General features: G+C 47.0%; 2 protein-coding genes across 2 annotated transcripts; both read left to right on the forward strand.

Moving 5' to 3' along the window:
* Positions 1 to 12,825: 12,825 nt before the first annotated feature.
* LOC141174578 (phospholipase A and acyltransferase 2-like) lies at positions 12,826 to 23,693 on the forward strand. The gene is made up of 5 exons (XM_073659516.1): positions 12,826 to 12,878; positions 13,835 to 13,882; positions 15,966 to 16,065; positions 19,927 to 20,186; positions 22,364 to 23,693. The coding sequence occupies exons 2-5, from the start codon at positions 13,871 to 13,873 to the stop codon at positions 22,493 to 22,495; spliced, it is 504 nt and encodes a 167-aa protein (XP_073515617.1). The 5' UTR covers positions 12,826 to 12,878; positions 13,835 to 13,870; the 3' UTR covers positions 22,496 to 23,693.
* Positions 23,694 to 38,720: 15,027 nt separating this feature from the next.
* LOC141173988 (phospholipase A and acyltransferase 2-like) lies at positions 38,721 to 60,731 on the forward strand. The gene is made up of 4 exons (XM_073658563.1): positions 38,721 to 38,941; positions 47,134 to 47,233; positions 56,781 to 57,040; positions 59,700 to 60,731. The coding sequence occupies exons 1-4, from the start codon at positions 38,927 to 38,929 to the stop codon at positions 59,799 to 59,801; spliced, it is 477 nt and encodes a 158-aa protein (XP_073514664.1). The 5' UTR covers positions 38,721 to 38,926; the 3' UTR covers positions 59,802 to 60,731.
* Positions 60,732 to 60,948: the final 217 nt, after the last annotated feature.

Raw genomic sequence — 60,948 nt, forward strand, 5'->3', positions numbered from 1 at the left:
TCTCTGGGAACTCCTTCAAGATTGTTGGAAGACCATTTCCGGTGACTACCTCTTGAAGCTCATCAAGAGAATGCCAAGAGTGTGCAAAGCAGTCATCAAAGCAAAAGGTGGCTACATTGAAGAACCTAGAATATAAGACATATTTTTAGTTGTTTCACACCTTTTTGTTAAGTATATAATTCCACATGTGTTAATTCATAGTTTGATGCCTTCAGTGTGAATGTACAAATTTCATAGTGATGAAAATAAAGAAAAATCTTTAAATGAGAAGGTGTGTCCAAAATTTTGGTCTGTACTGTACATCAATTTATGCGTAGTTTAAATCAGAATCAGTTGAACATCCATCTTGCTTACCAATTTGATGCAAATTCTATTGACTTCCTGGATGTCAAGATTTATAGAGACACCCATAACTGCCTACAATCTTCTCTCTTTCGTAAAGATACAGCAGTCAACTCTTTGCTGTTGGCTTCCTCGTCACATCCCCCTGCGATGATTCGGTCCATACCAGTGGGTCAATTCCTCCGTTTGTGGAGAATCTGCTCCAACGATGCAGATTTTATGCAACAAGCTGATATGTTGAAGATGAGGTTTCTGGATAGAGGATATAGTCGTCGTTCCATAAAAAGGGCCTTTAATAGGGCCAAACATACCTCTAGGTACACGGCTCTTTATTCAACGAGGACACCAACAGTGAATAAAACTGTGAGGTTTATTACACAACACCATGGACAAATTAATTTGATGTGCCATTTGTTGGATAAATCTTGGCCCATTTTACAATCTGACCCTGTGCTTTTGAATTACTTGAGCCCGAAACCAAACATTACGTTCCGTCGGTCACGTAATCTACGTGATGACTTAGTGAGAAGCCACTATACGAATGAATTAACATCGTTTCTATCTAAATCGAGGTTGCCTAAAGGTTGTAGACCATGTGGTAATTGTGTGGCCAGCCCCAATGTGGGTCGGTCTGACACATTTCATAGTTCAGATGGACTAAGGGTATATAATATCCATCATTATATCACATGTACTACAACCGCAGTGGTTTATTACGCCACCTGTCCATGCTCATTAATCTATGTGGGGCTAACGACCCGCCAACTGAAAGTTCGGATACGTGAGCATGTCCTGGGTATTACAGCAGCGAAAGAAATCAATGATTTATCCCTTTTGAAGACACTACCAAGACATTTTAAATTACTACATGGATGTGATGCTTCATTACTAAAAGTAATTGGCATTGATATGGTTCCACTGAACATCAGGGGGGGCAAGATAAGTAAATCTCTAGCCCAAATAGAAAATAGATGGATTTGGACATTGAAGACTGTTTGTCCTTTAGGGCTCAATGAAAATATCAGTTATGTTCCATTCCTGTGAACCAATATAGTCATTGAACCTGTTCTTGTTTTTAGATGTTTATGTATATCCGTTTTTTTAAAATATTTTTATTAATCATTATCTTTTATTTTTAGTTTTTTCTGATGTGGCTTCTTGGCGTAATTACTGGATCTGGGTTCCACCGTCTTCATATATATCCAAGATTGAAGAATGGAGGATGGTTGTCTCCCCCCCGTTTTTTTTTAGTTTTTTTTTCTTTCCCTGTCCTTCTGGTTCCCCTTGCCCCTCTTGCCCTTCCCCCCTCCCCTCCCCCTCCATCATTTCCTCCCTTTTGTTCTTTACACTGGTGGCACTTTCATACTATACTGATTTCTAGTAAGTCTTCATGTGACTTTGTCACTCTTTGTGTGTTCTTTTACACTTGATTTTTGTGAATCACACTTGTTTATATATACTTACATGGTTGTGGTCTTTTACTGTTTGTTCCAATCATGTATATTTTTTCATGAATGTATTTGGTTTATTGTCTATTCATATTGGTTTACATATGTTTATACCTGCATACAACCTGTGCACATATGTGTTCTTTTGCCGGCGGTCGTCCGTTGAGCATTTATTTATATATATAATCACATTACAAATTATTGTACACTTATTGTACTATATGTACACTTTGTGTCTGTGTTTTTTCTGTGCACATTGTATTCTTTTTGGTTGTGTACATTGATTGGGTCCATATGCGTAGGTACACAATGTTTTTATATTTTATATTTATGTTCATTTTTATATATATTCACTGTTTGTAATTGGTTATATGTATACATCTATCAGGTATTTATCATACATTTGCACATATATTTATTGCACATATGAACCTTTTCTGTGTACCCCTATGTTTATGAATATTTGCACTATTTTTTGCATATAATTGCACTTTACATATACATATTCACTATTTTATTATATCATATTATGTAGATCATTTTATATTTTTACATACTATTCTGTTCTAGGATTTCACTATATGCAATGAATTATTGTACACATGATTTTACTTGTAGTTTTCTTTCTTCCTTTTTTCTTTGCACTACTTTTTTGCAAACTCCTTAACCCAATTGGTGGAGACATACCATGTAGCTTATTTGGTGCCCATGGTTACTGGCCAGTGTTGTGCGCATGCGCTGTTTGTGCTCCGGGGAGTTGCTGGATCCGCATCTCAATGCATCGGGTGACTCGGGTCATGTGGTGTTCCCGACGTCGGCTGATGCATGACGCGGCGCCCACAACTTCTGGTCCCTCTTGACGGCGCATGTGTGGATACAGAACCCTGCCTGTTTACATTGGCTGTTATACAGTTTTTTGTGCCCGCCCCTTCCGGGTTGAGGGTCGGCACACGGACTGATTGTTTGGGCGGTCCGTTACCGTTCAATTGGCCACACCAGTATTTTTTAACGCACTGGTTCATATGGACGCTACCCCTGATGAAGGACGTGTGTCCGAAACGCGTGTCGGGGCTGCGCTGCATGGTGCCACTCATACAGTTGGACTATTAATGCAGGTATAGAACCGGTTCTTCTTATTACGGGATATGATGCCATGGACCTAATACAAGTGACGCGCCCTGGGCCTGTGTCGCGCTGCGTTGCGCACGCGGGAGCCTACCCGGAGCCGGATCAGTGGAGGGTTGTAGTCTCGTGGCGGTGACCCGGTCCGTGCCCAGGGAGTCAAACTACACGGCAGTCTATTAGTAGTAAATAGTTGATGACTACGCCACCCGTTGAGTGCAGCCAGGAAGCTGCTGCTGCAGGGCAGACCGCTGAGGCCGGTGGTAGGATTGTGCAGCGTGATAGTATAACCCCCAACGGGAGGGGTATGGCCTCAGGGCAGCCGACGTGGATGATGGGGGTAGCAGGAACCACTCAGAGACGGTACGGTGTAGTTCAGGGTCTTTACTGGTAACAACGACAGACCCTCCCGGAGTACTTGCTAGCAAACGGGGCCTGGTCAGTCTTTGAGCAGATGGGATCTCCCCTGGCCAGGCGTAGTTGTAGGCCTCCCAAACTGACTGTACTCTTCTGGCTACCTTGCTAGAAGCTGATGTAAGTAGCCCACGTCCCTGAGTGTACCGTGTGGTGCTCACCCGTATGGCCGGTGACTCGGGGCCTTCTAATGGCTTCCGCTCCACGATGGCGGTGCTGGTCCCACGCGTGTGACCGTGCCTTCGGGCTTCTGGGCCAGAGGACCTGAAATCCCCTGCCTGACGGATTCTGCTGCTGGGTAGGAGTTAGTCCCCACAGCCTCGGACTCCGGGTCCGGTAAAGAATCTTCTTAGTCAGGGCGAGCTCTGCAGCTGCCAGCCCCTGACTCCTTGTAACTCTGCTGTTTCCTATGCTGCTTCTTGTCTCCACTCTCCTTGTCTGACTCACCCTGCCTCAGCCCCGGGTTTATACAGGGGAAGTTCTTCCCCTCCCAAGACTGGGCAGGAGGTGTGGTATGCACAGGATCCCTGACCAAAGGACCTCCCACCTGCTCTCAGACATAATATCTCTATCACTGTGGCAACCAGACCCCTGGGGTGTCACATTCCCCCCTAGTGAAATTTAGTACTCCGGGACTAAACACATTTAGAAAAACATAACAAAGTATAACAATAACAATACTATAAGAAAAACACATAAGATGGTTACGGCGTGTCCGCAACCGGATGCAGTCTTTGAAGAAAAGCAAAGGTGTCCATTTCACCAACACAGGGAGACGTAAACAGGTAGGGGTCTGTCCTACCCCGAGTCCTTAACAGTCTCTAGTCCATCCTGGGTTACGCTCCAACTATATACAAGGATTCCCGGTAAATCCACCAAGGTTTCCTAAAAACAACTGGAAACACAAAATTATACACAAGCAACAATACACAGATAAACATAAATAAAACTATTTTTACACTTCAAATTCTCCAGCGTGCGGGTAACTGGCCTCTAGTGGCCCTAGTGGACCTACGGAGCTGACTGTCTGGCCCTGAACTACAGGGTGTAGGAGCTGTCAAGGGTAAACTGGGCAGCTGTCTACCGGCTCTTTGTCTCACTAGGGGTACGGCAGGCTCACTATAAGCAGAGGGTTGATTCTCCTGTTCTACTCGTGTGGAGTCTTCTGCCTCCTGGACCGGCTGTTCTTCCAGCTCTACCCGTTGCTCCGTAGGTTCTTGGGATAATGGTTGGAGGAAGGTGAGTACGGGTACCACAACTGCACCATTGACTTGAGTCCAAGACCAAGGGAAGTCCCCGAGCACGGTACTAACCATATCTTCCCTTTCTCCCACGGGTCGATGGTCTTCTTGTTCCTCTTCAGGGTTCCTCAGTTGTTCGGGACACTTCTTCAGGTGGTCCCGGGATACAATGGCTGTGGTTTCCCCTCCGTCTTTACTGATGGTACAGACCTTCGGGTTCTCGTGGCTTGAGGGCAGTACGGTGTACGGGTCCTTCTCCCACTGGTCATCCAACTTGTGGAGCCGTCTTTTCCTCTTCAAGACCTGCTCTCCGGGTACCAGGGGAACAGCGGGAGCATACTGGTTGTAAGTCTTTTCTTGTCTTTCCCTAGCCTGACAGAGACTTCGCTCCACGCTCTCTTGTACTCTCCGGTACTGCTGCTGCCTCTCTGTGTCCCAGTCTGTTTCTGGTGAAGTGTCCTCAGGTGTCAGGACTCCCATTTCCAGGTCAACAGGTAACTTACCAGGTCTCGCCCTCATTAGGTAAGCCGGGGTACAGTTGGTGGAACCTACCGGGATGTGGTTGTATAGGTCCACCAGATCGGGCAACTTCTCAGGCCACAGACTGCGTTCTTCCAGGGGCAATGTTTTTAGAAGATCCATTACCACCTGGTTCATTTTTTCACAAAGTCCATTAGTTTGCGGGTGGTAGGGTGTCGTCCTTATCTTCCGGCAGCCATACAGATTGCAGAATTCCTGGAAGACCTCCGCTTCAAAGGCAGGTCCCTGGTCCGTCAGCACTTGGTCCGGGTACCCGTGTGGACGGCAGAAGTGCTGCTGGAAGGCTCTAGCTGCTGTTTGAGCCGTTAAGTCCTTGACGGGGACGACAACCAAGAACCGGGAGTAATGATCCACGATGGTTAACGCGTAGACGTAGCCACTTCTGCTTGGGGTCAGTTTTACATGATCCAAGGCTACCAGTTCCAACGGTTGCCGGGTGACGATGGACTGCAGGGGAGTCTTCTGGCTGGCCCGGTCCTTCCTTCTCAGATTGCACGGGCCACAGTCTCTGCACCACTTCTCGATGGTTCCCCTCATGCCTACCCAGTGGAACCGCTCGCGCAGCAGGAACTCCAGCTTTTTCCACCCGAAGTGTCCAGCTCCGTCGTGGTATGCCTCCATCACCATGGCTGCGTCTCTTCGTGGCACCACTACTTGCCAGAGTAGTTCATGCGTCCGGGAGTTGACCATTCTGCGGCACAACTTCCCCTTGTAAAGGAATAGTCGACTCTTCTCCGCCCATAGTTGTTTGGCTTCCTCCGGAGCGTCTGGTTCAAGGTGAGCCTCCGGCCGAGTCAGCATCTCCTTCACCAGTCGGACGGCAGGGTCGCTGTCTTGCGTTTCCGCCCAGTTGTAGTGGGGTAAGGGGTTCAACGTAGCAGCCTGCTTACCCCTTACCCGGTGGGAATACTGGATAGTCCCATGACGGTGGAACGCAGGGAGTTCAACTTCTTCCAGTCCCTCCGGATCTTCTCCTTCGTCCGGCAGGTTGGGCATCCTGGACAGGGCATCCGCGTTAGTATTGGAGCGTCCTGCCCGGTATTTGATTGTGAACTCGTAGTTGGACAGACGGGCCATCCACCTCTGCTCCAGGGCACCGAGTCTTGCCGTGTCCAGGTGTGTCAACGGGTTATTATCCGTGTATACGGTGAACCGGGAAGAAGCGAGGTAATGCCTAAAGCGCTCGGTGACTGCCCATACCACGGCCAGGAACTCTAGCTTAAATGAGCTGTAATTCTCGGGGTTCCTTTCGGTGGGTCGCAGTTTTCGGCTGGCATAGGAGATTACTCGTTCTCTCCCCTGCTGAATCTGGGACAGTACGGCTCCTAGCCCGATGTTACTGGCGTCGGTGTAGAGGATGAAGGGCTGGCTATAGTCCGGGTACGCCAAGATTTCATCCCCCGTGAGGGCCATCTTCAGCTGGCGGAAGGACTCTTCTTCTAGCTCTTCCCATTTGAAGGGCGGCTTCTGGTTCTTGGCCTTTCGGGACTGGCCTATCAGGAGGTCCTGCATAGGCGCTGCCTTTTTGGTGAAACCGGGAATAAACCTTCGGTAGTAGCCTACCAACCCTAGGAACTGCCGCACTTCTTTTACGCTGGAGGGGCTTGGCCATCCCTTAATTGCGGTGATCTTATCGGGGTCGGGAGCCACTCCGTCAGCGCTCACCACGTGTCCCAGGTATTGCACCTTTGGTTTCAGGAGGTGACACTTGGAGGGTTTCACCTTTAGGCCGTAACTCGCCAGAGCTTCGAACACCTCCGCCAGGTGTTTCAGGTGGTCCTCATAAGTTTTGGAGTATACGATGACATCGTCCAGGTACAACAGGACCGTCTCGAAGTTTCTGTGGCCCAGACAGCACTCCATTAATCATTGGAAGGTTCCTGGGGCGTTGCAGAGTCCGAACGGCATGCAGGTGAACTCGCTAAGTCCCATCGGGGTGGTGAATGCGGTCTTCTCCCGGTCCGCCTCTGCTACAGGAACCTGCCAGTACCCGCTAGTGAGATCCAAGGTAGAGAAGAAGTTAGCAGATCTTAAAGCAGCCAATGACTCCTCTATCCTTGGTAAGGGGTACGCATCCTTGTGTGTGATACGGTTGATTTTCCGGTAATCTACACACATCCTCATGGTGTTGTCTTTCTTTTTGACTAAAACTAGTGGGGCTGCCCAGGGGCTACAGCTATCCCGGATTACCCCAGCCTCCTTCATGTCTCTAAGCATCCCCTTGGCGTGTTGGTAATGTGCAGGGGGTACGGGTCGATACCTCTCTTTTATGGGAGGATGATCTCCCGTGGGGATGCGGTGTTCTACCCCCTTGACTCGCCCGAAGTCTAACGGGTGTTTACTAAACACTCTCTCATACTCTTGAACCACCCGATAGACTCCTTGTTTCTGATGTGAGGGAGTGGAATCAGTACCCAAATGTAGTTGCTGACACCAGTCCTCCATGTCTTTCTTAGAGCCGTTACCTTCCTCCGGGTGAGATGGAGGCAAGGGTTCCACAGATTGTATAGAATTTTGATTAGTGGTATATAATTTGGCTAGCGTGGCATACCGGGGCAGGTACACTTCCCTCTCCCCGATATTTATTATGCGAATGGGCACCCTCCCATGGCGTACATTGACCACCCCCCGTGCTGTCAAAATGGTGGGCCTACTGTCTGAGTAAACTGGTTCTACCATTGCCTGGTAATCTCTACCTCTCAGACCAATAGCTGCCCGGCACCAAATCATCATTTCACTTTTTGGGGGCATGGCAATAGGAAAAGGGTCACACATTCTTACGCTACCAATCTCACCGCCGGAGAGTTCCACTTGTTGCCGTTGCATCAGTGCCCGGATCTCTTTCTGGAGCACCCGCTGCTCGCCGGAGCTGGCGTTCTTGGCAACCTGCTGTAAAAGGAAAATCACCTCTGCAAGACAATTTTCAATTACGTTAGTTCCTAGAGTTATTTTTGGGTGACTCTCATGTTTATCAATATCTACAATGATCAGTCCCTGTGCGGCCAGTTCGACTCTACCGATTTTGAGGGTCACCTCTTTAAATCCGATCTGTGGCACGGGCTGGCCATTGCTGGCGATGATACTCAAGTCGTCGTCAGGGTAGCGGGTAATATCCGAGTCATTCCAGTACTGCTTGAAGAGCACGTACGGGATGGTGGTGACCTGTGACCCGGTATCCAGTAGGGCACTCATGGGAATGCCATCCAGTACCACAGGCAAGACTGGACGTCCTCCCACATATCTGTCGCGCCAGTTCGATGGGCCTGGTGATCTTTTTCCTGGGGGTTGGCCCTCTACCCCAGGTTGTGCCCGTTTAAAGAACAGTACCTTTCCATATGTCCGGGTTGATTGCAGCGGCGGCAGATGGGTCGTCCGTCCTCGCTGTATCGGTCACTGGATCTTCCTCTGGCCGGTGGGGTCCTCCTTGGTCGACGCCACGGGATGTCCTCCGGTCCGGATGCCAGCTGGATCTTCCCTGGGGTGGAAACCTGTAAAGACTGCACAGTTCGGGTTAGCGCAGCAACGCTCTTAGCTAGCTCTTGGACCTGATGGTGTAGGTCTGGAGCCGGGTCATTGTCCAAAGCCTGCGCATCAGCTCCCACAGGCCCTGCCGACAAGGGCGCCGCCTCCTGGTGGTAAGTGATAGCTGGGCGCCTGTGGGTAACAACGCCACCCGGTGCTGGTTCTCGGAGCACCCGGATAGCTCTATCCTTGAACTGTGCAAAGTCCAGATGGGGATCCTGTAAGGCCATTGCCCGCAACTGGGTTCGGTGGGCATTGCAATATAAACCCTCTATAAATTGTTCAGTCAATAGCCTGTCCTCGTTTCCCACCCCATCAGGGTCGGTCTGCTTTACGGCCCTCAGGGCCTCTTGTAGGTTTAGTGCATAGTCCCTTATACTCTCATGCGCTCGCTGCTTGCACCCGTAGAATCTAAGCTTAATCTCGGCTGAGGTGCGGGTATCAAAGGTGTCCTTCAGCCGGGTTAGTATCCCTGCGACAGTCTTCCTCCCAGGTGGCCAGGATTTTACTTCCCTTTTGGCTGCCCCGGTTAGTTGGGCCACCAGGATGCTCACTTTTTGCTCTTCTGTGAGGGGGTACACCTGGAAGAGGCTATCCAGCTTTTCTCTAAAGTCATGCAGGGTATGTGACTCCCCTGAGTACTGGGGTAGCCAAGCTGCTCCCGGGATATAGGGCATGGTGAAGGGCATAACTGCAGCAGCGGTAGCGCTGGCGGGGGTTGAGGCAGCGAAGCTCTCCTCCGTATCCGACATCTTCCTCCCCCCTAGTGGACCGTGGCCTACCTTGCGATGATCCTCTTCCGTAGGCCGCGGCTCCGCAGTGGATCGTCAGGGTTGAGGACCTTCCGTCGCGCTCCTGTGACGTCGGCGTCTGCTGGGCTCCTTCCAGGACCTTACGCAACGTCCGGACGTGAGGCGGGGCTTCAGTTCTCGCGCGCTTTCGGAGTCCACGCCCCTCTTCTTCCCGCGCGGCGTCCTCAAGATGGCGTCCAATGGCGGGAAAACTCCACGGATGGCGGGAAGAAGGTCGAAGATGGCGCCGGATGGCGGGAAAACTTCGCGGATGGCGGGAAGAAGGTAGAAGATGGCGCCGGATGGCGGGAAACCTTCACCACTGGTAAGTTTGAACAGTCTTTGCTTTTCAGGCACGCAGTACCCGGTGGTTGCGGGCACGAAATCCTGCCGACTACGCCAAAGTTGACGCGCCCTGGGCCTGTGTCGCGCTGCGTTGCGCACGCGGGAGCCTACCCGGAGCCGGATCAGTGGAGGGTTGTAGTCTCGTGGCGGTGACCCGGTCCGTGCCCAGGGAGTCAAACTACACGGCAGTCTATTAGTAGTAAATAGTTGATGACTACGCCACCCGTTGAGTGCAGCCAGGAAGCTGCTGCTGCAGGGCAGACCGCTGAGGCCGGTGGTAGGATTGTGCAGCGTGATAGTATAACCCCCAACGGGAGGGGTATGGCCTCAGGGCAGCCGACGTGGATGATGGGGGTAGCAGGAACCACTCAGAGACGGTACGGTGTAGTTCAGGGTCTTTACTGGTAACAACGACAGACCCTCCCGGAGTACTTGCTAGCAAACGGGGCCTGGTCAGTCTTTGAGCAGATGGGATCTCCCCTGGCCAGGCGTAGTTGTAGGCCTCCCAAACTGACTGTACTCTTCTGGCTACCTTGCTAGAAGCTGATGTAAGTAGCCCACGTCCCTGAGTGTACCGTGTGGTGCTCACCCGTATGGCCGGTGACTCGGGGCCTTCTAATGGCTTCCGCTCCACGATGGCGGTGCTGGTCCCACGCGTGTGACCGTGCCTTCGGGCTTCTGGGCCAGAGGACCTGAAATCCCCTGCCTGACGGATTCTGCTGCTGGGTAGGAGTTAGTCCCCACAGCCTCGGACTCCGGGTCCGGTAAAGAATCTTCTTAGTCAGGGCGAGCTCTGCAGCTGCCAGCCCCTGACTCCTTGTAACTCTGCTGTTTCCTATGCTGCTTCTTGTCTCCACTCTCCTTGTCTGACTCACCCTGCCTCAGCCCCGGGTTTATACAGGGGAAGTTCTTCCCCTCCCAAGACTGGGCAGGAGGTGTGGCATGCACAGGATCCCTGACCAAAGGACCTCCCACCTGCTCTCAGACATAATATCTCTATCACTGTGGCAACCAGACCCCTGGGGTGTCACACAAGTACTATTAACCCCGGCATCTGAAACACATGAATAGTTAATCAAATCATTTAATTATAATATATGTGTATTGTATACTTTGGCTCTTAGAGTATGTATGTATGTTCATTCATTCTGGCCATTCCTCTGCTACTTTCACATGAATGGTCAATCAATCTATCTAATTACAATATATGTGCATTGCATGTCTTGGCTCTAGAGCATCTATTCATGATCATCATTCCTGGCTATCTACCTATTACTCACCTGCTTTTTCCTCTTTTTTCTACTATTCTTTTTGACATTTAGTCCAGTACATGACTGTAGCGCAATAGTAATAACAATGACTCTTTGTAAATTATGTTTGGCCCTGTAGTGCAGTCAAGCTTGTGCATGTAGTGCCACTTAACCATAACTTCACAATAAAGGTTATTTATGCAAATTCCTTTGTCTCTTTGGACCTATCATTCGGTGGTTCTCTTTTTTGTCAGGGTAATGGGGAAGAAGACAGTAGGTTGGGGGATTTTTGTTTAAACTGTTTTCAACCCTTGATGATGTCATTGGCGAAACGCACGTCGGACAGGGTTTGGTAATTGAACAGTCATTTGCTTTACAATTTTTTTAATGTTGTCACTTCTTACTCTTTTATACTTTATTTACTATATTTATGGGATATATTTCTTGTGTATCCTCCAAGTCTCTACTTCTCATGCATTAGATATATGCCAATATAGGGTTTTATCTCCTATACTTGATTACTCTGTGATTTATCACTTTGACTTGACACTGTAGGAATATATTTTATTTTACTTTTTATTTTTACTAATTGGAAGTGCCTTGTTTCGTTCATCATTTTTTACTGTATGTTTTTAAAGGAACCTGTCACTTGATTCATGCTGCTCAAACCAAGGGCAACATGAATCTCAACCTGACTTCCCGATTGCAGCCAAGTATATTATTCTCTTCTCCAACGTTTCAGAGAAAACATAGTTTGATAACTTGGACCATAGGCATAGGCAAAGACAAAACTAAAATGGGGTCACCCAAGCAGGCTTCTCCCAACGGTTTTCTAGGTGATTGACAGGTCTCATACTAAATACGCACATGGAGGAGACCTGTTAATCACCTGAAGTGGCACAGAGAAAAGGGTGGCTGGAGGTGAAGCTGTACTAGTCTTGTCTCCATCTATGGTCTCCAGCTTTACAAACCATGTTTTCTTTGAGACACTGGAGCAGAGAAAAATATACCTGTCTGTAACCGTGCAGCCCAGCTCTGATTCATGGTGCTCGTAGTTTAGGCAGCATCAATTGAGTGACAGGTTCCTTTTAATGTGTATGACTCTTTAAAGTAGTATACTGGAACTTAGTATAAAAAGAGTTACTCATCAAAATGTCGGACATCATGATTAAGGGTGTGCAGTCACCTGAAACGCGTCGATGTCGCATATCATGTAACTTGCATCGCTGATTCTGTTTTATTTACTGAGCACTTTTGGTGAATAGAGAAAGAAGTTTGTTCACAAGTTCGTTGAGCTGTATTTTCTCCTGTTTATGTGATTGCCCCACGCGCTGACGCAACGTTTTTCTGAGCTTCGAACACCAAAGGATTTCTATTACGGTGAGCTGGACTTATATTTGTTCGAAATGTTGTTGCTTACTTGGTTTATATAGGATCTGCACGTTGCTTTTTGTATTGTAGGTGTGTATTTGGTTTTGTGCCATTTACTAGCCAGGTGCACTTGATATGGTTTTTGAAGATATTTTCACCCAAAATTCTGGCTTTACCAAGAACTGCATTTGGAAATCTAGACGCAAGCGGAATACAAAACTTATAGAAATAAACAATATTGCAAAGATCAGATATAAAGTGGAATTTGTCTGCGAGCACAAGCTGGAAAGATGGAAGTGCGGAATCGAAACTTAGACTTCCCTGTAATTGGGAGATCTCATTAACTAATATTGTGTTTGCTTTTCTGACTCATTAATTACATCTTCTGGACAAAACCCTGAGGAAAGGAAAGCGAAACATGGCTAAAGATAAGATCAGCTATAAAAGCCTTACAAGTGGTGACACCTTATAGCAGGTTCTCTCCGTGTGCTGGTAAGTTCTGTAACATTTACTGATTCATGTTGATGCTTAGATTTTTTGAAAGCTCGAAATGTTTACAAACGTAGAATATGTGTTATCCCCATAGGAGAATAATGCAACAAAATATTACATGGAGAACAAGTGATAAATATCCATTGGACACATTTCTATTAATTATATTGCTTTTTTGTAAAAAAAATATTAGAAAAATATTAGAAACTTAAAAGATTGATCAGAAATTATATTCATTCTTCTGTATTTGGATGGAACTCTCAGGTGACAGATACATACAATTACAGCAGATTTATCTGAATCAACTGGCTTCTTCTAACTGACTTATCATTTGTACACTTAAGCCCCTTAAAGGGAATGTCCAGGACTTAGATATTGATGAATGTTGTTAGGATAGTATCATTTCAATGGGGATCTAACTCTCGGCACCCCAGCTATCAGATGTTCACAGGCCTTGCGCTGGCCGGATCTATGTAGTGTGTATTGCAGATATAGCACAAAGTCACACATTTTGAAAAATGGCGCCAAAAATACATCAGGAGGGAGGGATTGGATTGGAGTTGATCCAAATTTTGCAACTTTTTAAAAAGTTCCAATTGTTGAATCAGGAAAAAACATCTGGAATCGCTAAAATGCGTCCACCTCATTTTCCGCTGAAATAAACTACGGAAATGAAACTGCCTACAGATAATGATAGTGTCTTGCTCAATGTTCAAGATGGAAAATCCCTTTAAAGATAATTTGTCTATATAAACAATGTCCGTAAAGCGCTGTGGAATTAATGGCGCTATGTGAGTAAAATAAATACATTTGTAGGACGTACAGTAGATATTCTAATAGCCTTGGGTACAACAAGTAAATGTGTTATTGCATTATAAATAAGTGGATCTCCATTGATTATTGTATAGATGATTTCCGATTACTTTATATTCTTATTACTGTATAATATCCTGCAGATCCATAACTGGAAGGAAGGAGAAAGCTGACGGAACATGGCATTGCAGGTAAGTTGCGCCATTTGTTACAGTGTTCAATATATTGTAGGCTTTATAGATAATGTATATTTATTCTAAGGTTTCCTTTATGTTTTGCATCTGCTATAAAATTAATAGATGTCATCCATGTGATTGTCTGTTTTCCATCTGTTTTTGGTCCGTATGTCATCAGGTGTTGCACGCTAAATAGAAAAAAAATCAGACATTAGCTTCCCAATCGTCTCATATCATTAGGTCAAGGCAGACAGGACACAGATGCCATCCATGAGCTGTCTGTCTTTTTCATGGAAGATGCATAAAAAATGTTGCTACTTTTTGCCTTTTTTACAACACCTCCAGCCAGTTTCGCCAACTTTTTGGGTGGGATGGGGCATGGCCAATCATGCCCTACAAATTCATCACATAAGTGGCATAAATGACCACAGAAATGTACGCTAGTTCATGCCTGTCATACATATCTGACAGTTGAAGATGAGTCAAATTTTCTAAAGAAGTGAACACATCTTAATGAATTTGGCACAGTATGTTCTCTCGTCTGAGAGAATCGGGTCGATTATGCAAATTGTCTTTAATCAGAGTGTGATCACAGTATAATCAGATTCTCTCGGATGAGAAGATGGAGAGCAAAATGTCAGTGCACAGAAATCAGGACGGCACTCAGATGTCATCCGAGTGCAGACCGATGGTTTCCAAGGACTCATTGACTTACATGGCGTGTGTGATCTCAATTATGGATCAAACTCGAGCATGATGTGTGAATGCAGCCTAACAGACATCAAAATATCCATGAGATAATTCAGTCCTTCATTAACTATTTCAATATCGCAACAAACTGGTCCAGTATAATTCCAATACTTTGGTCATAAAACTTTTCTCTCACCACTTGAGGGTCTGCACAATCCAATGTCGGCTCTTGCTATCCTGTGCTGCGGTGGGGCTGGTTTCCCAACTCTGCTTGCTGTGCTCTCACTTTGCTTCCACACTGTCAATATCTCTACTCTATAATCTTTGCCGTCTTGTAATGCAATGGGGCTCGGCACTGTTATCTATCTGCCAAACAAAAACTCTCTCCTTGCTGCTGTGGCTATGGAAGCCTATAGGGACCAAACTTCTCCACTTAGCAAAACTTATGATCTTGTCCTGCAGGCTGAGCTGGAGATTTATAATAAAAGGGAGAGACAAGAGAGCACTGCATGGGTTCACATTAAAAAGGAGCCTTAAAGGGGTTGTCCAGTCCAAATCGATAAGTCTGCAGTCACTCTGTGTGACTGCAGACTTATGAATCCCCCATTGAATGCACTGTGTGCTGAGGGGACTCGCCAGTTTCTGACCCGGGACCGGAGGGTATGTATGTGTTATACATACTCCCAGCCAGAACCCGACTAGTGGGCGTGGCCTCGCTCCATACACTTGTATGGAGCGAGGCCACGCCCTCCAGTCAGACACGCCCACTGAACGGCCCCATCACTAGTCGCGGCAATGCCTCTCTCTACACAGGTGTATGGAGCGAGGCCGTGCCCACTAGTCTGGTTCTGGCCAGGAGTACATATAACTCATACATACCCCCAAACTCAGAAACCGATGAATTGCGACCACTTCCATTTCAAAATCTCCCAGACAAAGCCCTCTCAGTTTCGCCTCCTAGCTTCTTCAGGGAACCACGATTCTGAGTTTTGCCATGTGGAGAAATTTGGTTTCTGTGGGTTTCCTGTAGAGATTTTGTCAGTGTGGGGGCAAAGTAAGATCACAACAAGCAAGAGTTGGGAAACCAGCCCTACTGCAGCACGGGACAGCATGGATAGACATTGGATTGCACAGTCCTGCCAGTTTGGTGAGAAAAAGTTTTACTACCAAAATACATTATACTGGACATCTACTGTATGTTGTGATGCTGAAATAGTTCATGAAGGACTGTGAGTGAATCATCTCATGGAAATAGTGACATCTGTTATGGTCTAAATTACATACTATTGTTTTTAGTGATTCTCAAAGTTTTTAGTAATAGTACCTCCCGGAGACATTACTTGTATATTTTACCTGCCCTTAATTAGTAGAAAAAAATGTCATCTTGTTTTGTTTTTTTTTTCCACAGGGTCCTTACCCAAAATGTGGAGACTTGATTGAATTCTTTCGCCCTGGCTATAAACATTGGGCTGTTTATGTAGGAAATGGTTATGTTGTCCATTTATCAGGTATGAAAACTTCTAAGAAAGTGAGCAATGAATTGTAATCTGAAACTTAGATTCATTTAAAGAGAACCTGTCACCATGAAAATGCAGTCCAATCTGCAGAAACCTTGTTATAGAGCAGAGGGGAACTGAGATTGGCAGTTTGTGAGAAAAGATTCAGTATAATCTGGGTTTTAATCCTATCACTGAGAAGGGATAAATATAAAACTTAACCTTTATTAAATTATTAAATAACCTAAATAATAATACTACATAAGTGCACTAAAGTAACTCAAATCTCGGTGAATCCCTTCTTATCAAGAGTAGAATAACCCAATAGTGTCAACACATTTCGCCATACTTATATTTTAGACTCCTCAGGAGCATAGGCGGATTATAATGAGGGCAATCCGGGCTACCGCCCGGGGCCTCGGGTCTCCAGGGGGCCCGGGGCTCCGAGGGGGCTATGGCCGGATTGCCCTCATTATATGTGTGGCCCCGCGGCACATACTGGCAGACAGTGGCGGGGGGGGGGCCGGACCACTCCCCCAGCAGCGGTGCACGGCCGCTGCTTCTTCTTCGGCCGGGCCAACACTGCAGCAGTTAACTTCCCTATGTGCTGGCCCGGCCGTGTCACTGTTAGGAGACACGGCCCTGTGCGCGGCCGTGTCTCCTAGCTGTGACGTCACGCAGTGCGCGCCCGGCCTGCCCTGCTACTTACCACCGGATAGGAGCAGGAGCCAGGAGGACTGGAGCCGAGCCGGGGGATGGTGAGTGTGTGTGTGTGTGTTTGAGAGTGTGTATGTGTGAGAGTGAGTGTGTGCGTGTATGTGTATGTATGTATGTGTGTGTGCAGGCAGATATCATTGTGTGATGTCTGTTTATATGTATTTTTGTGTTTCAAATGTGTTTATGCGTGTATGTATATGTCTGTATATGTTTGTGTGCGTGACTGCGTGCGGCCTCCTGCTGAGTATAGATGGCGCCGTGCGGCCTCGTGCTGTCTCTGGAGGGGGGGGCCGTGCGGCCTCCCGCTGTGTATAGATGGCACCGTGCGGCCTCCCGCTGTGTCTAGATGGCTCCGTGCGGCCTCCCGCTGTGTATAGATGGCTCCGTGCGGCCTCCCGCTGTGTATAGATGGCTCCGTGCGGCCTCCCGCTGTGAATAGATGGCGCCGTGCGGCCTCCCGCTGTGTATAGATGGCCACGTGCGGCTCCCTGCTGTGTATAGATGGCTACGTGCGGCCTCCCGCTGTGTATAGATGGCTCCGTGCGGCCTCCCGCTGTGTATAGATGGCTCCGTGCAGCCTCCCGCTGTGTATAGATGGCTCCGTGCGGCCTCCTGCCGTGTATAGATGGCACAGTGCGGCTCCCTGCTGTGTATAGATGGCTACGTGCGGCCTCCTGCCGTGTATAGATGGCTACGTGCGGCCTCCTGCCGTGTATAGATGGCTTCGTGCGGCCTCCTGCCGTGTATAGATGGCTACGTGCGGCCTCCTGCTGTGTATAGATGGCTACGTGCGGCCTCCTGCTGTGTATAGATGGCTACGTGTGCTCAATATTGAGCCATACAATTAATGTAAGGCTATGTGCCCACGATGCAGAAATGCTCCGGATTTTCTTTGAGCGTTTCTGCATCTCCCTGGCAGAAAAAACGCATGCTCATTATACATGCGTTTTTCCTGCCAGGGACATGCGGATGTGAAGCGTTCTTCACATGCATGTCCGCATGCGGGTTGACAAGCGCTTTCCAAGCGATTTTAGCATCACTTGGAAAGTGCTTGACAACTTGGTCACACTATATAAATCCATGCAACCGGCATGGATTTATATAGTGTGACCGTAAAAGAATGGTAAAAAATAAATATATACTTACCTTCTGATGGCCTGCCGACGTCAGCGGTCGCGTGACCCGTCACATGACTAAATGATGTCACGGCAGGTCCTTTTCAGACCATCGCGAGCTGCCGGCAAGCCAGGACGCATCGAATAAAGACACCGGGGGCCATCAGAAGGTAAGTATAATATTTATTTTTTATTTTATTCTTTTTTTTAAGGCTATGTGCCCACGATGCAGAAATGAAGCAGAAATTCTGCAACATTTCTGCATCTCCCTGGCAGAAAAAACGCATGCAGATTGTGCATGCGTTTTTCCTGCAGAATACATGCGGATTCACATGCGTTTCCGCATGCAGATTGACAAGCGCTTTCCAGGCGATAGCATCACTTGGAAAGTGCTTGACAACTAGGTCACACTATATAAATCCATGCAAACGGCATGGATTTATACAGTGTGAACCGTAAAAATTAAAACAAATAAAGCTATACTCACCCCCGAGGCCCCGGCGTGGCTGCAGCGCTCGTTCCTGTCTGGTTCCCGGCTGCCGGCATATCGCGAGACAGAGCGGTGAAGGGCCTGCGGTCACATGACTGTGATGTCACCGCAGGTCCTCAAGCGATGCCGGCATTCAGAGAGAAGCCTTCGGAAAGGTGAGTACAAACTTTATTTGTTATTTTATTCTTTTTTTACAGGTACAATGGTACCCAGGTCTGGATGAGAGTCTCCTCTCCTCCAGAACTGGGTACCATCCACACATAGAGACGCATAGAAGCCTCTTGTACAAATGTACAGTCGCGGTTTCTATGCGTTTCAATGAAAGTCAATGGCGGGAGTTCCGCTGCGCTTCCGCAAAATTAAATGACATGCTGCGGATTTTTGTACGCAGCATAAACGCTGCGGAAAAATCCGCAGCATGTGCATAGAACATGCGGAATCCCCTTGGGGACCATGGGGTGCGGATTACCTAGAGTTTCACAAGCGTTTCCGCTGCGGAAATTCCGCAGCATAAACGCTTGAAAAACGCTACGTGGGCACCCAGCCTCAAGGTTCTATGGTACCCGGGTCTGGAGGAGAGTCTCCTCTTCTCCAAACCCGGGTACCATCCGCACATTGAAACGCATGGATTCTGCATGTACAGATGCAGTGATGCGGATTACATGCGTTCCAATGCAAGTCAATGGCGGCGAAAGCCCCGCGCTTCCGCAAAATAATTGTTAGTGCTGCGGGTTTTTCCGCAATGATAATCCGCAGCGGAAATTTCCACAGCATGTGCACAGCACATGCGGATTATCATTGGGGGACATGGCAGACCTTCTACCAAGCGTTTTTTAAGCGTTTCTGCAGTGGAATTGCCGCTGCGGAAACGCTTAAAAAACGCGTAGTGGGCACACAGCCTAAAAAAATTATTATAATTAATATTGTGCCAAATTAATTTCACCTGAACTATCACATGATCTATCACAGGGGATCATGTGACATGTCACGTGATACATCAGGTGTGGGTTGGGGGGCCCGCGCCTTCTAAACTGCCCGGGGCCCTTGCTACTCTTAATCCACCCCTGCTCAGGAGACACCATAATATTTACTTAATGTATTAGAGACTGATAAAATTAAAATAATATGTGACTAGTGATGAGCAAAAGTGTTCGCTACTCGAGTTTGCCTTGGGTGCTCGGGTACACACCGAGTATCGCGGGTGTTCGAGTCCCCGCTCCACAGCTGTTAGACAGCCAAAAAACATGCGGTGATTGCCCGTGTATGGCAGGCAATCCCTGCATGTTTGTTTGGCAATCAGCCGTGAAACATTCGGGGAGGGGATTTGAGGACCCGCGATACTCTGTGCATACACTAGATTTCTCAGTAGTGTATATCAACTGCTGGTACTGGTAATTGTCAGGTAATAGAAGTAACGCATCTTTAAAAATTAATTGGAGAGATGAATTTTCGAGATCTTGGGTTGCAAGTTTTGACTCTGTATAAGTGTCCTATATAATGCGTTGCACTGAAAATACAAAGATGAAAATTGTTTGTTTTTTCTACATTTAGATCTAAATGGCCTCTCCAGCTTATCTTCAGCGTTTGGGGGTATGGTGGTCGTCAAGAAAGAACCTCTGGTGTGTGTGGCTAATGGTTGCGTCTACAGAGTTAATAACAAAGATGACAAGAAGAGAATACCCTACCCTTCAGAAATAATCATACAGAGTGCACTGAAAGAAGTCGGGGAGATAAAGGAATATAACCTCACAAGTGACAATTGTGAACATTTTTCTACAAGACTTAGATATGGTGATGGCTTCTCTGATCAGGTATTGCATTGACTAACTCTTCTTAACGACACAAAAAAGAGGTCATCAAATTACATTATGCCCAATGTACATGACAAAATAGTTCTGCTTAGATCTGGTATTCATGAAACGTCTGCAGCGGTTAAGGTCACCATTAATTTGATTATTTTTATGCACAGTATAGCACTATGCATTCAGGAAGTGACAGTACTGTCTGCCTTTATGTTGGCATAGCATTTGGCCCTAGAAATTCGAGAATTTCCTGAATTCCATTTTGGGTTCAATTTGTCCAATTCGGCAAAAAAATTTGATTTGTAGCTAATAGATTTATTATGAATCAAAACTGCTCAAAGCCTGAGGTCTCTTAGGACTCCATCAAACCCATTTTGAGCTCTTTAATCCAAAGAAAGCCTTAGTAACGTCAAAGACACTGCAATATGAAAGGCGCAAAGAATTATTGCCATGACACACAAAATTTCCATAGACTAAACTAAAATTAACAGGAGTGTCTAAATCTGCCAGTTTGATGCAGAAAATAAAAAGGGCAATATTTGTCACGGAAAAAAAATAGCGCAATTGACTCGCCCCCAGGGGCCGTGGGGCACTCTTTGGGAGATATCACGGTGGCTGGCCCAGGGCGGTCAGTACAAAAAAGGGGTTACCGACTATTAGCTAATGTTCAAAGAGTTCGTGACGCCACCTGTGGTGTCTGGGGAGGATCACCAGCACTGCAACAGTCCTCTGAGGCAGATGTCAGGGCAGCTAAGGATGGTACGGCTCCCCACAGGCGGAGCGGGCCTCAGGGCAGTGTAGTATAGATGAATGGTGCGCTGGGCATTGTAGTGCGGGGGAGGAAGGATGGCGCAGCAGGAGTAACGGACAGAGACAGGGACTTTTCTTCGTTACCTTTACTGGTACAGCTGTTAAGTACGGTCCAGGGTACCCCAGGTGAAGGGCGCACTTTTGGACTTCTCCTCAGTGAGCGGGTATAAGGCCTCCTGATCCGTGTCTGTCTCTGTGTATGGTCCTGGCCAGCCTGGAACTGAGCCTAGATTATGTGTCCTGCTTTTACTTCACCTATTGCTCTGAAGTAGGACCTCTGGTTGGTAACCACTTTCCCTGGACGTCGGGGCCTTTGTGGTTCCTGATCCTCTGTTTGTCTAGCTTCAGGTTTGCCAGGGACTTGCATTCCTCCTGGGATTCCGGTTGTTCCTACTGGGTATAATGAGTCCCTGTAGGCGCGGACCCGGTGTCCGGTAAATATAACGGGGTGAGCTACTTATGCTCCTCTGCCCCCTTGGTTCCACTCTCCTTTTCTCCTCGCCGTCGACCACACTCGGGGCCCTCACTAGGCTTCAGGGCTGCTGGAGGCCTAGCTTGCCTCACACAGCAGCCAGCGTGCTGCTCTCTCTTTAGAGCACACTGCACTGTAACTAATCTAATCACTAGACTTAACTGAGCTGCCTGGCTCCACCTTCCCTTTATGTATCCCTATCAGGGCTCCCTCTGCTGGTATGAGGTGGAAGGCGGAGGTGTGTAAATGTAATGAGGGCCTCTTGTGGAGAAATCCATCCATGCACCCTTCTGGGTTCTGTGGCACCAATGCGCAGCAGGGGCGCCACACAATGCTAAATTGTCACACAGCAGACTAAGTCACAGACACACTGTGATTGTGAATTGCCTAAGGGTCACAATCCTTGTCAAGAAATTTTTCCATTTCAGCTGCTCTCCGTTTTTAGCTGGATAAAAATTGTAGGTTGTACAACTTTTTTTGTCCAAAAAAATAAACCAGCTCACGCGTGTAAATAGGCTTAATCCAAGGTGTGGACCATGCTCCTGTGTAGTATTCCAATGAAAATCCAAAAATGCATATTTAGTCCAGCCACAAGGACAGAGCATAAAATCTTCTTTAATGAATATTGATTAAAAACATTTTGTAACAGACTAACATCATAAACTGAGGTACAGAGCTGTAGCATGCATTGGGTTGTCAATGGTATTGACTGGCCTTTGATGTGCACTGAATGCACTATGCAGCTGCCACTAACAGCGCACTGTCCTTATCACTAAAGTTCTTAGTTTGTTTTCACATGGACACATTCACATATTTAGGATGATAACAAACATAAAAGAAACTCAATTTACAAAAAGTCCTGAATCTGTTATCAAAAGTGAACTTTTGTCTCCATTATTTGCAGGTGGATGATGCAATAAAATACACCATTGGAGCTGGTGTTGGTTTAGTAGCTGCTGTAGGCATTATTGCAGGCACAGTCTATGCTCTAGAAAATAAAAAACAAAATGAAAAAAAGGAAAAAAGAAAATACTAAAGTAAAGAATCCATTTTCAATTTTCAAAAATAAACATTCCCAGGGGCTTGGAGCTGTAAAATATAACAAACTAAGTGAAACTCATCTACCTGTACCCACCTGGATCCAGATCAGATGGCTCCATGGTCTGTGCTCATATATGAAGAGGAGACCTCACCCTTCCACCAGCAGGAGGAAAGCTAATTGGCTGCCATGGAACAACCTGAGCTAGGTCCGGCTAGTGCCGGTAGTTGAGGATCACTTAGTTTATTTTTTTTTATATCTCCAAGTCCTTGAGGAACTTTTATTTTTTCCTAGATAAATCCTTTAATACTTGACTGAAGTTTATAAAAATTTCACAAAATTCTTACTGAAGTCCAAGGATTATCATGTACAGAGCCACGACATTGTGGAACAGCTTTATGTCGGTACGTCTCTGTGACAGAGGGAAAGCCTGTGAATATCATCCAAATCAAGACATCAAAAGCAGAAGTTTTGGAGCAATTACTAATAAGTTGAAATACAGACTCACAGTTTCCCCATAACAGTGTCAACCACAGGTTCACAAATTATTTTCAATGGACGTCTTCAACTATTGCCTAAGGTGAATATATGGACCTTCTGAAGCCCCTTATTTCCATTCTAAAGGAAAGAAAATCATAAATTATCATTCTGTTCCATTTATGTTGTGATAAGTTCATGTGTTTCATGTCATTGCAGGATTATTATGAAGTAAGTGACAGCAGTTTGTTAAGACTTGTATTTTGCACTGTATTGTACCTGTGCTTTACCTTCTGCAATAATCTATAATTTATTGGTCATTTTGACATTGTCATGACGTATGTTGGCTAGTATCTGGTTATGGTTAATAAATTATTGATATATTTGGTAATTGTCACGCCAGGTAAGAGTGCAACACAGAGAGTAACGCCAGGTGTGAGTACAACACAGAGGGGAAAGGGGAAGGGAGCCCAGACACTAGGGAAAGGGGGGAGTGGTGACCTCCTAATCTGGACTAGCGTCACCCTGACTCCCCTAAATGTCCCTATACAGCCTCCGCAGCTGTAACTGATCACATGCCTCGCCCTGATGTCCCTGGTGAAAGGCTACAACTAGGGGTGAAAGGAGATGAGCACTAGTCAATCTCCGCTAGCAACTAAAGACAATAGGGAAAGACAAAACAAGGGAATAACAGCTTAGCTTTAGATTAACTGCAACAGAGCAGAGGTAGTCGCTGGGTCCTAAAGACAGCCTCCTATCTAGGAAGCTGTCAGCAATTCCAAACTTGGAGATCTCCTACAAGCCACTGCAGGGCGACTGTCTGTCACCTCCGACACACCCGTAACAGTAATAAAATGAGTATTTGGGACGGTTTCTCTTTCTGTGTCTTGAAAATACTCTTACTATGACCATAATAATATATTTTAGAATATATCTTAGGGCTTCATTCAGATGTCAGTGTTGTGTGTACATGTTGTCATGTTGCATCCATTTTTTGTGTGTTGCGGCTGTCTGACAGTTGCGGCGACGCAAACCTATTTTGCGAGCACGCCGAAGAAAGTCGGTTAGGACACTCTATGTATGTCAGGTGCCAGCATCTGCCTTTTAATAGCTAGCTCCAATCTCTGCAAAGCTATGCCATGGCAGCTGGCGGTCACCATCATTTTTGTACTTATAGGAGATCATTCAATGGTGTATATAGCGAACTTAAGTATTGCACTATATAGTACAAGTGATCAAAAGATTTCAAATACAAAAACAAGAAAAAGCAAAAAAAATTTTGGGGAAAAATAGTAAATACATTTAAAAAAAAAAAAAGTTTGAATCACCCTCTTTTCCCAATATATAAATAAAGATCAATCAAGAAATAAAAATATTTTATGTTTATGTACCCCAAATTTACACCCATGAAAACTACAACAAAATAAGAACCCTCAGATTCCTCCATCGATGGAAAAATATATGATCTCAGATAATGATGACAGAAACGAAGATAAAAAAAAACAAAAAAACTTGTGTCCTGTGTAGTTATATGGGATGTGCACTGTGATTGCTATGCACCTGCATAAACCAGCCTAAATAACAGAGCACGTGAGCCTTCCTTGGCCCCTGTGAAGCAGATGACGCGCCCCCTGGGCCGTGGGATACTCGGTAGCCGGGCCGGTCGATGCTGGGGGATGTCAGAGTGGCGGTGACCCGGTCCGTGACCCAGGGCGGTCAATAAAAAGGGTTTTAAAGAAAAGGGAATAGAGTTTCTATATATAATGTTTGTGACGCCACCTGTGGTATGCGGCTAGATGGGGCCGCCGCTGCGGTGCAGAACCTCTGGAGCTGATGATGACGCAGCAGAGTTGGGACAGCTCTCCACAGGCAGAGCTTAGCTCCAGGGCAGAAAATGGTGATGTTATAGATGTTGTTGTGCAGTGTAGTGTAGGGGATGGCGCAGATAATGACCAGTCCACAACTTAATGGCGGTTTCCTCTTATCTTTGCTTGCAGTGGTTAGGCAGACCGGGGCACGGGTACTAGCTGGTAGTAGAGGTCCCGGTGGCCTGGAAGCAAGTTGGGAATCCACCTCGCCAGGTGAAGTTGGAGGCCTTCCCTTTGCGCTAATCTCTTTGGCCCTGCTGCTTATAGCTGTGCTGTGGCTCTCGTCCCTGAGTAAAACGTCTTTGTGCTCAACCGTATGGCAGGCAGCTCGGGCCTTCCTGGAGTGTCGCTCCCACGTGGCGGTGCTGGGTCCTATGTGCTGCTGAGCCTCCGGGCGTCTGATGGGGCCAGGAGACCTACAATCTCCTGTCCTCTGGTTTCTGCTGCTGGGCCTTCAGTGCCCCACAACCTCGGACTCCAGTGTCAGGTTCTTCTACGCTCCTCTCTGGGGTGAGCTGCCATGCAGCTCCACTCCCCAGGTCTTTCCTCTTCGCTGTCCTGACTTCACCTCCTCTCCCTAACTCTAACTAACCCCGCCTCCAGATTCCAGTTGCTAAGGGGAGGAGTTCCCCTTGCTGGTCTGGAGTCAGGAAAGTGTTGCATGCTAGTATACCTGACTAGGGGACCCCTGCTTGCTTCCACGCATGGCATCACCTCTTGTGAGGGAGGCAATGCCACTGTGGCAACCGGACCCCTGGGGTGCCACATTCCCTCCTAGTTAAATTCAGTACTCCTGGACTGAGGACACCTTTTTGAATTAGCAATTAACAATAACAATTCACATTACAAATAGTTTACAAAGTAAAAAATGACAAAAAAAACAAAAAAAATTGGTAGCAGTCACTGCGGCGCTTAGTCTTTACCCCACAATCCGGATAACTGAAATTTGGCTAGTGGGAACCGCATCAACACACTTTGTGTATCATCCTTGGGCGTGGCTTCAGGGCACTCTTTTGGTGGGCCTGGTCTTCAGCCACGCTTGCGGTTTATTTTCAAGGCCACTTACCAACTATTTTCAACATTGTCCTTACCACACCTAGTCCCGTGGTCCAACTGTCCATAAATTTAACAACTATATATATCCAGAATTATTTAACGGTTACAACTATATATACCATACACTTTAGTTCCTCCAGCGGGCAGGGAGCTGACCTTTAGTACTCTGGGTCGATCTACGTAGTACATTTGTTGTCACTGACCTAACCTTGGTGCCTAGGGTCTACCCATGGTGTGGTGGGTTCAGTGTGAACTACACTACGGGTAGTCTGAGGTAACACCGGTAGGCTGGGTAATCTCCTACGAATTCTTTGGCTCACCCTGGGTACGACAGGTTCACTGTTATCAGAGGGTAGATTCTCCTGATCTGCTGCTGATGAAGCATCTGTCTCTGGGGCCGATTGGTCTCTCTGGTGTTTTGGAGCCTCTGCAGCTTCCGGTGAGGCCACTTGGAGAAAGGTCAGGACCGGTACCACAATTGCTCTGTTCACCTGCGTCCAAGACTGGGGAAATGATCCAAGGACTGTCTGAACCGTTTCCTCCACTTTTTCTGTGGGCTGAGGACTGTCTTGGTCTTCTTCTTTGTGTTTCAACTGTTCAGGGCATACCTTCAAGTGGTCTCTTGATACTGCCGCTGAAGTTTCCCCTCCATCTTTACTGATGAGGCACACCTTGGCGTTATCGAAATTCGAAGGTAAGACGGTGTATGGCTCAACCTCCCACTGGTCATCTAATTTGTGGAGTCGTCTCTTCCTTTTGAGTACTTGTTCTTCAGGTGACAAGGGAACTGCAGGTGCATGCTGATTGTAAGTTTTCTCCTGCTTTTGTCTCGCCTGGGACAAACTTCTCTCCACACATTCTTGCACCTTGTGGTATTGTTGCTGCCGTTCCGTATCCCAGTCTGCATCTGGTGATGTCCTATCAGGTGTTAATACTCCCATGTCTAAGTCAATAGGTAGCTTGCCAGGTCTTGCTCTCATCAAGTAGGCAGGTGTACAGTTGGTGGAGTTCACCGGGATGTGATTATATAGGTCCACCAAATCTGGTAACTTCTCTGGCCACAGGCTACGTTCTTCAAGGGGCAACATCTTCAACAGGTCTATCATCACCTGGTTCATCTTCTCGCACAACCCGTTGGTCTGGGGATGATACGGCGTCGTCCTTATTTTCTTGCAGCCGTACAAGTTACAGTATTCTTGAAACACTTCTGCTTCAAAGGCTGGACCTTTGTCGGTGAGCACTCATTCAGGGTAACCGTGCGGGCGACAAAAGTGTTGTTGAAACGCTTTGGCTGCTGTCTGAGTCGTCTGATCTTTCACTGGCACTACTACCAGGAATCGGGAGTAGTGGTCTACTATGGTGAGAGCGTAGACATAGCCTGACCGGCTTGGGGCTAGCTTCACGTGGTCCAAGGCTACCAGTTCAAGTGGTTGTTTGGTGATTATGGGCTGCAGGGGAGCCCTCTGGCTGTCACGGTCCTTCCGTCTCAGGTTCCAAATACCACATTCTCGACACCATCTCTCGATTGCTTTCCTCATGCCAGCCCAGTAGAATCGCTCACGTAGCAGGACTTCCAACTTCTTCCACCCGAAGTGCCCTGCTCCATCGTGGTACGTTTCTAAGACCATTGGCGCATCCCACCTCGGGACTACCACTTGCCAGACCAGTTTGTGTGTCCGGGAGTTGATGCTTCTTCGACACAGCTTTCCCTTGTAGATGAACAGTTTGCCCTTCTCCTTCCACAACTGTTGGGTCTCCTGTGGAGCATCTGGATCAGGGTGCGAGTCAGCTTGTGTCAGCAACTCCTTTACCAGGCGGACAGCCGGGTCGCTATCCTGCGTCTCTGTCCATCCATGGTGGGGCAATGGGTTGAACATGGCCTCTCTTTTGGCGGAGCACTTGTCCCTCACACAGTGGGAGCAGTGGGTCACCCCGTGACGATGGAAAGTGGGTAGCTCTATCTCCTCCAGCTCTTCTGGGTCTTCTCCCCCATCTGGCAAGTTGGGCATCCTGGACAGCGCATCAGCATTAGTGTTTTTATGCACCGCCCGATACTTGATGGTAAACTCGTAGTTGGACAGTCGAGCCATCCATCGTTGTTCTAGGGCACCAAGCTTCGCAGTCTCCAGGTGCTTCAGCGGGTTGTTATCCGTGAAGACGGTAAATCTGGAGGAGGCGAGGTAGTGTTTGAAGCGCTCTGTTACAGCCCAAACTATGGCTAAAAACTCCAACTTGAAGGAACTATAGTTGTCGGGGTTCCTTTCCGTAGAACGGAGCTTCCTGCTGGCGTAGGTGACGCGCCCCCTGGGCCGTGGGGTACTCCGCGCCTGGCCGGTTGTTGCTAGGGGAGATGTCACAGTGGCGGGGACCCGGTACGTGACCCAGGGCGGTCAATAAAAGGGGTTATTTACAGGGGATCTATAGTTCTTATATACAGTTCGTGACGCCACCTGTGGTATGCGGCTATATGGGGCCGCCGCTGTGGTGCAGATCCTCTGGAGCTGATGATGACGCAGCAGACTTGGTTCAGCTCTCCACAGGCAGAGCTTAGCTCCAGGGCAGTAATTGGTGATGTTATAGATGTTGCTGTGCAGTGTAGTGCAGGGGATGATGGCGCAGTAGTAATAATTCACAGAGACAGTGGGATGCAGTCTTCCGGATTTACTCACAGTTCTCACTTTGCTCCTGGTTACAACTGCAGATCATAACTTCCCACATCGTCCTGTGCTTACTCAGGGAGGGGTTCAGCCAACCCTCAGGTACCTACAGAGTACATAATGGGACCCCCTTCTGTGTGTTCCTTCTGGAAGTCTCCCTGCACCTCACACCTAGTGTGCCAATCCAGTGACCGCGGACCTTGTCGGACGACGTCTTCTTTGTCCCCTGGGTCCTCTATGTCCACCTTCTCGGTGAGATAGATGTGGCTTGTGGCTGCAGCACCTGAAATGCTGCACCCTCCGGTTACCTAGTTGAATATTGCAATTCTCACTAGTTAGGGGCCGGTCCCCTCTGCGACCCGATCCCTCCACCGCCTGGTAGACACGGGCGTATGGGTGGCCTCCAGCACTGCCCGTACCCCTGGGATCCTTTCTTCACTCCTGGAGCCTTCTCTCTGCTCCCGTTCCTTCCTCCTCTCCTTCTCATGGGCCTCCTCACTCAGGCTCGCGCTTCCCCTGAGCAGAGCACCTGCAGACCTCCTGCTCCCAACTCCTCCTCTGACTCTCTCTCACTTCTTCTTCTGACTGGAACCCTTCTAGGTGGTTCCATCCGTTTTTATATCACTTCTTACTGAGTTCCCCTGAACTCCTTCCTCCACCCACACCCACTACATGGTTCCCCCTACTTTGGTTCCCCCCACTCCAACCAGGTACAGGGCTCAGCAGGAGAGTGACGTATCTTGCCCCTCCTGCTGGTCAGGAGTAGTGTAGTGTTGGATGCAGGTGTTAGGGTCCCGGGTCATACTCCTTCCTTACCTGAGAGTGAGATACCACACCTCTGGGTGAGATGCAGTACCTCTGTGGTGACTGAACCCGCAGGGGCGCCACATACCCCCCTGGTAAACACAGCATGTCCGTGGGCTGGAACAAAGTAAAACATGGTTTTATACATACAATTTTTAGAATGCATTTGCATATAAGATCATAAACAAACTTTTTCTTCCCTTTATGGGAGGCACATTTCTTAAACGTTGCAGATTACTATATAAAACTTATTTTTTTAAATAACATTCTTAGCAGGTTTCAGTGCGATCTGTAACCGGGTGTCCATTCCACTGAACAAGGTGCTATCTGATCAACATGAGGGTCCCGTCCAAAAACCCTCAACGTAGGCCCTGGGCGTGGCTGCAGGGCATAGATGATCCAGTCGTTGGACCACGTCTTCGGCCACGCCAAACGGGTTTTTGTTCTGCGGTCTATTTATATAAAACCAATAAGAGGCACTTTAATAAGTGCAAACTATTTACATGGAAAGTTTTTCGGTTATTCATCGTCCATAACCCTTCAGTCCTTTTACCCTTACCGGGTACACTTATAGAACTTTAAAGTCACACAAAAACAAACTTCTTCAACATAAACTTAAGCAGTTTAACTATATACAGTCTTCTAACTGAACAGTTCAATAGTGGTGCTACCTCCTGGGAGACACCTGTCTGCTGTAGGCTGGCCCAGCTGGGTCATCAGCCTCAACCTGCAGGGGGAACAGGGATGGAGCAGCGCCAGCTGCATTCGGGACAGGGACTTCACTCCTACCTGCTCCCGCGACTGCTTCAGCTCGGCCTGACACCTCCCGGTCTTTACGCAGCTTCGCCGGGGCTGGGGTGCCGCCGGTCACATGCAGCGCCGACTGCTGCCGAGTCAGCATTTTCTCCTCGAGCTCCGCTCTCCAGGCAGCAATTGCAGCTTGCTGGGCCTCCTCCATTCTCCTACCTAACTCTTGTACTTCGGCATGGAGGAACTCTGTATCCTCCAGGGATAATTTGGAGATCGCCTCCTCCAGGGTAAGAGGCATCTCGGTGTGCTGCAGGCCGAGGACGGGAGCTTGCTCCTGACTCTTCTCCATGCTGCTTGCCGGGTGCGGTCTATCTGGACCGCTGGAGACTCCGCCCTGTCTCCTAGGTTTCTTCTCTCCTCTCCCCTTTCTGGGGCTGTCCCATGGCTGCTTGCTGTCGGCCACACCCGGAGGTGGCTTCCCCAGACTGATGGATAGATCCAGGTATATGGCCACAGGCGCATGGGGCGGGTTGCGCTTTTGGTGCCATTCTGGGACCCGGCCAACGATGGGAGGTTCTTTGTCGTCCTTGATAACGCACATAATGGCGTTCTTCTGGGGCGGGCGCCACATTCAGTATAGAACACAGTCTCTAGGCGCACAATACTCGGTGATAATGGGTGGGTTCATATCCTGTTCGTGACGCCAAAGATGACACGCCCCCTGGGCCGTGGGGTACTCGGTGCCGGGCCGGTCGTTGCTAGGGGAGATGTCACAGTGGCGGGGACCCGGTCCGTGACCCAGGGTGGTCAATAAAAGGGGTTATTTACAGGGGATTTATAGTTCTTATGTACAGTTCCACTGCCTTTATTGCGTTGTTACTGACATTGAACAGCTTAGCAAGGGTAGCATACCGAGGTAAATGGGCCTTTTTCTCCCCACAATACAAGATGCATATCGGTACTCTCCCCTTGCGGACATCGACTACCCCCCTGGCTTTCAAGATGGTGGGCCTACTGTCGGAGTACATGGGTTCTACCAGGGCCTGATAATGAAAATTAGATAGCCAGTGTGAGAAAAAAATATATATGTAGATGTGTCTATTTAACCATAGAACCTATATGTATGACACATAAACTAAATGCAGTATAAAATGTAACATTTATTAATGATAGATTAAAAATACATAATTAGAATTAAAGATGGGGAAAGGAGTCACAAAAAAGAAAGGCCACAGAGGTAAATATCAGCAATACTAAGATTAACATGCATGAGATAGATACATCAAAACCAATTCTCCACATGAAGTGTTAAAATGTTGTATATGCAAATAATAGAGTGAAACAGTGGTAAAGTGCAATGTGCTAATATACTTCCCACACTATTAGGTATATATAAAAGTAACAAGACAAGGTGAGAATGGTGTGAAAGGATAGGGCATGTGTTACATATTAAAGCCAGCTTTAATATGTAACACATGCCCTATCCTTTCACACCATTCTCACCTTGTCTTGTTACTTTTATATATACCTAATAGTGTGGGAAGTATATTAGCACATTGCACTTTACCACTGTTTCACTCTATTAGTTGCATATACAACATTTTAACACTTCATGTGGAGAATTGGTTTTGATGTGTCTATCTCATGCATGTTAAACTTAGTATTGCTGATATTTACCTCTGTGGCCTTTCTTTTTTGTGACTCCTTTCCCCATCTTTAATTCTAATTATGTATTTTTAATCTATCATTAATAAATGTTACATTTTATACTGCATTTAGTTTATGTGTCATACATACAGGGCCTGATAATCTTGACCCCTGAGACCTATTGCTGCCTGACACCATATTAACATTTCACTCCTAGGGGGCATTGCAATGGGGAATGGATCACTCATCCTGACACTGCCAACTTCTCCACCAGACATCTCTACCTGTTGTCTTTTCATCAGGGCTCTGATCTCCTTCTGCAGAACTCGCTGCTGACTGGAACTGGCAGTCTCTGCGACCTGCTGCAACAAAACAATAATTTCTCCAAGACAATTCTCTATCACATTGGTGCCTAAGGTTATCATAGGATGACTTTCTCGGCGATCAATATCAACAATAATCATTCCTTGTGATGGCAATTCTACTCGGTCAACTTTTATGGTCACCTCTTTATACCCCACCTGAGGCAAGGGCTGACCATTGCTGGCATAGATACTAAGATGTTCATCTGGACGGCGGGTAATGTCTGAATCTGTCCAGTATTGTTTATAAAGGATATATGGCATCGTTGTCACCTGGGACCCAGTGTCCAGCAGTGCGTTCATCGGGATGCCATCAAGCACGACAGGTAGGACCGGCCGTCCTCCCACGTACTTGTCTCGCCAGCTTTGTGGGCTTAGTCGTCTTACTCCTGGGGGTTGGCCCTCTGCCCCAGGGGTTGCTCGTTTAAATTACAGAATCTTGCGTAGTGCCCCGCCTTTTGACAGCGGCGGCAGATGGCTTGTCTGTCCTGGTCGTAGCGATCGCTGTTCCTCCCTCTGGTTGGTGGAATTCTTCTCTGTCGTCGCCACGGGACGTCATCTGGACTGGAATCCAGCTGGATATTTTCCTTTGGAGACACTTGCATGGCCTGCACGGTTTTGGTTAGTGTAGCCACACTTTTGGTCAGCTCCTGGACCGGAAGGCGTAGGTCTGCAGACGGGTCATTATCTAGGGTCTGCGCGTCAGCCTCCACAGGTGCCGGGGAAAAGGACGCCACCTCCTGATATAGCTGGGCGCCGGAGGGATGCAGCGCCACCTGGGGTTGGTTCTCGTAGCACCCAGATGGCTCGGTCTTTAAATTGCGCAAAGGCCAGATCAGGGTTTTGCAGAGCCATAATGCGCAGCTGCGTCCGGTGAGCGTTAGACAGGAGCCCCTCAATAAACTGCTGAGTTAGCAATCTGTCCTCGTCTCGCACACTGTCGGGGTATACCTGTTAAATGGCCGCAGCGCCTCCTGCACCCTTTGTTTGCACCCGTAGAACTTCATTTTAATTTCTGCTGCGGTGCGGGTGTCACAGGTATCCTTCAACCGAGCCAGTATTTCCTTAACAGTGCCTTTGTCTCTGCCCGGCCAGGACTTCACCTCTCTCTGGGCTGCACCGATTAGCTGGCCTATGAGGATGCTGACTTTTTGCTCCTCAGACAGGGGGTACACTTTAAACAAACTGCGCAGTCTCTCCTCAAAGTCGCTCAGGGTGTGCGACTCCCCTGAGTACTGGGGTAACCACGAAGCCCCTGGTATATATGGCATTGACAACGGCATTACAGTGGCGGCGGCCGCGCCCGCGGATAAATCTTCTCCCAGGTTGGGCATCTTCCTCCCCCCTAGTGAACCTCAGCCAGGTCCTGGGTTTCTGCTGACATACCAGTATGCTGCTCTGCAGGTGGGAGGGATCGCTTACCCGGCGTTTCCGGATCGGGGCCTCCTGCTTCCCATCAGCGGACAGCAAATGACGTGATAATGCAGTTCAGTACAGTCTATGGCACACAGGACCCGGTTATACCGGGCTTCGTGAATCCTGTTTGTGACGCCTAGTTGACACGCCCCCTGGGCCGTGGGGTACTCGGTAGCCGGGTCGGTCGATGCTGGGGTATGTCACAGTGGCAGTGACCCGGTCCGTGACCCAGGGCGGTCAATAAAAGGGGTTTTAAAAAAAAGGGAATAGAGTTTCTATATATAATGTTTGTGACGCCACCTGTGGTATGTGGCTATATGGAGCCGCCGCTGCGGTGCAGATCCTCTGGAGCTGATGATGACGCAGCAGAGTTGGTTCAGCTCTCCACAGGCAGAGCTTAGCTCCAGGGCAGGAAATGGTGATGTTATAGATGTTGCTGTGCAGTGTAGTGCAGGTGGTGGCGCAGATAATGACCAGTCCACAACTTAATGGCGGTTTGCTCTTATCTTTACTTGCGGTGGTTAGGCAGACCGGGGCACGGGTACTAGCTGGTAGTAGACGTCCGGGCGGCCTGGAAGCAAGTTGGGAATCCACCTCGCCAGGTGAAGTTGGAGGCCTTCCCTTTGCACTAATCTCTTTGGCCCTGCTTATAGCTGTGCTGTGGCCCTCGTCCCTGATTAGAACGTCTTTGTGCTCACCCGCATGGTAGGCTGCTCGGGCCTTCCTGGAGTGTTGCTCCCACGTGGCAGTGCTGGGCCCTATGTGCTGCTGAGCCTCCAGGTGTCTGATGGGGCCAGGAGAACTGCAGTCTCCTGCCCTCCGGTTTCTGATGCTGGGCCTTCAGTGCCCCACAACCTCAGACTCCGGTGTCCGGTTCTTCTACGCTCCTCTCTGGGGTGAGCTGCCATGCAGCTCCACTCCCCAGGTCTTTCCTCTTCGCTGTCCTGTATTCAACTCCTCTCACTAACTCTAACTAACCCCGCCTCCAGATTCCATTTGCTAAAGGGAGGAGCTCCCCTTGCTGGTCTGGAGCCAGGAAAGTGTTGCATGCTAGTACACCTGATTAGGGGACCCCTCCTTGCTTCCAGGCATGGCATCACCCCTTGTGAGGGAGGCAATGCCACTGTGGCAACCGAACTCCTGAGGTGCCACACAGAACTGGCTGCATATGCATATTTCTGCCCCTGGGACAACTCTTTTTAATGTTTATGACTTTACAATAACATGTCCTACAAATAAGGAGAGATGTTACCTCAGTCAGAGGCCTCTCATACAGCCAAATGAGATCTCATAGTTTGCACTGAGGAGAGGCAAACACCCAAAAACACATTTCTGGAAATTGAGATTATGGTTTGGCTTTTACTCTTAGTCATATGGTAAGGTTCATTTAAGGGTCCATACTGACTTTTAGGATTGCTACCTGCAATGGGTGGCTCTAGAATTCAAGACCTTGTCAGGGCCGTCTTAACAGCATTTTAGGCCCCTGGGCAAACCAGTGTGCTGGGGCCCCTACGACAAGCATTCACAGGAATAAAAAATAAATGGTTGATAATATTAAACATATATTTATTTTATTGGCACTTCAACAAAGCTGGTGTTAAAACATTAAAAACATGCTGCATACAGTAACTAATCAACGTAATAAACATTTGAAAAATACACAATATATATTTTTTGCTCAATCCTTCTGCCTCTCGCCTTGTATGATTAGACAAAAGTGTTAGCACCCTTGAAATTGTTCCAGGAAATGAAGTACCGTATTTTTTGGATTATAAGACGCATTTTTCCTCCCAAAATTTGGGGTGAAAATGGTGGTGTGCCTTATAATCAGAATGTAGCTTACCGGGGTGGGCGGCTGCGGTGGAGCGGGGTCTCAAAAGGCAGGGTTGCTGCTGCAGAAAGCTGGCGGTAGTGGCAGGTGTAGAGCGAGGCTACTGGGCGAAGCTGAGAGGAGAGGGTGTTCGGTGGTGCGAGGCTGCAGCAGGCCCTGGGGAAAATGTCTATGGAGTACCCGCACTTCCCATAGTTTTTACTGCCGTGGACTTCAGGAATATGGCCACCGGAGGTGGTGCATGTGCAGATTGAGATCTTAGCTCCCGAGATGAGAAGTGTGGGGACTCCACTGACATTTTCTGAAAGCCCGGAGCCCGCCACAGCCTTTCACTGCCGAACAATGCCTCCTCCCAGCTCGGGGACCGCAGCATCGCCTTACTCCTACCGCTGCCAGCTTTCTGCAGCAGTGACTCTGCCTCCTGGGACCCTGTTCCACCACAGCCGCCCCCCCGTAAGCTACTGTAAAAGCAGACTATAAGATGCACCGCCATTTTATTAAAATAATTTTTTCTTATTTTCCTCCCCAAAATTTGGGATGCATCTTATGGTTCGGTGCGTCTTATAGTCCGCAAGATACGGTATTTCTCCCAGAAAATGATTACAATTACACATGGGTTTTTCTACACATGTTAATTTCCTTTGTATTGTAATAACACACAAAAAAAGAGAAATATAGGCAAATTGTACATAATTTCACACAAAACCCCAAAAATGGGCCAAACAAAATTGTTGGCACCTTTCCAAAATTGTGGGTAAACAACTTTGTTTCAAGCATGTGATGCTCGTTCAAACTCACCTGTGGTAAGTAACAGGTGTGGACAATATGAAAACCACACCTGAAACCAGATAAAAATGGGAGAAGCTGACTCAATCTTTGCATTGTGTGTCTGTATGTGCCACACTAAACATGGAGAACAGAAAGAGAAGAAAACTGAGGACTTAAGAACCAATATTTTGGAAAAATAACAATCTCAAGGTTACAATTCCATCTCCAAAGCTCTTAATGTTCCTTTGTCCACGGTACACAACATAAAAGTTTATAACCCATGACACTGTAGCTAATCTCCGTGGATGGCAGAGAAAAATGGATGGTGGATGGTGGATAAGTAGCCACAATCAAGTTCCCAAAAAATTCTAGCTGTCCTGCAGGCCCAGGGTGCATCAGTGGCAGCGTGAACTATCCATCGACATTTGAATGAAATGAAACACTATGGCAGGAGACCCAGGAGGACCCCACTGCTGACACAGAGACATAAAAAGCTAGACTGCAGTTTGCCAAAATGTACGTGAGTACGCCAAAATCCTTCTGGGAAAGCATTTTGTGGACAGATGAAACCAAGATAGAGCTTTTTGGTAAAGCACATCATTCTACTGTTTACCGAAAACGGAATGAGGCCTACAAAGAAAAGAACATAGTATCTACAGTACCTACAGTCAAATATGGTGGAGGTTCAAAGATGTTTTGAGGTTGTTTTATTGTCTCTGGCACTGGGTGCTTTTACTGTATGCAAAGCATCATGATATCTGAAGATTACCAAAGGATTTTGGGTGGCAATGTAGTGCCCAGTGTCAGAAACCTGGGTTTGTGTCCTAGGTCATGGGTCTTCCAGCAGGACAATGACCCCAAACATACTTCAAGAATCACCCAGAAATGAATGAAAACAAAGCGCTGGAGAGTTCTGAAGTGGCAGCAATGAGTCCGGATCTAAATCCCATTGATCTCCTGTAGAGAGATCTTAAAATTGCTGTTGGGACAAGGCGCCTTCAAATATGAGAGGCCTGGAGCAGTTTGCAACAGAAGAGTAGTCCAAAATTCCCAGTTGAGAGGTGTAAGAAGCTCGTTGATGGTTATTTGTTCCAAAGGGTGTGCAACCAAATATTAAATAAAGGGTGCCAAAAATTTTGTCCGGCCCATTTTTGGAGTTTTGTGTGAAATGATGTCCAATTTGTATAACAAAAAAAAACGTGTAATTGCAATAATTTTCTGGGAGAAATACTTCATTTTCTTGAACAATTTCAAGGGTGCCAACACTTTCAGCCATCACTGTATGCTGGTAATATTTGGGTATAGTCTGGGGGTATACTTTGTCCCTTATATTGCAGTATTATGGTAATGTTGGTCTTGAATACAGTTGTGTTTTGGTAATAAATATTATGGTGGCATTATAGCATCACTTTGTGGAAGTATAATGTGGTCATAGTGTGATGATATTATTTAACCCTATATAGCGTTATTATTGGTACTTTTACATTTTGGTACTATTAGTCTTGATTTCCTCCCACTTCAGGTATGGTCATATTTGTACTAGGGGCCCTCAGTTTGGAGCAGTGTGTGTGTTAGGGGGGATGTGAGAATGGCAGTGTGGGTCTTTGTGCTTTCAAATGCCAGTGCTAAGCAGTCCCTGTTTGTAGAAATTTGTCTTATTTCATGAAAATACAGTGATTGCAAGTGATCAAGGTGAGAAAAGCTCCAGTCCATACATATGTGTTTCTGCCGGTTCCTCAAAACATCTGTCCACTTATGTTATATCAGGTGACCCAATAGTAGTATATATAGTTAAATCAATGCCATTTATCATAACAGATCATATGGCCAAACACAAAAATATTCTTTCCAACTTCTGAATCAATATTTAAATGCCTTTCTGTGTCAGTGTATATATGTGTGTACTCATAAAATCTGATATAATGTCATGGACTCAACTATAGACCTACGTTTGGGCCACTCTGTATGACTTCACTACATCTAGATCCTTTGATTTTATATTACATTACACAAACTTGATTTATATACGTAATAAATGCTGGAAGATGAAACACTCTAAAGTAATAATTTGCCTTTCTTACCCCCTCCCAGCTATAAACCTGCTTACTCAGTTTTTTCTTTGTTCCCATTATTGTAGTAACTGCAGCTCGTCGGTGGTGGCCTATTTTTAACCCGGTAAACCCAAAGATTATGTAAATTGCTTAATCCTTTAATTGTTTCTTGTTTGTTTTTTCTATGTTTTGTGCATATTATGACTTTTAGCTTGTATTGACATTTTTGAAGCCAAACATCCAGACATTGTATTATCTGAGTGCTGTGAATACTCGGAGCCAAGTCATGAGCTTGGTGCCAGTCTCAGTCTGTTCCTCCTACTCTCCGATTTTCAGCAGTTAGTAGACTGTGTATTTTTGTTCTTTTCTATATGTCTTTCCCACCTTGGATTATTTAGAATGTATAGAATATATATTAATCCTAATATTGCACCATATCGACTGTCTTGGCTGTTGGAATGTAAGAAATGTGAACATTGCAATAGACTGTGATCCTTGCTCGCTCTCACCCCCTCGTAATCTGTGACTGCCAGTGTTTCCACCCTTTCAGTCCAGTGCGCTCAGTTTAGTCTATGTGGCCTTCTAGAAAGCTGTGAATAGGAGTGGTCTGACTGTGACGCATCTGTTTTTGCAACCTCATATTTATTTATAAGCACAGCCATATTTCCTGCGTCCTACTGAATAGATGACGGAAAATTAGAGAGCAGACGTCCTATTAAAAGGTCAGAGACGCGAAGAGACATGCCTCTGGAATCGGTGAGTGAAATAATCTCCTATTGTAACTACTTAACCAAGCAGATATGAAAATAACCAGAGTCTAAGTGAATGTAGAATTCCGTTCCTAAACTTCTAATAAGGGTGAAAAATTTTGTGTTTAAATGGGAAAAATTGATTTCACTCATCAATTCTTTTCGCATGAGGCGCCGTTCACAATTATGTTGAACTTTCCTTTTAGACCAGTTTCACAAATCCTCCAACTCTCTGGACTAAAGGACTTCAAACGGGCCGACTTTTTTCATGTGATTGAACTCCGATAATTGTATTCAAGCCGGTCTCTAATATTAAATATTATATTATATTTAATATTAATATTAAATAGTATGGGGAAGAAATACATCATATACAGTGGTATGTAAAAGTTTGGGCACCCCTGGTCAAAATTACAGTATTGTGAACAGTTGAAGATGAAATGATCTCTAAAAGGCCTAAAGTTAAAGATGACATATTTTCTCTGTATTTTTGGAAAAAAAAAATATATTGCCATTTTTTTTCATTTTAAAAATTACTAAAAGGAAAATGGGCCAAAGCAAAAGTTTGGTCACCCTTGGAGATTTGTGTGCTCAGATAACTTTGACCAAAGTGTCAGACCTTAGTTAGCCTGTTAGGGTTATGGCTTGTTCACTATTATTGTTAGGAAAGGGCCAGGTGATGCAAATTTCCCAGCTTTATAAAAACCCAGCCTCCTCTAACCTTGTGCCAAAAAACAGCAGCCATGAGTTCTTCTAAGCAGCTGCCTAGCACTCTGAAAATGAAAATGGTGGAGGCCCACAAAGCAGGAGAAGGCTATAAGAAAATAGCAAAGCGTTTTCAAGTTCCCTTTCCTCAGTTCGAAATGTAATTAAGAAATGGCAGTTAACAGGAACAGTAGAGGTCAAGATAAGGTCTGGAAGACAAAGCAAAATTTCAGTCAGAGCTGCTCATAGGATTGCTAGAGAGGCAAATCAGAACCCCTGCTTGACTGCAAAAGACCTTCAGAAAGATTAGCAGACTCTGAAGTTGTGGTACATTGTTCTACTGTTCAGATACACCTGCACAAATCTGGCCTTCATGGAAGAATCATCAGAAGAAAACCTCTCCTTCGTCATCACCATAAAATTCAGCGTCAGAAGTATGCAAAAGAACATCTAAACAAGCCTGGTATATTTTGAAAGTTCTGTGGACCAACGAGGTTACAATAGAACTCTTTGGCTACAATGATCAAAGGTATGTGTGCAGAAAAAAGGGCACAGAATTTCATAAAAAGAACATCTTGCCAACCATTAAGCATGGGGGTGGATCAATCATGCATTTGGGTTGTGTTGCAGCCAATGGCACTGGGAACATTTCTTGGTTAAAGGGAACAATGGATTCAATGAAATTTCAGCAAATTCTTGATGCAATCATAACACCATTTGTAAAAGTTGAAGTTGAAAAGTGGATGGCTTCTACAAATGGATAGTGATCCTAAACACATGTCAAAATCCACAATAGACTACCTCAAAAAGCGCAAGCTGAAGGTTTTACAATGGCCCTCACAGTCCCCTGATCTGAAAATCATTGAAAATCTGTGGCTAGACCTCAAAATAGCAGCGCATGCAAGACGCCCCAGGAATCTCACAGAACTGGAAGGATTTTTTTTCCAAGGAAGAATGGATGAAAATCCCTCAAACAAGAATTGAAAGACTCTTGTCTGGCCACAAAAAGAGTTTACAAGCTGTGATACTTTCAAAAGGGGGTGCTACAAGGTACTAACCATGCAGAGTGCCCAAACTTTTGCATCTGCTCATTTTCCTTTTTGTAATTTTTAAAATCTAAAAAATTCAAATATATATAAAAAATTTTGCCTAAAATACAAAGGAAATGTGTCATCTTTAATTTCAGGCTTTTTAGAGATCATTTCATCTTCAACTTGCTTAACTGTTCACTATAACAACAATTTTGACCAGGGGTGCCCAAACTTTTACATGCCACTGTAAGTGTTGCTCTAACTGGGCAGTTCCTGGATGGGAGATATGTGTCACCTAGGTGGTTAGCGTTGGTGATGTGAAGCCTGGAAAAGCGGGTTCCAGCACCAATAGTGCTGGGACGATTTTTAAAGGGCCTGGATTTGTCTGTGTTTTAGGAATGACTGAAAGAGCTGGCGGGACTGGTTGTTCACATAATCTCCTATCCAGGCTTTGCTGCCCATTTAAAAGGCAGCTGAGTTGCCTCTTTCAGTGTTCTGTGTGTGGGAGGAGGGAAGGAATCTAAGCTGTGTTTTGTCTGGAAAAGTTGGACCTATATCTAAGCGGGTGTACCCATACTGCTGTACGAACTGTTTATTTTGTGTTTTAACCTTGTGATGGAAAAAGGCTGCTTTACTTTGTCTGGAGACCGCTGGAGTTTATGAACTGAATAAACCTCGGTTTGTTTGGACCATAGACATTGCCTGTGTGTATGCTACTGGCTACCAAAAGGGCACTGATGCCCTACAATACACACAATAAATACAGTACAGACCAAAAGTTTGGACACACCTTCTCATTTAAAGATTTTTCTGTATTATCATGACTTTGAAAATTGTACATTCACACTGAAGGCATCAAAACTATGAATTAACACATGTGGAATTATATACTTAACAAAAAAGTGTGAAACAACTGAAAATATGTCTTATATTCTAGGTTTGTCAAAGTAGCCACCTTTTGCTTTGATGACTGCTTTGCACACTCTTGGCATTCTCTTGATGAGCTCCAAGAGGTAGTCACCGGAAATGGTTTTCACTTCATAGGTGTGCCCTGTCAGGTTTAATAAGTGGGATTTCTTGCCTTATAAATGGGGTTGGGACCATCAGTTGTGTAGTGCAGAAGTCTGGTGGATACACAGCTGATAGTCCTACTGAATAGACTGTTAGAATTTGTATTATGGCAAGAAAAAAGCAGCTAAGTAAAGAAAAACGAGTGACCATCATTACTTTACGAAATTAAGGTCAGTCAGTCCAAAAAATTGGGCAAACTTTGAATGTGTCCCCAAGTGCAGTTGCAAAAACCATCTGTGACGCCTCGAAGCCCTACCCTGGGAGATGGGGGACTCGGAGCCAGGTCCTGATGTTGTCAATGGGGTGCAGCCGTGGCCCGGACCCGCTCCGTGCCCAGGGCCATCACATTAAAAAAAAATGATGGTACGAGGTTATCCGGGTTGAGTGGCTGATCTCGATTACGCCACCTGTGGCACCTGGTGAAGGCCACCAGCGCTGCTGCAGTCCGCTGAGGCAGGATGTTATAGAAGCCGTCGTTGTTACTACTGCCCACAGGCGGAGAAGGGGCTTAGGGCAGAGAGACAGAATGGAGGGGGTTGTAGTATAGGAGTTTTGGTGCTGCGTAGTGCGGTGTAATGCAGAATAAAGAGTCCGGAGGCCATAGGGGTTAACTTCCAGGGTTTTTACTCACGGTGGAGATTGCAGTTGAAAGGCTTCTCCCTGCTCCTCGCGGAGTTCTGCGGTCACCAGCGACGGGGGGGGGGGGGTCCGACAACCTCCGAGTAAGTCCAGTGTTCAATCAGGACCCCGCACCAGAGTGTTCCTAAACTTCAGACCGAGTCCTTTCCTGTCTGTGTGGATAGGCCGGGTCTCCCTCTGAACTTCACTCAGAAAAAGGGTACGGGTGGCAGCTCCGCTCCTTCCGTTACCCGGTGGGATCCTCAGGGCCTACCGGGCTTCCCTGACCAGTACATAGAGTAGCAAGGTCAGGTGTCGGGGGCCGGTACCCCTCTTGCAGCCGGAATCCCTCTGAATAGATCAGAGAGGCGAGGACAGGTGGCGTATACCGCTCCGTCTGCATCCTCCCCGGGATCCATTTGCGGTGGAGCTACACTCCTGAGCTCCGGGCCTTCTTGGTCATGGTCCTTGACCGGGTTGAGACATTCCTTATCTGCAACCTGCCTCTCGACCCAAGGCCAGGGTACAAGGGCCGTGTCTCCATCCTCTGCAGGCCCACACAGGATCCACGCTCAGGGAGGGAGGTCACGATGAAAGAACGATCAAAGAACCAAGAACCAAGATGGCTGTGTATTAAATATGAAATTTTAAAGTGTCACTAGAATGTGAATCCTCCACCCTCACCCACTAATTGGTTCCCCTATCTCTTGGTTCCCCAGTCTCCCAACTTCCAGTAGGGACAGCACTTGGTGCCTACTAGCCCCCTCTGGTGGGAGAAGTGTGGTGTTGGATGTGGAGGGAGGGTCCTGACCATCGCACTGTTCTTACCTCAAAGGAGGAACACTACACCCCATTAAAGAGGTGCAGCATCCCTGTGGTGGTCGAACCCTCAGGGGCACCACACATCAAGCGCTACAAAGAAACTGGCTCACATGAGGACCGCCCCAGGAAAGGAAGACCAAGAGTCTTCTGAGGATAAGTTTATCCGAGTCACCAGCCTCAGAAATCGCAGGTTAACAGCAGCTCAGATTAGAGACCAGGTCAATGTCACACAGAGTTCTAGCAGCAGACACATCTCTACAACAACTGTTAAGAGGAGACTTTGTGCAGCAGGCCTTCATGGTAAAATAGCTGCTAGGAAACCACTGCTAAGGACAGGCAACAAGCAGAAGAGACTTGTTTGGGCTAAAGAACACAAGGAATGGACATTAGACCAGTGGAAATCTGTGCTTTGGTCTGATGAGTCCAAATTTGAGATCTTTGGTTCCAACCACCGTGTCTTTGTGCGACGCAGAAAAGGTGAACGGATGGACTTTACATGCCTGGTTCCCACCGTGAAGCATGGAGGAGGAGGAGGTGTGATGGTGTGGGGGTGCTTTGCTGGTGACACTGTTGGGGATTTATTCAAAATTCAAGGCATACTGAACCAGCAAGGCTACCACAGCATCTTGCAGCGGCATGCTATTTCAACTGGTTTGCGTTTAGTTGGACCATCATTTATTGACAATGACCCCAAACACACCTTCAGGCTGTGTAAGGGCTATTTGACCAAGAACGAGAGTGATGGGGTGACCTGGCCTCTACAGTCACCAGACCTGAACCCAATCAAGATGGTTTGGGGTGAGCTGGACCGCAGAGTGAAGGCAAAAGGGCCAACAAGTGCTAAGCATCTCTGGGAACTCCTTCAAGATTGTTGGAAGACCATTTCCGGTGACTACCTCTTGAAGCTCATCAAGAGAATGCCAAGAGTGTGCAAAGCAGTCATCAAAGCAAAAGGTGGCTACTTTGAAGAACCTAGAATATAAGACATATTTTCAGTTGTTTCACACTTTTTTGTTAAGTATATAATTCCACATGTGTTAATTCATAGTTTTGATGCCTTCAGTGTGAATGTTAAATTTTCAAAGTCATGAAAATACAGAAAAATCTTTAAATGAGAAGGTGTGTCTAAACTTTTGGTCTGTACTGTATTTTATTGAAATACACAACTACACAATAAAAATAAAATGTAAAATTTAATAGTAAAAACAAAGAACAATGAAAGTGAGGGTAGGCCTATGAGTGACACAAAATTATGAACATAACATTACAGTACCAAGGGTAGTCACCAGATGGCAGAATACTACCGAGGAGTGATAAAAAGTACAGTACAGACCAAAAGTTTGGACACACCTTCTCATTTAAAGATTTTTCTGTATTTTCATGACTATGAAAATTGTACATTCACACTGAAGGCATCAAAACTATGAATTAACACATGTGGAATTATATACTTAACAAAAAAGTGTGAAACAACTGAAAATATGTCTTATATTCTAGGTTCTTCAAAGTAGCCACCTTTTACTTTGATGACTGCTTTGCACACTCTTGGCATTCTCTTGATGAGCTTCAAGACGTAGTCACCGGAAATGGTCTTCCAACAATCTTGAAGGAGTTCCCAGAGATGCTTAGCACTTGTTGGCCCTTTTGCCTTCACTCTGCGGTCCAACTCACCCCAAACCATCTCGATTGGGTTCAGGTCTGGTGACTGTGGAGGCCAGGTCATCTGGCGTAGCACCCCATCACTCTCGTTCTTGGTCAAATAGCCCTTACACAGCCTGGAGGTGTGTTTGGGGTCATTGTCCTGTTGAAAAATAAATGATGGTCCAACTAAACGCAAACCGGATGGAATAGCATGCCGCTGCACGATGCTGTGTTAGCCATGCTGGTTCAGTATGCCTTCAATTTTGAATAAATCCCCAACAGTGTCACCAGCAAAGCACCCCCACACCATCACACCTCCTCCTCCATGTTTCACGGTGGGAACCAGGCATGTAGAGTCCATCCGTTCACCTTTTCTGCGTCGCACAAAGACACGGTGGTTGGAACCAAAGATCTCAAATGTGGACTCATCAGACCAAAGCACAGATTTCCACTGGTCTAATGTCCATTCCTTGTGTTCTTTAGCCCAAACAAGTCTCTTCTGCTTGTTGCCTGTCCTTAGCAGTGGTTTCCTAGCAGCTATTTTATCATGAAGGCCTGCTGCACAAAGTCTCCTCTTAACAGTTGTTGTAGAGATGTGTCTGCTGCTAGAACTCTGTGTTGCATTGACCTGGTCTGTAATCTGAGCTGCTGTTAACCTGCGATTTCTGAGGCTGGTGACTCGGATAAACTTATCCTCAGAAGCAGAGGTGACTCTTGGTCTTCCTTTCCTGGGGCGGTCCTCATGTGAGCCAGTTTCTTTGTAGCGCTTGATGGTTTTTGCAACTGCACTTGGGGACACTTTCAAAGTTTTCCCAACCCCATTTATAAGGCAAGAAATCCCACTTATTAAGCCTGACAGGGCACACCTGTGAAGTGAAGACCATTTCCGGTGACTACCTCTTGAAGCTCATCAAGAGAATGCCAAGAGTGTGCAAAGCAGTCTTCAAAGCAAAAGGTGGCTACTTTGAAGAACCTAGAATATAAGACATATTTTCAGTTGTTTCACACTTTTTTGTTCAGTATATAATTCCACATGTGTTAATTCATAGTTTTGATGCCTTCAGTGTCAATGTACAATTTTCATAGTCATGAAAATACAGAAAAATCTTTAAATGAGAAGGTGTGTCCAAACTTTTGGTCTGTACTGTATATATACGCACATGTATACAGTATATCCACAAAATCAATGCAGTTCTGTAAGTTAAATATATAGAAATTTGGTGCAATGTAATGCACAAAAAATAAAATCAATAGTGAAAAAATAAAGATACATTATAATCAGACATACCTAAAAGAATAATAATAGACTGTGTGACCACATCGGCCCCTACTTCAGACCTCAGATTAAACTGTATGGGGAAGAAAGATAATAATTATAATATTTCTACCCCCAGACAGCATCACGTTGTCAGCAGCACATCCAAGCATTTTGCTCATTCTCGGGAAGTTAGCAACATATTCACATGGGCACGTACTCAGGAATGAGAATTTTTATGCTGGGCTTAAAGGGGTTGTCCACTTTGAGGGACAATTTTTTTATTTAAATCCATGTATTTTGGCCTAAAATAATTTTTGCAATTACCGGTAGGTCTCATTCAAAAATTTACATAATTTGCCTTTTATTGTCTCTGTGCTGCACTGTCTATTGGTGGCTGCAGAATGAGTTAACTGAGAGTCCCTCAGTCTATTTTTTGAGCTCCACTCAACTCATTTATGTCCACAGACCACATTAAAATTGAATCTGCCGGGAAACAAAGAGTCTGTAAAAAGCCAAACGGTGCAAAATTGTTAATACAGCCCAATTGCAAAAATGATTTTTAGCCCCAAATTTAATTAAAAAAATGTCTCCAAAGGTGGACAAGCCCTTTAAGTTTAGGTTGTCTACCAACTAGGCAGCATTAGAAAATATGAGCCATTGTTTTTTTAAAGTGTATGAAAGCAGAGTTTGGGATATTTTGGTGGAGTGCGGTTGGGAATTATTTTGTCTACCTTAATTTGGGGGGTGGTGGTGGGGGGGGGAGTTTAGGAGGGGGGACGGACTGTAGACATTAGTTTACAAAGGTTAATGATGCATATTTTTATTTAATTCTTTTTTTTGTGTTGAATTACAACCTTAAAATGTGAATAATATAAAAATGAAAGAGTTTTATGGGATGTGTATCTTACATCTGGTAAGAATCCATAAATCAGTCATCATCTATGTGACCCTGGAGCCAGATACTTGCACTAGTCACTGCCGCTTTTGTTGGATATATTTCATTTGGATAATTTTATTACTATTATGTCTTATTCATTTGCTGTAATTTTTCAGGGTCCACCTCCTCAACTTGGCGACCTGATTGAATTCATCCGCCCCTTTTATCAGCACTGGGGCATCTATGTTGGGGACGGCTACGTTGTCCATCTCACAGGTAATCTAAATTTACTGTAAGCTGAACCCCGACAATATGAGTTGGTGTGGATGGACATTCATTTACCCTTCAGCAGCCATGTAATATACACTACACTACTCCCAAAGCCTGAGCCGTAGATAGAAGTGTCGTTATCATTGTTCTGCTTCTTCTGACAATCACTCATACTGTACTGAGTATGGAGGAATCCTCTACTGAGAATCAATTGACGCGCCCCCTGGGACCGTGGGGTACTCGGTAGCCGGGCCGGTCGGTTCTTTAAGGATAGTCACAGTGGCGTGACCCGGTCTGTGGCCCCGGGCGGTCAATAACAGAGGAGAATAAAGTTTTGGGGATAAAGTTTTGTGACGCCACCTGTGGTATGCGGCTATAGGTGGCCACCACTGCTGTTCAGATCCACTGGGGCCGTTGGTGACGCAGCAGAGATGGTTCAGCTCTCCACGGGTGTGCCCCAGGGCAGTTAAAGAGGTAGATTTGTTGTTGGTGTAGTGCAAGGCAGGTGACGCAGCAATTAAGTCAAGGACACAGCGGGGTGCAGTCTTCAAGTTTTTATTCACAGTTCTTATGATGTTCCAGGTTACAACTGCCAGCGGGTTATAACAGCCCACCGAGTCCTGTGTCCTCCGGGGAAGTGATCCAGCCAATTCTCAGATAACTTGGGTGCACTTGATCGGGGTCCCCTTCTTGTGTACCTTCCCGGGTCGTCTCTCTGCACTGGCTCTCGCCCTCCTGCCCTGCGCCTCACACATAGTGTCTCGAGCCAGTGGCCGCGGGCCTTGTCGGGCGACGTCCTCTACTGACAATCTGTAACATACCTGGCGGCGTCCTTGCATGGTGGTCCATCTCCCACTGTGCAAGAGGGCGCACTTGATCTCCTGTCCAGAATGTCTCTCTGGCTTCCCTCCATGCTGTCTGTTTGTGTCTGTTTCTGCTGCTTAAGGGCGGCGCCCGATCACTTCCTGCCTTTTGTACCTGCTGTGGGTCACACCCCTTGTGCGTCCTCAGCCTATTGCTGTCTGTCACTTGGTATATAGCTCAGCAGCTCCCTTCTATCCCTGCCTGAGCATAGTGTTTCCTTCAGTGTGTGCTTGCACTCTGAAGGTGCCAGGTCCCGTCTCTTGTCTCCTGCTTTTTGTATCAGTTCCCGTGTCTGAACTGAGTCCTGTATTTCTCCTGCTTTGCGGTATCAGCTCCCGTGTCTGAACTGAGTCCTTTCTTGTTCTCTTGTCTGTCCTGTCTGAACACGGTCCTAGCCTGTTCCTCTCGCCTTCTAGTGGCCGATTTCCTAGACCCGCTCCTGTGTCTGGTCTGTCCTGTCTGAACACGCTCCTTGCCTGTTCGTTCCGCCTTCTAGTGGCCGATTTCCTAGACCCGCTCCTGTGTCTGGTCTGTCCTGTCTGAACACGCTCCTTGCCTGTTCGTTCCGCCTCTCTGGGGGCCGTATTCCCAGACCCGCTCCTGTATCCCTCTGCAGTGTCGGTCTCCTCCGTACACTCAGTTCCAGTCTGAACTCTCTCCTGTCCTTTACCTGTTTTGCCTCTATGTCCGTTCCCTTCCTTTTTCTGCAGAGTCTGAACTCGTACCTAACTCCTGCTTGTTGTCTCTGAAAGTACTGTGTGAGTATCTGGCTCTGTCTTTCCCTTCCTGTCTGTTCCGTGTGAACAGAGCCCTGTCCTCCCTGCTCAGCCTTGTCTGCACTCTAGCTGTGCTTGCCTGTAACCCTCTGCCTGTATTGTTCCTGAGTCCCGGTGTGTACTGGGTCCTATCCCGCCTGTGTTCCTACCTGCTAGTGCCTCCCTGTCTGCACACTAGCTGTGCTTGCCTTTACCCCCCTGCCTGCATACCCGCCTGCCTGCATACCAGTCGTGCCTGCCTATACCCACCAGTCTGTGTGCCAGCCTACCAGCCTGTTCCTGTATTCCCCTGTGTGGGTCAACAGCCGTGTCCGGGGTCTGTCCTGGAGTAGCACCTGGTCCCTCTGCTCGGTTCCTCCTTGGTGCACTGGCGTCGTATGCCGTCGTGCGACCCTGGTCGGATCGGGTGAATACTTAGTCACGCCCCTCCAGGCATTCACTCTCCGGCACGGTCCAGTGGAATCACTACCAATCACACGCACACGCCGCTTAGCCCGGGCGTGTGCATAACAGCATGCTCAGGCCATGGTTCCCGTTGAGCCCCACGGCCTTCGCTCTTTGAGAAGTTTTTCCAGCGAATACATGCATTAAAATAAATAAATAAATTTTTTTCCCCCTTTAGCTGAGTTCCAGGCGAATTACGCACCCGTCCAGATGGATCTATCAGCTCTCGTTCCTGCGGATCCGCCACGTTACTATGGGGATCCAAGACAGTGTCGTGCATTTGTGGAGCAATGCATGCTACACTTTAAGGCCTACCCTCTCTATTTTCCTTCCGATTGGGCTAAAGTGGCCTTTATGATTGACTACCTAGCGGGTGATGCCTTGAAATGGGTCACCCCCCTATGGGAAGCATGGGATCCTGTCATCCTTGACCTGCAGGCCTTCCTGGTGGCCTTTCGTATGGTCTTCGAGGACCCTAACTCTGAAGCCCCTGCTGAAGCTTCACTTCCCAATATCCCGGAGCAGCCCCGACGGGTAATGTGTGTGGGTAGCGCAATAGTCCTCCAGCCCAATGAGACTACTGCCCACCCAGAATCCTCACAGGGTGACTACGCTTTCCGGAATACTTCTCTCAACCTCAAGAGGCAGTCCAGACGTGCTAGACTTAGAGGCAAGCCGTCACGCCAGGGTCTGTCCTCCCTGAGACCTCCTGACCCCAACCTTGAAGTCCCTACTGAAGCTTCATCTCCCTGTATCCCGGAGAAACCCCAATGGGTAATGTGCGTGGGTAGTGCACCAGTTCTCCTGGCCGAAGAGACTTCTGCCCATCCAGACTCCACACAGGAGAACTTCCTGCACCCGGCATCAGATGCTTCTTTCTCTTTAACCGGTGTGCATGTCCAAGGATGCTCCAAAGCTGTGGTTACCTCAGAGTCTGTGCACCTCTACTACCTGGCGGAGGATCCCCTGTTGCCTCCTGAACCCTCCGGGATACCACTCGATGACAAATGGAGAGAGACTTCTCTACACCCGGTACTCAATACTTTGTCCGCTTCGTCCTGTGAGCCTGACAATGGGTACCCCAAAGTGGTAGTTACCTCCGAGTCTCTACACCCCTCCGACCAGGCGGAGGATCTCCAGTTGTCTCCTGAACCCTTCGGGGTGCTACCTGGTAGCGAAAGGACAGAGACTCTCTTATACTCTGTACCTGATACCTCGCTCGCTTCGTCCAGTGAGTCCAACCTAGTGTACTCCGAAGCAGAGGTTACTCCTGAGTCTCTACACCCCTCCGACCAGGCGGAGGACCTCCAGTTGTGTTCAGAATCCTTCGGGGTGCCACCTGGTGGTGAATGGACAGAGACTTTCCTATATCCTGGATCTGATACCTCGCTTGCTTCGTCCAGTGAGTCCGACCTAGTGTACTCTGAAGCAGAGGTTACCCGTGAGTCTCTACACCCCTCTGACCAGGCGGAGGACCGCCAGCTGTCTCCAGAACCCTTCGGGGTGCCACCTGGTGGTGAATGGACAGAGACTTTCCTATACTCGGTACCCGATACCTCGCCTGCTTCCTCCAGTGAGTCCGACCTAGTGTACTCTGAAGCAGAGGTTACCCGTGAGTCTCTACACCCCTCTGACCAGGCGGAGGACCGCCAGCTGTCTCCAGAACCCTTCGGGGTGCCACCTGGTGGTGAATGGACAGAGACTTTCCTATACTCGGTACCCGATACCTCGCCTGCTTCCTCCAGTGAGTCCGACCTAGTGTACTCTGAAGCAGTTGTTTTCTCTGAGCCTCTGCACTCTTCTGACCCGGCGGAGGACCTCCAGTTGTTTCCTGAATCCTCCGGGATACCACCAGATAACAAAGAGACAGTGACTTTTCCTCATTATGTACCTGATAACCCGTCTATTTCTTCCTGTGAGCTTGACAAGATGTACCTCGAAGCAGAGATTACCCTTAAGTCTCTGTCCCCCTCCAACCCAGTGAACGACTGGCCCTCGAATTCCCTGCGGAAGATTCTGGCAGGCCTGAAGAAGAGGGGGCGTAAGGGGGGAGGTACTGTAACATACCTGGCGGCGTCCTTGCATGGTGGTCCATCTCCCACTGTGCAAGAGGGCGCACTTGATCTCCTGTCCAGAATGTCTCTCTGGCTTCCCTCCATGCTGTCTGTTTGTGTCTGTTTCTGCTGCTTAAGGGCGGCGCCCGATCACTTCCTGCCTTTTGTACCTGCTGTGGGTCACACCCCTTGTGCGTCCTCAGCCTATTGCTGTCTGTCACTTGGTATATAGCTCAGCAGCTCCCTTCTATCCCTGCCTGAGCATAGTGTTTCCTTCAGTGTGTGCTTGCACTCTGAAGGTGCCAGGTCCCGTCTCTTGTCTCCTGCTTTTTGTATCAGTTCCCGTGTCTGAACTGAGTCCTGTATTTCTCCTGCTTTGCGGTATCAGCTCCCGTGTCTGAACTGAGTCCTTTCTTGTTCTCTTGTCTGTCCTGTCTGAACACGGTCCTAGCCTGTTCCTCTCGCCTTCTAGTGGCCGATTTCCTAGACCCGCTCCTGTGTCTGGTCTGTCCTGTCTGAACACGCTCCTTGCCTGTTCGTTCCGCCTTCTAGTGGCCGATTTCCTAGACCCGCTCCTGTGTCTGGTCTGTCCTGTCTGAACACGCTCCTTGCCTGTTCGTTCCGCCTCTCTGGGGGCCGTATTCCCAGACCCGCTCCTGTATCCCTCTGCAGTGTCGGTCTCCTCCGTACACTCAGTTCCAGTCTGAACTCTCTCCTGTCCTTTACCTGTTTTGCCTCTATGTCCGTTCCCTTCCTTTTTCTGCAGAGTCTGAACTCGTACCTAACTCCTGCTTGTTGTCTCTGCAAGTACTGTGTGAGTATCTGGCTCTGTCTTTCCCTTCCTGTCTGTTCCGTGTGAACAGAGCCCTGTCCTCCCTGCTCAGCCTTGTCTGCACTCTAGCTGTGCTTGCCTGTAACCCTCTGCCTGTATTGTTCCTGAGTCCCGGTGTGTACTGGGTCCTATCCCGCCTGTGTTCCTACCTGCTAGTGCCTCCCTGTCTGCACACTAGCTGTGCTTGCCTTTACCCCCCTGCCTGCATACCCGCCTGCCTGCATACCAGTCGTGCCTGCCTATACCCACCAGTCTGTGTGCCAGCCTACCAGCCTGTTCCTGTATTCCCCTGTGTGGGTCAACAGCCGTGTCCGGGGTCTGTCCTGGAGTAGCACCTGGTCCCTCTGCTCGGTTCCTCCTTGGTGCACTGGCGTCGTATGCCGTCGTGCGACCCTGGTCGGATCGGGTGAATACTTAGTCACGCCCCTCCAGGCATTCACTCTCCGGCACGGTCCAGTGGAATCACTACCAATCACACGCACACGCCGCTTAGCCCGGGCGTGTGCATAACACAATCACTCATATTGTACTGAGTATGGAGGAATCCTCTACTGACAATCACTCATACTGTACTGAGTATGGAGGAATCCTCTACTGACAATCACTCATACTGTACTGAGTACAGAGGAATCCTCTACTGACAATCACTCATACTGTACTGAGTACGGAGGAATCCTCTACTGACAATCACTCATACTGTACTGAGTACGGAGGAATCCTCTACTGACAATCACTCATACTGTACTGAGTACAGAGGAATCCTCTACTGACAATCACTCATACTGTACTGAGTACGGAGGAATCCTCTACTGACAATCACTCATACTGTACTGAGTACGGAGGAATCCTCTACTGACAATCACTCATACTGTACTGAGTACGGAGGAATCCTCTACTGACAATCACTCATATTGTACAGAGTACGGAGGAATCCTCTACTGACAATCACTCATATTGTACTGAGTACGGAAGAATCCTGTTCAGACAATCATTCATACTGTACTGAGTACGGAGGAATCGTCCTCTGACATTTCCTCATACTGTACTGAGTGTTCAGGAATCTTCATCTGACAATCACTCATACTGCACTGAGTATGGAGGAATCTTCTTCTGACAACCACTTATAATGCATGGAGTACGCAGGAATCTTCTTCTCACAATCCCTCATACTGTACTGAGTACGGAGGAATCTTCTTCTGACAATCCGCCATACTGTACTGAGTACGAAGGAATCTTCTTCTGACAATCCGTCACACTGTACTGAATATGCAGGAATCTTCTTCTGACAATCACTCATACTACACTGAGTACAGTGGAATCTTCTTCTGACAATCCATCATACTGTACTGAGTACAGAGGAATTCTCTACTGACAATCACTCATACTGTACTGAGTATGCAGGAATCTTCTTCTGACAAGCCATCATACTGTACTGAGTACACAGGAATCCTGTTCAGACAATCACTCATACTGTACTGAGTACACAGGAATCCTCTACTGACAATCACTCATACTGTACTGAGTATGCAGGAATCTGCTTCTGACAGTCACTCATACTGTACTAAGTATGCAGGTGTGGCGCCCCTGAGGGTTCAGTTGCCACAAAGGTACTGCACCTAACCCAGAGGTGTGGCATCTCCTTCTCTCAGGTAAGGATGGAGTGCTGCCCGGGACCCCAACACCTGCACTCAACACTACACTGCTCCAGGCCGACTGGAAGGGCATTATGCACTTCTTCAGCTGCTCCGTCCCTGGCTGGAGTGAGGGGAACCAAAAGTGAGGGGGAACCAAGTAGTGGGTGTGGGTGGAGGACGTAGAACAGGGGAGCACTTAAAGAAGATATATATATATATATGGAAGCCATCTTTTAGGGAGTGGAGTTGAAGAGTGAGTCAGAGGAGGAGAAGTGAAGGGAGCAGAGGCTCTTCAGGAGCTCTGCTCGGGAGGCAGGCTCGGCCTGTCATGCCCAAGATTGAGAGAGGAGTGGGAGCTAGGGAGGATGGCTCCAGGAACTGAAAGGATCCCAGGGGGTACGGTGAGTGCAGGACGGCACCCGTACGCCCGAATCTGCCAGGTGGTAGAGGGATCAGGCCGCAAGAAGGGAACCGGTCCCTGGACTAGCCGAGTTACTTTAGGTCTCAGCTAGAAAACCGGAGGCTTCTGCACTTTCAAGGTGCAGTTGCCATATTCGCACCTAAGCCGCCGAAAAGGGCACCAAGCAAGGTCCGGGAACTTCAAGTTGCCCAGAGGGATCTCAAGGTACCCGATCGGGACTTTGTGTGGCGGGGCGCAGGGCAGGAGGGAGAGACCCAGTGCGGGAAGTCGGCTAAGAAAGGAACATACAGAGAGGGGTCCCGCTAAGTGCTCTTGAGATACTTGAGGGAGTGCTGAACCCCTGCCTGGTAAACTCAGCGCGACGTGGGAGACTGTCACCTGTATGGTGCTACCTGAGGAACCTGAATAACTGTGAGTAAACTCGGATGACAGCACCCCACTGTTTCTGTCAGTTATTTCTACCACGGTATCGCTCCTGCACTACATCGCCCAGCATCACCATCTGCACCTACACTGCCCTGGAGCTGTGCTCTGCCTGTGGAGAGCCGCACCAACCCAGCTGCCCTAACATCTGCTCCAGAGGTCTGCAGCAGCGCCGGTACCCATTACCGGGAACCACAGGTGGAGTCACGAGACAAAACCGTTTATCATCCCTTCAAGCAACGACCCCTTTTAAAGAGTGACCCCAGGGTACGGGCCCGGGAGCCGACCGCCGTGACATCCCACAGAAGGTCAAGACCCGGGTACCGAGTTTCCCCCATATGCCCCCCTGGGCGAGTCACAGGAATCTTTTTCTGACAATCCCACATTGTGTACTGAGTATGGAGAAATCTTCTGACAATCACTCATACTGCACTGAGTACAGAGGAATCTTCTTCTGACAATCACTCAGATACTGGCGCATACTTAGTACTAAATTGAAATTGGGGACAGTACAAATTGGCGCACTGTACCTGTCCAGTTAATGAAACACAATAGTGGATGCTTGAGATTTGGAGGTATTGATGTAAATGGTCGGAGAGACATCAGTCAGGACTGGGAGGATTTGGACACAGGACTCTGACGCGCCCCCTGGGACATATTCCTTTTTGAGGGGAATACCCGGCACCGGATCAGATGGGGGGTTGTAGTCTCCGAGCGGCTGTGACCCGGTCCCGTGCCCAGGGCGTCAAGCTAAGTGTTATGTGGCAGTCCTTACTGATGTTATAAGAGTTCTTTTGTGTCGACTACGCCACCCGTTGTAATGCGGTCACTGTGGCCGCCGCTGCAGCAGGGTCCGCTGAGGCTGATGGTGGATGTGCAGCTTGGTGGGATAACCCCCAACGGGAGGGGTATAGCCTCAGAGGGGACAGGCGCAGAGGATGGGGGTTGTGGTGGTGCGGTGCAGCCGGCAATGAAGACAGACTCGGGTTGTGCAGTTAAGGGAGTTTACTTACTGCTGATGTTTCGGTCACTCCAGCTGTTAGTGACCACCCGAGCCGTGCTGCGTCCACCAGGTCCTGGATCCGGCCAACCCCCAAACAAGTCCGGAGCGTGGCCCTGAGCTCTCCCTCTGTCCTTTCTTCAGCCGTCCCCACCAGTGATCCACCTAGGTCCAGCTCCCTCGGGCCTTCTGTTGGGCAACCCTTGGCCTTAGGTTCCCTGACCCTCCATGTGGTATGCCTTCAGGGTGGATGTAGTGGGTGGCCGTGGCAGATGCTGCCCACAGCCTCCGGTCTCTGGCTAGGGATGTTTTTGCCCCCACCAGCTTGGGTTCCGGTACCCTTGTGCTGACTCCTCACCCGGTGCTCTAATTTGGGTTCTTGGGTCCCTTCTGCTGTCCCCCTCTGGGTCTTTCTCTTTCTTTCTCCTCTCTCTCTCTCCAGGGCTGCTGTTTCCTTCTCTCTCTCCAACTGACTTGTTCTCAGCGTCTGACCCTGATCTAAGTTGGTGCCCTCCTTATATATCCCTCTAGGTGGGAGCTCAGGTGACCAGCACCCAATGAGCTCCTATCACTACCCAGACTGCTCCCCCTATCTGCCCCTACACTACATGGGATGTACCACCCCCCTCCCACTCCAGCCAGGAACAGGCTCGGTTGTACCTGCACATTTCTAAGTGGGAGTACCGTCGGCCTGCTCCTCTGGAATGGGATGTATGTAGTGCATGCAGTCTATCTGAGCTCAGTTCCACACTCCTTCCTTACCCGGGAGTGGAATATCACACCTCTGGGTTGAGGTGCAATACCCCTGTAGCAGCCGAATCCTCAGGGTGCTACAACTCCGTGACTCTTTTTGCTGGTGGTAACGCCCAGAGGACTCTTCACTAGTATTTAGCACAGAGTGCACATTGTGTAAAAAACTGATTTTTTTGCAAACACAACATGTCTGAGCTCTTTGACATTTATTACGGTATAGTTTAGGTGTCTAAAACAACTTGACATTTTACAGTTAAAATATAGATAGATGTGTTTAGCAGACACTTGTTATTTCACCATGGTACATTGAGAGTGACAATCATGGCGTCAACTCTATCCTTAATCTTTTCAGATCAAGAAGGTGGGTCCAGCCTGTCATCCGCTTTTGGGGGCTCTGCAGTAGTTAGAAAAGATCATCTGGAGAATGTTGCAAAGGGATGCTGCTACAAGGTTAATAACAAATATGATGAGAAGATCCCGCCGTACCCCCCTGAAAAGGTGGTGCGGGCAGCTCTGGAGCTGGTAGATCAGACAATGCCCTATAGTGTGACCCGCGCCAATTGTGAACACTTTGCCACAGAACTGCGATATGGAAAAGGTTTCTCTGACCAGGTATGGTGCATTATCTAGATACTGTGCCAATCTTATTGGTGCCAAGACACAGCAGGGTACAGATGGCAAAACAGCCAACTTCATAAAAAAAAATGTGTTTCCATTTCCGTACAGCCGGAAATATGATGTTTTCTCATGATTCAGAGACGTGTGATTTGTGTAGGAATAGTAAATAGTTTTCTGATTTGTGGAGTTTTACAGATTGGAGACTGAGAGCATCTAGTGCATGATATAGTTTCCCAAGTTATAAGTTAACACAGAATACTTATATTAAAGAGAATCTGTGAGCAGGTTTTTCTTATGTAATTCGAGAGCAGCATGATATAGGGGCTGAGACTCTGATTCCAACAATGTGTCTCTTACTAGGGTGTGTGTTGCTGTTTCGATAAAATCAGTGTTTTATCATCAGGAGACTATTACTACAAGACTACGTGTCTCGTGCCTTCTGGTTCAACCACGCCCCTGCAATGTGGCGTGGGGCGGTAGCCGTAAGTGAGTTACTTGTCTCTTGTGCCCCTGCACGTTACATGAAAGTGGGGGTCCTGGCTCGGTGTGTGGACTTGTACTATGGGGATGCTATGCCATTGCTGGCCGCATGTAACTGATGACTTTGGTTGGCCAGGACCAGATGTTTTGCAGGTCAATGAGGGAGACCAACCCTTAGAAACAAAACGGTCTTTTACTGAACAATAACTTAGTGGGTATTATGTACAGCAGATAGAGGGTGCATAACTTCATGAATGTTTCTCTTAGTGCATGGAACATCTTCAACATCTTCATATACGTTCTCCCTGTCCTTCCCAGAATGACTCGGTTCTGCCTTACTTAGTCCTCTGTCTTCACCTCTACTTCACCAGTACTTCAGGAACTTCCCTCATCCCCAACAATAGTACTACAGTCAGTAAGTGAGAGTTCGGTACTTCATCCCACAGTTCCCCATTCTTTTCCCCTTAGGGGGAGCTACTTTGCCACTATGGCATTTACTGAGCTTCTCTGCTCGCCAACGCCTTGGAGCTTCACTCTCTTCATCTCACATTCCCTGTTCTCATCCGTCCTGTTACCTCCTGGGTTTGCACGCTTGATTTTACTCTACTGGGCTTCCTGCCCCAGACCTCCTTTCCAGAGAATCACTCACTCCTTTTTACCACTTTCTCTTGTCTCTCCACTGGATCACACTATCTGTCATCTCAGTCTCCTCTCAGTTTGGGGACTCCCATGTCATGTGGCTCTGCTGAGTAATCAGACCACAGGTTTGCTCTAGTTCAAAGCTAGGCCCTGTCTAATTCCTGACAGGAAACTCTCTCTGTCCGTTCACTTAACCCCTCCCACTCTGTACTAGTCCCAACTGTTAACTCTAACTGTGTTTGTTCACTACCTGTAGCTGGGCAAAATACAGCTTCATCACTAACAATACAGATTATTACAAATACAAATATCATAATGTAGGGGGTGGCTGTCTACTGTCTGTAACCCACTACAATAACACATTGCAACAATATACACGTCTTCAAGGGGGAATGTGGCCAATACTGTATGTCTATCTCCTTACTCCCCCACCACTGATTGGCAACAACCTGTGTATGGGCAGAAAGCTGCTAATCAGTTGTGTGGGCGGGGTTGGACAGAGCTCAGCATTCAGAGCACAGAAAAGTGATTGTATCAAAATGATAGCAAGCAGCCCAGCAAGTGATATTTTTCTGGAATCAGGGTCTCAGCCCCTACATATGCTGCTCTCAGATTACATAGCAAAAACCTGGTGACAGAATCCCTTGAAAGGAACATTAATGCTAGAATAAAGAAAAACTTTGAAGCATCTAAATGAATTGTTCAGTGTTGAACTTTTCCACCGGGGAAACAAACAATCCTCAATGTCCTAGAGAAGACAACCCCATTTATAATGGACTTTGGAGCCAATCACTTGTCACTTGGGACTATTTCTTATACGTTGATTCTCAAATTACCTATTTTAATAAATAGTAAAAAAAAAAAAGAATTGTAAAGAGTTTTGTACACAATTCCACTTTTCACAAGGAAGTGGTCCAAGATGGTAAATAATGTATATTTACAAGGCTCTGAGATAAATGTAAATCATGGGGTTGCTCTTCCCCCTGGATCCTTTATCACAAAGAACATATCTTTTATGAGTTCTGTAAAAAACTGAACCCATGACCCCAATGTAACCAGAGCCTAAGACATGACTTGAATATTGAGTTTTGCCAGACATATACTTCAACCAAATTACTTACAAATATGCTAACTAGGGTGCTCGGCGCACCTTTACTGTAGCACTTTCTGTGCTGACAGTGCTGCTCCAGGAAAGCTAGTGCTGTACATCACCAGTGAGGAAGGCGGAGACATGCAAAACCAGTGGGCGGAACAGTGGACTGAGCTTCTTGGCCACACCAAGGGTGCACCAAGCAAGCTAATTAGCATATTTTATTAAAACGTCAGTTTTTGCAGAATGGAGGCAGAAATTAGAATAGTTTTTATAGGAATCATACCCTCTATAATAAGGCTATGTGGTTAGTTTATACTGAAAGTTTGGGCCAACTATTTCCATTTAATTTCTTGTTCCAGTACAAAGTGGTTGTCTTGCAGTTTTTTCTATCATACAATGTCATTTATATTGTAGAGACAAATCGATTCTTCTTTGTTTCAGGTTGCTAACGCTGCGATGTACACGGCTGTTGGAGGAGGAATCTTTGCTGCAGTTCTGGCCACCATAGCTGTTGTTACAAGAAGCAGAAGACAAAACCAATGAGAACACAGAAATATTTTTGTGTGCGCCAAAGTTTTGTAAATTAGAGTTTTTTAAAATAGATTTATCACAAAATAAACTGCATACATTTTTAAGTAGTTCTCGTAGACCTGATGAGGCTGCTGTATTTACCTTGAAAATCCATGTCAGATTTACTGTATTATCCTTTTGGAAAACTTTCCTATCTGATATTAAAAAGAACATTTGGCGATTCCAACTCATAAGATGTTTGTCTTAATATCCAGATTATACAGCTATTCTGAAGTGGATTTTCAGTGTATATACATCAGCCTCATCGAGTCTGAGAGATCTATTTAATAATGTATGCAGGTTTTTTTTTTGGAGTTTTCCGCTCAGAATACGCTCTCTACTTCACAATACAACGCAATGAAAAAGCTCAAAAGAAGCCCAGGTGTCTTTTGGATGGTTTTGCTATTGTTTCGCAATAATGAAGCTTTATAATGAAGATAGTACTGTAAATAATATTAGCATGAAATGATAAGTGAAAGCTTATTCTTATATTTATAATTCATAATGTACATAATAAGTTAAATAACTTTGTAATACATCACATTACTTATCTTATTCTGATCCTGGGTTATAGTGTTTATTAATGCTCATTGTTTTGGAAACAATTGAGTTGCCAAACATATAAAAAAAACAATTTAGCTAAACGGACAGTACAGTGCAATATTTAATTATTCCTACACGAGATTACTGTACTATTCCTTCTAGAATACAGGCTGCAGCTCAGGACTAATGCAAGATAAACTACAACAGCTTCCAAAGTTGTGAGCAGAACTACGCTTCCTATTCTCTTCTATCTGCTGCCTATTACTAGATTTTATATTATATTGTATGTAATATTACACTAATATTTTCAGTACTTAACTATTAAAAAAAGAAATATATGATTTTTATTGGGACATGTTATCTTTGTCTGTGATCCTTCGATCAAAAAAAACAATTTATTTGTAGATATCCGGTTAATTTGCAAGTAAATAAAATGTAAATGATATCTGGTCGGCTTACTGAAAGTACAGCTACAAGGAGTAAATGAAGCTATATTCTCACTGCAGCCACTTGCTTCCAGTCATTGGGGCGGAGTGAGTTTACAATCACTGCTCTGTATAGAGTGAGTGCACTGTAA

This window comes from Phyllobates terribilis, unplaced genomic scaffold, assembly GCF_046119375.1.
Source record: "Phyllobates terribilis strain yellow unplaced genomic scaffold, ASM4611937v1 Scaffold_13__5_contigs__length_258822181, whole genome shotgun sequence".
NCBI classification, from domain to species: Eukaryota; Metazoa; Chordata; class Amphibia; order Anura; family Dendrobatidae; genus Phyllobates; species Phyllobates terribilis.

Coding starts and splice junctions, on each gene's coding strand:
- LOC141173988 (XM_073658563.1), top strand. Junction 47,234..56,780: donor CTACGTTGTCCATCTCACAG/GTAATCTAAATT, acceptor TAATCTTTTCAG/ATCAAGAAGGTGGGTCCAGC. Junction 57,041..59,699: donor GAAAAGGTTTCTCTGACCAG/GTATGGTGCATT, acceptor TCTTTGTTTCAG/GTTGCTAACGCTGCGATGTA.
- LOC141174578 (XM_073659516.1), top strand. Junction 16,066..19,926: donor TTATGTTGTCCATTTATCAG/GTATGAAAACTT, acceptor TTCTACATTTAG/ATCTAAATGGCCTCTCCAGC. Junction 20,187..22,363: donor GTGATGGCTTCTCTGATCAG/GTATTGCATTGA, acceptor CATTATTTGCAG/GTGGATGATGCAATAAAATA.